This window comes from Chenopodium album, chromosome 17, assembly GCF_948465745.1.
Source record: "Chenopodium album chromosome 17, dcCheAlbu1.1, whole genome shotgun sequence".
Taxonomy (NCBI): domain Eukaryota; kingdom Viridiplantae; phylum Streptophyta; class Magnoliopsida; order Caryophyllales; family Amaranthaceae; genus Chenopodium; species Chenopodium album.
Window position 1 is genome coordinate 49130159 of NC_137850.1, and position 69007 is coordinate 49199165.

The 69007-nt window shown below is 35.2% G+C and overlaps 10 protein-coding genes and 1 pseudogene across 17 annotated transcripts in view; 7 read left to right on the plus strand and 4 right to left on the minus strand.

Annotated features, from left to right (window-relative positions):
* The window catches only part of LOC145590064 (putative protein phosphatase 2C 60), a 5934-nt gene extending 2973 nt beyond the window's left edge, over positions 1-2961 (plus strand). For 2 of the 3 annotated variants that reach the window (XM_081646802.1, XM_081646801.1), the window contains 2 exons: positions 1205-1441; positions 2016-2961. In XM_081646802.1, coding sequence (XP_081502928.1) covers positions 1205-1441; positions 2016-2264 — 486 coding nt within the window. In that variant the 3' untranslated portion in view covers positions 2265-2961. The remainder of the gene's footprint in view (positions 1-1204; positions 1442-2015) is intronic. The other variant, XM_081646803.1, reaches the window with a different exon arrangement.
* A 3800-nt stretch (positions 2962-6761) lies between these two features.
* Positions 6762-18653, plus strand: LOC145589227 (uncharacterized). Its single transcript, XM_081645772.1, has 3 exons — positions 6762-6988; positions 7096-7459; positions 17931-18653. The coding sequence occupies exons 1-3, from the start codon at positions 6762-6764 to the stop codon at positions 18651-18653; spliced, it is 1314 nt and encodes a 437-aa protein (XP_081501898.1).
* A 4435-nt stretch (positions 18654-23088) lies between these two features.
* Positions 23089-26543, plus strand: LOC145588365 (protein ALTERED PHOSPHATE STARVATION RESPONSE 1-like). The gene is made up of 4 exons (XM_081645006.1): positions 23089-24276; positions 24604-24827; positions 25011-25234; positions 25364-26543. The coding sequence occupies exons 1-4, from the start codon at positions 23211-23213 to the stop codon at positions 26235-26237; spliced, it is 2388 nt and encodes a 795-aa protein (XP_081501132.1). The 5' UTR covers positions 23089-23210; the 3' UTR covers positions 26238-26543.
* A 1217-nt stretch (positions 26544-27760) lies between these two features.
* Positions 27761-31245, minus strand: LOC145590065 (protein CHAPERONE-LIKE PROTEIN OF POR1, chloroplastic-like). The gene is made up of 3 exons (XM_081646804.1): positions 30702-31245; positions 28876-29233; positions 27761-28104 (listed from the first exon to the last, which is right to left on the minus strand). The coding sequence occupies exons 1-3, from the start codon at positions 30996-30998 to the stop codon at positions 27929-27931; spliced, it is 831 nt and encodes a 276-aa protein (XP_081502930.1). The 5' UTR covers positions 30999-31245; the 3' UTR covers positions 27761-27928.
* A 1624-nt stretch (positions 31246-32869) lies between these two features.
* On the plus strand, positions 32870-37873 carry LOC145590066 (uncharacterized). Of its 2 annotated transcripts, XM_081646805.1 has the most exons (13): positions 32871-33233; positions 33330-33408; positions 33982-34088; positions 34287-34355; positions 34474-34528; positions 35001-35048; positions 35173-35330; positions 35555-35793; positions 36083-36173; positions 36545-36673; positions 36787-36940; positions 37330-37424; positions 37510-37873. In XM_081646805.1, the coding sequence occupies exons 1-13, from the start codon at positions 33042-33044 to the stop codon at positions 37693-37695; spliced, it is 1602 nt and encodes a 533-aa protein (XP_081502931.1). In that variant the 5' UTR covers positions 32871-33041; the 3' UTR covers positions 37696-37873. The 2 variants fall into 2 exon arrangements, with proteins under 2 accessions (XP_081502932.1, XP_081502931.1); XM_081646806.1 differs by lacking the exon at positions 37510-37873 and having other exon boundaries at positions 32870-33233; positions 37239-37373.
* Positions 37874-38876: 1003 nt separating this feature from the next.
* On the minus strand, positions 38877-44025 carry LOC145588366 (putative hexosyltransferase MUCI70). Of its 3 annotated transcripts, XM_081645007.1 has the most exons (8): positions 43893-44025; positions 43252-43373; positions 42987-43166; positions 42178-42249; positions 41893-42092; positions 40781-41196; positions 40045-40229; positions 38877-39281 (listed from the first exon to the last, which is right to left on the minus strand). In XM_081645007.1, the coding sequence occupies exons 2-8, from the start codon at positions 43331-43333 to the stop codon at positions 38911-38913; spliced, it is 1506 nt and encodes a 501-aa protein (XP_081501133.1). In that variant the 5' UTR covers positions 43334-43373; positions 43893-44025; the 3' UTR covers positions 38877-38910. The 3 variants fall into 3 exon arrangements, with proteins under 3 accessions (XP_081501133.1, XP_081501134.1, XP_081501135.1); XM_081645008.1 differs by lacking the exon at positions 43893-44025 and having other exon boundaries at positions 43252-43391; XM_081645009.1 differs by lacking the exons at positions 43252-43373; positions 43893-44025 and having other exon boundaries at positions 42178-42254; positions 42987-43160.
* Positions 44026-46466: 2441 nt separating this feature from the next.
* On the plus strand, positions 46467-48921 carry LOC145588368 (protein EIN6 ENHANCER-like). The gene is made up of 3 exons (XM_081645010.1): positions 46467-46740; positions 47268-47335; positions 48479-48921. The coding sequence occupies exons 1-3, from the start codon at positions 46566-46568 to the stop codon at positions 48608-48610; spliced, it is 375 nt and encodes a 124-aa protein (XP_081501136.1). The 5' UTR covers positions 46467-46565; the 3' UTR covers positions 48611-48921.
* Positions 48922-49795: 874 nt separating this feature from the next.
* Positions 49796-54059, plus strand: LOC145588369 (pre-mRNA-splicing factor cwf23-like). The gene is made up of 3 exons (XM_081645011.1): positions 49796-50692; positions 50813-51001; positions 53687-54059. The coding sequence occupies exons 1-3, from the start codon at positions 50027-50029 to the stop codon at positions 53723-53725; spliced, it is 894 nt and encodes a 297-aa protein (XP_081501137.1). The 5' UTR covers positions 49796-50026; the 3' UTR covers positions 53726-54059.
* Positions 54060-54488: 429 nt separating this feature from the next.
* On the minus strand, positions 54489-57221 carry LOC145588370 (uncharacterized). 3 transcript variants are annotated; one of them, XM_081645012.1, is made up of 5 exons: positions 57164-57221; positions 56963-57066; positions 56701-56846; positions 56520-56601; positions 54495-54836 (listed from the first exon to the last, which is right to left on the minus strand). In XM_081645012.1, the coding sequence occupies exons 1-5, from the start codon at positions 57198-57200 to the stop codon at positions 54723-54725; spliced, it is 483 nt and encodes a 160-aa protein (XP_081501138.1). In that variant the 5' UTR covers positions 57201-57221; the 3' UTR covers positions 54495-54722. The 3 variants fall into 3 exon arrangements, with proteins under 3 accessions (XP_081501140.1, XP_081501138.1, XP_081501139.1); XM_081645014.1 differs by lacking the exon at positions 56520-56601 and having other exon boundaries at positions 54489-54836; XM_081645013.1 differs by lacking the exon at positions 54495-54836 and having other exon boundaries at positions 56349-56601.
* Positions 57222-61321: 4100 nt separating this feature from the next.
* On the plus strand, positions 61322-62193 carry LOC145588371 (stress-response A/B barrel domain-containing protein UP3 pseudogene; annotated as a pseudogene).
* Positions 62194-65957: 3764 nt separating this feature from the next.
* LOC145588373 (uncharacterized) lies at positions 65958-67861 on the minus strand. The gene is made up of 3 exons (XM_081645015.1): positions 67453-67861; positions 67085-67200; positions 65958-66383 (listed from the first exon to the last, which is right to left on the minus strand). The coding sequence occupies exons 1-3, from the start codon at positions 67660-67662 to the stop codon at positions 66221-66223; spliced, it is 489 nt and encodes a 162-aa protein (XP_081501141.1). The 5' UTR covers positions 67663-67861; the 3' UTR covers positions 65958-66220.
* Between the last annotated feature and the right edge of the window lie 1146 nt (positions 67862-69007).

Here is a 69007-nt window from a genome sequence, read left to right on the forward strand (position 1 = left end):
GGAATACTACTGAATGAATATTTCTCTACTCATAAACCATTTGTGGTGGGTTGGCGGTTTTTGTTATTAAAAGGTACTTCTATTGTTCCATAGTAATTTTTCTAATGTAATATAGGTTGTGTTGTAATATAGTGCGGTTGATAATGCTTGAATTTTATATAGGAAGATTGCCCCCTTTTTTCATATAATTAACACAATAACCCGACTGTAAGAATTTTGCAAGATTATGGGTAAATGGGCCCTACAATAGAAAACTTCTTCTTGACTTCTCATTGATTCAAATTGTATGTGAAAGTGGTTGTAGACCCCATAAGTTAGACCAACTTTTGGATAGCAAGACATATCTCTTGTGATGTTTCAGGCTTGCATTTCAGATGCAACTCTAAAGTGATTATTACATAATCTTAGTAAATTAGTGATGTTAAGTGTTAGGATTTTAGCTGCTTCAATTGAAAGAAAATGTTGGGTTTGTATCTTGCTTTAGCATATGAAGTTATGGATTTTATTACTCCAACTTTTATGCTGCTTCACTGCAGTAAATGTGATTTTATGTATATATATAAATTGAGGATTGATTAACGGTGCAAGTTATTCATCTCGAAATATTGAATTTCATGGGTGAGGCTAATACATAGAGACTAGAGTCAAAATACGACACACTTTGGAATAATTTCTGCACTTGAGTTTTGGCTGCAAGTTGTGGATGTCCCTTATGAATAGGCTACAATTTAGGTTTTCCTCTGGTATTGACATTCATATTGGCTCTACAAGTTTATACCTTTTCCTACTGTAGAAATTAAAAAGTTTCTGTCTTTAAGTTGTATATGACGTGGAATTATGAGCATTATGGCGTCCTTTTACACTGGACCCCGATACCAGAAAACTTCCAAAAGTTAGGGCAAACTGTGGATCCCATTTTGAAATGCATTATGCATTTTGGCAAGCACAAAGCCACAAAATGTTTTTCCTGTGGATTTTGTTTTGTAAATGGTGTTTAGTAGTTTTGGCTGGTCAAAAGATCTGATTTTGAATTTACTGTATCAATGTTTTAGTGGATTTTGAGAAGCTGGATTTATTTCAACTTAAGATGAGTAGAGTGAGGGTTTATAGATTTGTAATTTTGTAATTTGTTCCATGCATCCATTTCATGTTTTATCCCAATGGAAAAAAAATGTGCTTAACATTTATGAGTTCTCAACTGCAGGTTTCTAGATCTATTGGAGATGTATATCTTAAGAAGGCTGAGTTCAATAGAGAACCTCTATTTGCTAAATTTCGGCTCAGAGAACCTATCAAAAGACCGATATTGAGCGCAGACCCATCAATTATAGCTCATGAACTGCAGCCGCATGATCAGTTTGTAATATTTGCTTCTGATGGACTGTGGGAGCACCTTAGCAATCAAGAAGCTGTTGATATTGTCCAAAATAATCCACGTAATGTAAGATTTGATTAGTACTGATCAGTAGCTTTTTTTCTGCTACGTGGCATACTTGGTACTTAGTAGATCTAGAATATCCTCTTTTGCAATGTTAAACTTAGTCAAATTTTGAAATGTTCTTTCTTCTTCTTCTTTTTTTAAATTCTAGTTTGATTTTATGCTTCTGCGCCTTGAGAAATGTGTAATATGTAGATTTTCTTAGTACTCTGTTATAAGTAGCTGTCTAAGCACAGCTTTACCTTTTATGAGGTCAGTTATATGTGCTTCTGTTGGTGTTGAGCTGTGCATCTGTCACTGAATTCTTCTCCTGCTCCTTAGTTATTCACAATTTCTTGATTGGATGTCTCAAACTGCTTTCACATCTCTTGTTTGGGTTAAAAAAAACACCTATTCATGCACAATAATGTGGAGGAAAGATAATGTGTCTTGGCTCTAATTTCCTTTGTCTTCGGTTTAGCTATAGTTTCATATTTTCAATACATTATAGTATTGTTTTTTGTATTAAAACTGTTTTCTTTGTCTTGGATTTATCTTACTTTCACATGCATATCTAATCTATTACCTTATGTTTTAGCAGGGAAGTGCTAAGAGACTGGTTAAAACTGCACTTCAAGAAGCGGCTAAGAAGCGAGAAATGAGATATTCGGACCTGAAGAAAATTGACCGTGGGGTTCGCCGTCATTTCCATGATGACATCACTGTGGTTGTGGTGTTCCTCGACTCAAATCTCGTGAGTCGGGCTACGACTGGATCTAAGGGTCCACAAGTATCAATTAGAGGAGGTGGGATTACCTTGCCTTCGAATACTCTAGCACCCTCATAGATGTTCACTTGTCATGCTACATGGCTTTCAGAAAATCAGGTGCGTTTTTGAAGAAGGGGAGAGGCAAAAGGAGAGGGTACTATAACGTGTTCTCATGATGTATGCCGTAGCTACTTTTAACTTGGAACTGACAGTGGATTTTAAAGGTCTGTCGTGGAATCGAGAACAGTGTTATCTGGAAATCAGAATACCTCAGGTGATGGTTATGGTAGTTAAATTCCTCATATTGACTAGTATCTTTTGTTACGAGGATTTTCCACTTTTACCCTATCTATTTGTTTAATTCTATTGTTTTACTTAATATATCCGAAGGGTGCTTTTAGGCCCATTGTATAAAAAGAAAGGGAAAGAAAAAGGGGTCATTTTGGCTATACTCTTCAGTCTGAACTTCTTAAGAAACTTTTAGCTAAGATGCTGACTGAAAGGGGCTTTAAGCTTCTTCAGTGTAGCACGAATTTGTGATTTCTCCTCCTTTGGTTCAGATTTGGAGTTAATTTGCTCCCCAGTTGGGGTTTGTAGATATGGGTTTGGATAGTTTCTTCGCTTTTATTGCATAAACTGTCTTTAAGGTAGGCACTAGGACATTGGCTTTAGGCTGGACCCTTTTGAATTATTTTTCCTTGGAGGAACTTGTAATATACGAAGTATAAATTGGCTGTTAACTTGTTGAACGATGATGTTTGCTATTTGAGCTGTCCATCTGGTTTAAGGATAGGATTGTATATATCTTGTCACTTAGCTCTTATGTTGATGCCCTGGTGAATTAATTTATATAGCATTGTGGTTGTGGACTTGTGGTATTGCCTTTTGTTTTCCATCGGGCTCAGTCTTAGCACGGGATGTGTCCATTGCTCGTGATGACCTTTCTAGCTATATGAGTATAAGTTCTCTTTTAATCTAAATCAAAATATGTCCGAAACATGTTGGTGAACCAGTCAATGTAGGCTAACTCACCTCGTCTGGTTCGAATAGACTTGAGTCGGACTAGACGAGGACTATACTTGTTGGGTCAAATTGTCATGTTGTTTTTATGGGTTCAGGCCAATAAAGTGAAAACAATTGCAGAATTAGGAAAACTTTAATGGGTTGAGTTGGGTTGCAAAAATTCAGTTAGCAGTGATGAACTGAACCAACCTAGCCTCACCTGATTCATACAGGACTGGCAGCTTATAGAACCATGTAGGCCTTAGGGCGAAAAATAGCTTAAGCCTGAATCAGCTTGCCCTGTGAGTCGTGAGTTTGTGACCACCTTCAGATGCTACAGCTCTATAAAGAAGACTACAGTACATGTTCACATCAAACTTGCCCGGGCACAGACCAAGCAGGTGTATCTACTGTCTCAGGGTGAGCAAGATCGAGCTTCCGTTTGAAGTTAAGGAGCCCTATTACAAGTTTAGACCTCGTCGCCCTGGTATCAGATTCAATTCCAAACCTTTTGCTCTTCACCAGTTAGTACTACTCGTCTACACAATATGACAATAGCTTGTTCTGATTGCCGAGTGAGTTTGTTATCAGGTAAACTTTGAAAAACTTAATCGTTTATTCAAGTCTCAGCGATTTTGATCAACATCATTACCCCAAAAGGGTTACACTTTCTGACACTTCATTGATAAAACTGATTTTTTTTCTTTAATAGGAAGGCCCATTGAAATAATGAAGAGAAACATCACTTATTGAGAAAGCAACTTTTTTGTTTGTTTGTTTTTTTTTTTTTTTTTTTTTTTTTTTTTTTTTTTTTTTTAACTCATCCTATTAGAAAAGGGAAGGTTTAGGGAAATCCCTCCTATAATAACATCAGTGAGAATGTCCCTAGCCTTACACCTACATGGTTACACCTGACGGCACGTTTGGTTAACAGTTATAAATTGTGGTAATGGTAGTGAATTTGTACGTAATCTTGCAATGAAGGTCATTACTATGTCAATTAGTTAACGGAACTCTTGCTAGCTAGTATGTGAATTTTTTTTGCCCCCACAAATATTCATTATCACACAATACCACCCCTAAATTGATTATGAAAATTTGGAAGAAAATGAGGTTTTTGAGGAGAGAATAGTATACTGTATGAATTGACTTCAAAGTTACTTATAAAGTCATTACCATTATCATCGTTTATAATCAAAGTTGTAGAGCTAACCGCTAGGCCCGCTACCCTAACCTCCTACAAAGTATATCATACTCCGTATAAGATGGCTAACCACCTGTGAACCTACTTCCCATATTCTAAACCTAGAAGGCTACAAATGAATGGGTCTACAAGTGGATGGGTGCAGTTTTCTGTGGACCGCCCATTTGAGTGGGGCCTGTTTCATCAGACTCTTCGACCCACCATTTACCAAATGGCCCAGTTGTATGGGCTTGATATGACAATTATACTGACACAAACATGAGTATTTCGTTTAATTTTAAATGATTTTTTTTTTTCTTTGTAGACATTATAATTATAGAACCTAATATAGGACAATGGTAAATAATCTTCAAATTATTAACTTTAGATTAGTAGTGGATTTATCTCTTAAAGAGAGAGGAAAAAAAAAAAAAAAAAAAAAGCTAAAGAAATTGGATTGGTAAATGTATTTTCATGCTAAATTTCAGTGCCATGACCAATCCTATCTCATAAGTTCATGAGCAATAAGGAAATGTTGAATTTTCTTTTTTGCAGAATCTAAATGGAGTTATGAATAATTTCATACATATGTCATTTAATTACTTTAGTGATAATTTTCACAAGTGGAGATAGAATTTGAGAGATGTAAATTGTAAATGATATATATTCCCACCCATCAGGCCATCACACACAACTCAGTTGTAGAAGTGTGTGAAATCACAATGTCTAAAGTTCAAACAAGTATATCTTAAAATTATGTGGAGTATCTTGCGAAGTCCAATCATACTTGAGGGACACGTAATAATACTCCCTTTAATTTACGTCAATTGCCATTGTTTATAATTTCAAATGTTTCTTATTAATCGCTACACTATTTTTTTTTAAAAAAACAACTGTTACACTTTATATTTGAAATACATGATCTATTATTACAATATGTGAGCTATAATTGTTTTACTATTTACTCTGTATATTACTCCGTATTCATAACGCCCACCTTCACCCTATAATCTCTAAAAACTTAGTGCTAATTCTAGTGTAGCGATCATCATCTAGTTTTATTTGGTCGAACCGTGGAATTATACAAAAATGAGTAATGAAGGTGAAAGAAAATAAATCCTAAGTACATACAGACAATGTCTGAATAGAATAATTAAGAGAATAGAAACATCAAGATAATTTTAACTAAGCTAACTTTTTCCAGATTAAGGATTATAAACCGTAGAATAATTAGGCTAATTAAATTCTTAGCCTTAACACGTAACACCATAAAACTTTAAAAAAAAAAAAGAAGTGAAGCAAGACAGCAAGTTGATAGTGAGAGAAAGAAAGAAAAGAGAATTACGAGGTGTAATTGTTTAAGAGAAAATAAATCTCTTGACTATTTTGGCCCTTAATATATGTCAGGATTGTCAGAGCATATTCTCACTCTCCCATAAAAACATTTCATCAACCTAATTAAGCTTAGTCTAATACTCTAATTAACAACTGATTTAAGGTTTTTACTTGTACTAACTTATTTGTAGTGAGCAACTACTTTAACTATTCTTCTTAATGATACTAGTTGTAGTAAATTTTTTAACTACCCCACCAGTACATTTTTATTTTAACAGTTAGTGAATGGCTCATATTCCAATGTCACTTTGCTCGTAAGAAAAATGCTTCTGTTATGCTGAAGGTCTCCATTTTTATACAAGTACCAAAAATTGATTTTGACACACCTTCATGTGAGAAGAGTCTTGAAAACCGTGCTCTCACAATGGGTGTGCCAAAATCAATTTTTAGTGTGCCTAAATCACTTTGACATAAGACTCTACTACATTTTCACCAAAAAATGTGTTTGTAAAAGAAAGAAGTGTTGAAATGTTAAATTTAGACACCAATTCCGGAACTAAGGGTGTGTTCTCTTTAGCTTATTTTCAGTTCCTAATTCCTTTCTCTCATAAAATATTCAGTTCAGCTCCAGTTCAGTTCAGGCCCTAAGAGGTTTGGGTGCAACGACATGAAAGTGATGGAACTACGGAAGTTTCAAGTATGCATTTTAAGATACATTACATACACACCTCAAGGGTGAACTAAAAAGACTAGTGTTTAGTAATGTTAAGATAAGATAATATCTTTAGGGAATATATCTTATGTGATTATATTGTGTTATCTTTATGTAGGATAGAACTTTGCCTAAGCTAGAATGATTAGAATCATACGTTGATTAGGTTTCTATGTGATTGTATAAATATTTGATTGATGATGAATGGGAAGATTAACACTTTGAGATTATTTTGACATGGTATCATGAGCCAAGGCAAGAATGCTTTTTTTTTTTTTTTTTTTGCCGTGCGATTATCCTGACACAAACAAATTAATCAAAACACAAATTAAGAAGAACGAAGATGGGTGAAAAAACCTCTGTAGACTTAACGTATTATATGGGATCGAGTGATGGTCCGGGTAATATCATTACGCCTATACAATTGTGTGGTGAAAATTATGACGAATGGGCTCAAGCTATGCGAAGGTCTTTAATGGCTAAGCGTAAGTTTGGCTTTGTTGATGGAACTATTGCAATACCGAAGATGGATGAAAAGAAGATGGAGGATTGGATTGCAGTTCAATCCATGTTAGTTTCATGGATTACTAATATGTGACCCAAAGGTTCAATCGACCACTGGAGATTATGATGATGCTAGTGTCCTATGGCTAAATCTTAAAAATCTGTGTGGTTAGTGGCACACGAGTATGTCAATTGAAGACTGCTTTGGAAGCGTGCCAACAAGCCTCTACAGAGTCTGTAGCAGATTACTTCGACAGTCTTTCGAAGATATGGAAGGAGCTCTTGAATTATGTTCAGGTTCCTAAGTACGGATGTGGGAAGTGTGAGTGTAATATTGTTACACAAGTAGAAAGTATTAGAGAAGAAGACTACCTGCATTATTTTTTGATAGGCTTGGACGCACACTATGCAGCGATTCGGGCTCAACTTCTTGCGCAATCACCCTTGCCGAGTGTGGATGTTGCTTACCAAAATATAGCAATGAACGAAAGATTGCGGGATGGTAGTATGAAGGTGGAGAATGCAGTGGCGTTTAAGGTGGAGAAAGCAAAGCCGAAATATGAGGATAATAGTGACAAGTTTTGCAATCATTGTAATCGCATAGGCCATAATGAAAGTGGGTGTTTTCAGTGTAGGAGTTTATAGGTACTACGCAGCGGAAATAAACATGAATCATATTCATACAGTACCTAATCCAAGGATCTAATGCATAACACATAAAGCACAAATAATCGTACCTTTGAAGCGTGATTCCACGTGCGATCGAGCAAGAACAAAGGGAGATAAAGAACCCCAAGCGTGATTCCTCTAATTGGTCCACGGGCACAGATTAAGACCTCCACTAATGCTAGTTAGTCGTGACTGAACGCTTCAATCAACCTTCAACGGAGAGGAGAGACATACTAACCAAGAACCACCACGATAACCACCACACGCGCCACCAAGGGGTGGCCGGCCGTACGGACGTGAGGGGAGGATGAGGGCCGTGAGTTGGAGAGAGGATTAGGGTTTTGGGATTGGTTGCATTGATGTCAAAATTCACAGTGTATGAATTATGACTGCTTACTACAAACCCTAGGCATGGATCTTATTTATAGATCTCATCTCTAAATAAGAGCCCATGTCAAAAGCCCAAAACCTAATTCCAATCTAACCATGCTAGCCCAATCCAATTCATGATTAGTTAATTGCTCATGAGGCCCATTAATGGGCCTCTTACTTGCTTAACCCAATACCCTTGTGTGTGACCAATATAGGATCCATTCTAAAGGGCTTTGGACCATTTGACTAGCCCAAAGATCATCTCTCATAGTCTAGCAACAGAGGATGACGCCCCAATAGAATGAACTTATTATCTCCATAATAGTGATCCTTGATATATCTAGTAATTGCACTTATCGAAGACATAATTCCTTCAATCTCCCACTTGTCTGAGACAAGTGCGCAATATTCAAATTCCTTAAGTCAATGTGTGTCGATTTGATAATATGATTGCATCTCATGTCGTGATCATATTAATCTACAAATCTTTCTTGAAATCTGAGTTAGAATTACAAAACAAATGGTTACTATGTAATCCATTTGAGCACGGCCATGCATTTTCTGAATTCTCCCTCTTCAAGGGGCCAAGACACATTCCTAATTAAATAGGTAGACTCAATCCAATCTTATGGCAACCAAAGCTCCCACTCAACTCATGAAGTAACCGGGAAACATCCTTTATAATCTCCAGTTACGGCCAGACGTTTGAATGTACCACAGTTAAAACAATCATTGAATGAGATCAATGTTCCACTCATGTCAAAGGAATCCACTAATATATCCGGAAGCTCTATACTTGAACTTCAAAGTAGGTCTATAGTTCGATCATGCATCATTCATGCATATCCATGTGATTGACCGAGCATCACTACGCTCCTATAGCCCATGAAACTGCGCTATCCAATCAATATTAACATGCTAGTCCATTATTGGAAATCATTTATGTCCAGTTTAATGATTCCGAACTAGGAACTTAAATAATGTATGAATTTAGTTCACCTGTGGGGTTTCATTCAAAAGGTCATCAACCTAGTGAGCCCATCAATTCATAATTATTTTGGACATTTTATTTAATCTTGAAACCACGATTAAATAAGATTGAAACTTTGTTTCAATTGATAAACATAATTCTGCAAGCTAATGTATTTACTTTTGTAATATGCTTTCTCAAAACATACACAACTAAAATTACATAACTTGCTTCAATCCAAAAACCTTAGTATGACTCTCATACCTTGGTCATGGAAGGGGTTCAGTAAGTAGAGTTCATGAGACATTCTCATAAACATGAATTTTGCAATTTCTAAAACTTATAATCATTTTCATCTCCATACACTAAGAATTTTCCTTCGCCCTTTCGCAAGGAATGAACTTAGGAATTTCTAATTTGTATTCCAACGTTACATTGGATTTCGATTGAAATCTATCATCACTTGTTCTTTAAAACACGCGAATCAAATAGACGAGTATAGTCCATGGCATGTGCATGATGCATCCTTTGCAAATTGCATAAGGATCATCACTCAAAGTCTTAATTTCATCAACCTTTCTCAAGGTATTGAATCATTAAGCAACGTGCCATGTCACATGGGATTGAAACTCTTTTCAATATAATGTTGAACCTTATAAGAATCTTATTAATATAAGCTTCTTAATTAAACTCAAACATCCTTCGAGACCTATCTATATAGATCTTGAATCCCAAATGTGCTCATCTTCTTCTCCAAGGTTTTCATACAAAATGCAATAGCCATTACTTGATTATTCAAGCAACAAACAATCGCTCTTTGTACTAGACCAAGAAGACTTCATAGCTCCCACTAAACATCTTGTACACACAAGACCTTTTCTTCATTTTACAAGAACATCAAACGATTTGATTAACTCGCAAAATTAAGAACATTAACTCCCTGATGCTAACTACAATCCATTATGGATCTTCTATGCATCCCTAGGATTATTGGATCTCCAAACTTTTGATTGTATCATATACAAATCTTATTTCATGAACAATTTCAAGAAAGCGTTTAGATATCCATCTACCAAATCTCATAAGGTAGAAATCACTAAAATATCTTTAATAGATCTTTGCAACATGACTAATGTAAAGGTTTCATCGCAATCATAGTCATACTAAGAATTTGTTGAATCCCTTAACAAGTCTTTGCTTTAGTTAGAAAACGTTTTTCTTTCTTGTCTGCTTCGCTTACACTGGGTTTCACCCAATTTAGGCAAATTATTCAAGTGTCATACGCTTGCTTACAGACTTAGAATCTATTTCAGATTTCATGGTTTTAAACCACTTGGAGTCATAACTTGTCAAATCATCTTTATTACTTGCATAATCATGATGTTCCAAAATAAATATTTTAGAACTCTTAGTCTTTATGAAATCATATTTCTTTGGCTAAGTTTTACATATGCTAGTCATCATTGTGGGTTTGATGCAACAATTGAAACTCATACAACAACTTTGTTTAGTTTTCAATGAGAAACGACAATAGAGGATTTGCACTTGGAATGTACTACCTTCAACACATGGTTATTAATCCCATTACACTTAATGAGACCACGCGTTGTCATTTGTAACATGAGGTGAATCATGCTCATATTGTTGCTGTTATTCGATAATTTCTCGAACTTCTTCAAGATTTTCGAAGTCACCTTTCTTGAACTCTTTCAAGGCTCTCGAACTTTTCAAGATTCTTATACTCCCACTTGCCTTTTGAGGAGGCATATTTAGCATAGGGTGAACCAATCATGGTTTGAACCACGTTTGTTTGTTGCTTTTCTCGAACTCTGTAGAGATTTACACTACTCCCACTTGACCTTTTGGAACAATTTCCATAAGGGCACCTACTTGAGCAACAAACATTTTGTGCTAAGTATGGTTGTGTAGTAGTACCCTGTGCTCTATATAGGAATCTAATGTGTATTAAACGTTTCAATACAACTTTTATTCCTTGCTTTGTAGAAAGACTTTATAAGAACTTTTCTTATCCATATCACATATGAAGTCTTTGCTACATTTTGATTTGACGTATGTAGTTTTTGTTTAGTTTTGTAGCTTATCTTAAAAGTATATCCCTTGAACAATGGTTGGAAGATAGGTAACTTACATCCACTATCAAAATATATCTCATATAGGTTGATAGCTCCCTTCATAAACACTTCACAAGGTTTGTTTTCAGAGTTTGTTGTAAAACGATTTCACAACTCTTGGATGTTTATCAATGTGTTGGCTTAAATTCTCATTATTACGATCATATCGCAATATTTCGAATATGTTGCCAAGTACATGTCTTGACTTAAATTTTCACAATTACAATCATATTGTAGTGTAATCATTATCTTGTCAAGTTGATACTGAACTTCATACTGAACATTTTGAACATTTCAAAATTTTCACCCTTATGTTTCAACTAAGCACAAGTAGTGATCATATCACAAATGAAGTTTCATTGTCGTCTCTAACCTTTGAACCTTTGGTTTTCTTACATCGATATGTATTCAACCTTAAGTTCTCATCATCATTTCTCTAAATGGTGACTTAGTCATAATTTCAAATTAGAATGATAATTACATATATCAATGGATTCATAATCCAATGATATTGAAAGTCCATCCATTTGGATCTTCCGCATGCAATTTTCATTTTCATTCGAATTAATTGACATGTTAGAGACAACTTATATACATAGAAATGGTTTAAGAACTTTAAACCTATTTAGCAATTCAAAACACATTATGACTCAAAGAAGCATAGAATAACATTTATTCCACGTTTTTGAATCTTCGATACTTAGTCATTACTAACATTGAATGGTGTTTTGATAATAGCAAGAGTAGATAACATTTATTTAACTCTAGCCATTATTGGTGAAATACTGGTTCTACTTGTAAAGTTGCAACTTTTGCTTACTGTAGGGAATATTTCAAGCATCATGATAACCCCAAACTTGAACCCCACTGTGATCATACACTAAAGTACGGTGGCGTTCCAAAGGGAAAGACAAAGAGCAAAAAGAGTCGCCAACAAGTTTTAAGGAACTTGTACCCAAAAGACAATCCAAAGGACCGTCAAATACTCCATAAGGTCTTGAACCAAACAGGGTCCGGGGATGAGGGTACGAATCCAATCTACAAAAGAAAGGACCCGCCCTATAAAATAGGCCTCTACTTTGTTCTGCTCGTATTCATGCGCGCTTTTCGAATAACATACAAACATTATATTAAACCTACCCTGTTTAATCTATGTTGGTTGAAATTAATGCACAAATAAATCTATTATTGGCGATCACTTGAGTTAAAATCACATTAGCCTAAACCAAATTATTAATTATCTTATTAAGCGTGATTTCAAGTACAAATTCCCTTTAAACCTGCATAAAAGGTGTGATCAAGCAATACAATAAAATATATCAAGCAACATAATAATAAGCAATATTAATCATAATAACAATAACGATGATAATAGCATGATAAGGCATAATAAAGCTTGATAATAATAGCAAGATCCTAGGCATGATACTAATAATATTAATAACAAATCCTAGCACGTCACTAAACAATAAAGATCAAAGCTTTAACCCTAACATGGCACTAACATGATATTAGAAAAGATTAAAGGCACCCTAAACATGATACTAGAAAGCATAAAATAACAATCCTAACATGATACTAGGAATTAATCAATAATAAACATGCTTTCTACATTGAAAGAGAGTAATAAAATTACATACTTTGAAGCCTCGTACCTCTTTCTAATAACAAAATACACAAGTTAGTAAACTTCAATGAAAATAATAAAGAACAATTAAAGAATTAAATTGAAATCAAATTAAACAAAGTTTTGACTAGTTTTGGACCAAACCCTCAGAAATTATCAAACCTTGCACGTCTAGGGCGAAGGCAACTTCGAACTTGGCTAGATGACTCTAAGTCTTGTGAATGCGGAATATTGTTTGTAAAAAGCTAGTTTAGAAAAAGAGAGAGAGAGAAAGCATATATTGCTCAAGAGAGAAAAGAAAGAAAAGAATGAGAATTGATGAGAGTTGATTGTTGATGATGAGAGTTGATGAAAGATGATTATGAAAGTTGATGATTATGAAAACAGGAATCCGGACGCTATTTATAATGAAAATAATCCGGAAAAAACACGGAATTTGATAAGGAATAAAACTCCACACTGTCGCCAGGACTGGACTCTGTCGCGAGGCGACAGGGTTTGTCGCGCGGCGACAGAGTTTGTCGCGTGGCGACAGACTTGTCGTCTGGCGACAGCCTGTATAAGCGCGTTTTTATCTTTTTACAGAATCCGATCTTTAATCAACTTGATCTACGGAATCCGTACAAAAGATGAAATACATTTTTAGGATAATAAAATAATATTTTATTCCAAATAAAAAACCTTTAAAGATAATTAATTATTAATCCTATCAATATTAGAACTAAGAAGAACTTTCTAGAAACTTCTAGAAAACCATAATTAATCCTAATAGCTTTAGGAATAGTAATTAACATTGGGCCCTCCTCTAGATCATTGGGCCGCATTAAAATAAAACTCCGGGCCCAGTTTAGTATTTTGGCCATAACTTCCTCAATATTCATCGGAATTGGGCTTATAATATATCGTTGGAAAGGTCTTTCAAAGCCCCATCCAACTACACTATTATTGGACCTTAATCATGGACCAAAATAAACTGAAATGGACGTTTTCAAATAAATAGAGCCATTTTCAAAAACAGAGAGAGAAGAAATTAATTAAAACCAAACCGCGACATTTGACTTTCGAATCACTTTCACCTAATTCGATAATAACACAACGTGCAAGGCATTCATCACTGGGTTTGGTTTTGGGGAGACACAAATGGGTGTCTACACTTACAGACTTGTAGATTCTACTTGTGAAGTTGCAACATTTGCTTCTAAACTTGTAGATTTATTTCTCCTTTAGCAATAACTTCTTCCTTTAGTTCAATCACATTGTGCAATGAATGATCTAAACAAGACATCATATGTCCAAGAAGTAGCAAAATGCTAAATCAATTTCTATAATATAATTCTTAAATTGGAACATTTCCATTCTTTTACCTTCCAACTATATGAGGTAGTATCTAATCAATTGGAATAGATCCATTTAATTAGAAACATTTGTTGTTCATAACAACTTTTAGCATGTAAGTAGTTCTAGGTTTGAGAAGTAGCAACTTGTTTGCAATTCTTGGCCTATAACTTCTTAGTGCAATCCTCATATATTCCTAAACCCTTCCATTTGAGCCACTTAGAACATTTCTCTTAGGTTCAAAATGATACCTTGCTCAACTACTTTAAGCATTTTTCATGATCTTGCTAAGTCTATTCTATCATTATTTATATTTGAGTTTAATCAAGTATTAAACTCTATATAAGTAGATGAAGAATACCGTTATTTGATCAACTTTTGATCACAGAGATTTCCAATCACTTTCTTATATTCAATCATATTGAAGATAAGAGATTTTATTGGATTTGTACACTTGTCTTTTGAGGGATTGTACCTCTCATCTCATTATGTCCCTTGAAACATTTTTCAAAATGAAGATGTGTTGATATTTTACTCAAACATTTTGAATAAAACCAACCTTAGACATGTGACATGAATTTCTAAAACTTGCCTTTTAGAACAATCTTAGCAAAATTGGAATATAGGTTTGTGGATTATCTTTTAAACCCTTTTGAGAACGTTTCTCAACTTTATTTTCAATCGAGGAGATTATATATAATAATAAAATTAGAACGACATGTTACTTATAAGTAAACGCAAAAATTCAATTATGTTTAATAAATTTAAAGTACCATAAGCAAATTAAATTGGTAACTTTAAAGCATTTCATTCAATTTTAAATTGATCCCTATTGAATTAAATGATTCCAAGATCCTTTATTCGTGCAATAATTAACCAGAGTGAGGCTCTGCAATCAACCATTACATTTTCAAGGTGAGTAAACTCTTTACTGATTACAACTCTTGTAATTCTTGGTTGAATAATTAACCATCGCATGTTTAATTATTACTCTTAGCTTCAAGGTTCTAAACGGTTTAGGTAACCTTGTTGAATATAACCAATTAAAAGTGTAGATATGCGGTCCTACCCCCACTTCCCCAAGATATATTATGATGCTCTGCTGAGGGCTGACCCATCACAAACGATCAAGGTTTTCGTCGGGTTTTTAATTGGAAAAGCTGCATCAATATTACTGGGATCTAGATTTATTATGTTGTGATTAAATAGTGAACTCTAGCGCATCATCACAAAACATCAATAAAATCTAACATGCATAAAATACTGAATGCATAAATAAGACATAGCATGGCCCTAATCCTAAGAAAACTAATAAAGTAAATGCTCCCACTTGAATCATCATGGATCGCATCCACCTTGCTCCTTTGGGCCTTCACTTCATGGGCTTCTTGGATTAACTGCAACCTGTAATTCTACTCTATTCTATCTACTACTTAAATAAAATAAAATAAAATTACAAAATACTTTATCGGTACGTAGACCGTACTAAGATTACAAAAATACATCACGATGCGCAGATCGTATTTAGCAATCTACTGGGCCATACTAGTCATTATATAGCAATAAAACAACATCATATATTATAAAATTGCCACATAATAAATCACTCATCATGCTTTCCTAAACTACAACATCGAATGTTCACAATTAAGGAAACATGGCATCTAAATATCTCATATTTTAATTAATGTAATTAGATAATATCATATATTATTCATGATCATCAATAAAATATCATATATTCTAAATTTGTCATGAGATAGAATCAAATCTTATTTTAATCTTAAAAGATAAATCATATTTATCCTCAAAGATTATCCTAACAAAGTTAGGAAATTCTATCCTAATTACTAGCCAATCACAATATTTTAAATCAATTATATCCAAAAATAATTATGGGATAATCATATTATTTAAATCAATTATTATCCTTTTGGAATATGCTCAGAATATCCTAACAAATCTTATCCATAATTAACCACTTTAATTTAGGATAATTACCAATTTAACAACTTAAATATGGATAATATCAAATATAACAACTTTTGAATATTTGATTTTATCCTAAAATAAAAGATTTTATCCAAATAAAACCAATTTTATCTTTTAAAATAAAAGATCATATTTTCAAAATATTTTAACTTATCCAAAATAAAACTGATTTTATCCCAAAATAATTCATAATTATCTTGAAATAAATTTTTAAAACTGTTTTTTTTTTTTGAAAACCGTGAGCCACCAACGCCGGCCACCGTGGTTGGCTAGCCGAAGCTAGCCACGGTGGCTGGCTGCCATGACAGCAGCCACTGCCGCAAGGGCAGCAGCGTGGCAGCTGCTTCTGCTGGGCTGCAGGCCACCGTGCGTGGCCAGCCAAGGCTAGCCATGGTGGCTGGTTGCTTTGCAGCAGCCACTGCCGCGCAAGGCAGCAGCAGCACCAGCGGTGGCAGCCGCGGCAGCAGCCGTGCAACGGTTGCACGCTGCTGCCCACAGCCACCATGGACCGTCGCCCTCCCTAACCCTCCCTCTTGGACCACCACCTGGTCGGCAGCCGCCGTGGCTGCGCCACCCAGCCGCGGTTGCCGACCAAAATTATATATATTTTTTTTTGTGTTTTAATTTAATTAAAATAACATTATCCTAATTAAATTAAATCAGTCCATAAGATTAAAATTAAATCACATTCAACTTTAAAATTAGGGTTCATCATAAAATTAATCCCAATTTAATTCTAACTTTTAAAATTAAATCTATGATCATACATAAAACATTTTTATGCATAAATCAATTCAATTAAAATTATGAAACATAAAACAAATCGAATTAAACCAAAATCAAGCACAAAAATCATATTTTAGGGCTAGGATTTTCGAAAAAATTCGAAATTAGGGTTAGGGGTTCGAAAAATTCGAACATATTAGGGCATAAATTCGGTCCTCTTCATGGCTATTTGAGCATAATTAGATCGCATTTAATCGATTCCAAAAGTTTAATCCCATTAAATATAACAATTGAACCATAATTAAATATTCTCCCTCCTAATTGAATTAAAATTGTGGATTATCAAAGAATTATTGGCAATATGCGTAAATGCAATAGGCTAACTGATACCACTGTAGGAGTTTATAGGTACTACGCAGCGGAAATAAACATGAATCATATTCATACAGTACCTAATCCAAGGATCTAATGCATAACACATAAAGCACAAATAATCGTACCTTTGAAGCGTGATTCCACGTGCGATCGAGCAAGAACAAAGGGAGATAAAGAACCCCAAGCGTGATTCCTCTACTTGGTCCACGGGCACAGATTAAGACCTCCACTAATGCTAGTTAGTCGTGACTGAACGCTTCAATCAACCTTCAACGGAGAGGAGAGACATACTAACTAAGAACCACCACGATAACCACCACACGCGCCACCAAGGGGTGGCCGGCCGTACGGACGTGAGGGGAGGATGAGGGCCGTGAGTTGGAGAGAGGATTAGGGTTTTGGGATTGGTTGCATTGATGTCAAAATTCACAGTGTATGAATTATGACTGCTTACTACAAACCCTAGGCATGGATCTTATTTATAGATCTCATCTCTAAATAAGAGCCCATGTCAAAAGCCCAAAACCTAATTCCAATCTAACCATGCTAGCCCAATCCAATTCATGATTAGTTAATTGCTCATGAGGCCCATTAATGGGCCTCTTACTTGCTTAACCCAATACCCTTGTGTGTGACCAATATAGGATCCATTCTAAAGGGCTTTGGACCATTTGACTAGCCCAAAGATCATCTCTCATAGTCTAGCAACAGAGGATGACGCCCCAATAGAATGAACTTATTATCTCCATAATAGTGATCCTTGATATATCTAGTAATTGCACTTATCGAAGAAATAATTCCTTCATTCAGATCATTGGTTACCCCGACTGGTGGGGGGAACGTGGTCGTGGCAGAAGAGGCAGCGGCCGCGGTGGAGAAGGACGTGGAGCTGGCCGGGGAGGAGCTCGCAATTCTGGCAGCAACTCGACGACATCTTCATCCCAGCAGCAGCCTGTAAGAGCCAACAAAGTTGGCGGTTCCTCACAACAGCAATCGCAAGCTTCCTCGAATGATGATGCAACAGCTAGTTTGGTTAGCATGAGTGCCACTCAAGTCCAACAAATCTTGGACATCTTGAAAAATAAACAGTTCCATGGTAAGACAAATAAAATACCTTGGATTGTGGATACAGTTGCATCAAATCATGTCACATGTGATTTGACGTTACTTGAAAACGTGAGGAAAATACAAAATTGTCCCGTAGGTTTGCCAGACGAAAAGTCGGCTAATGCGGATCAATTAGGAACAGTGATATTGCCGGGTGGTTTACAACTTGAGAACGTGCTTTACGTGCCTCAATTAACTTGCAATTTAATTTCTGTGACTCAATTAAATGGTGAATCCAAGTGTATGATGCAATTTACTAACAAAATATGTGTTATACAGGACCCGCAGACAAGGAAGGTGATTGGTGTGGGTGAACGCGAGGATGGACTGTATATATTCCGTGGTGTTCCTCAAGTGAAGGTTCTAGCAGTGGAAGGAGATTCTTCGTTTGACTTAAGGCATACTTGGGAGATTGTTTTAAGATGAAAAACTTGGGAGTATTAAAATACTTCCTAGGACTTGAGGTTGCGAGAAGTAAGCAGGGAATTTATATTTGTCAACGGAAATATGCATTAGATATTATTTCTGAAACTGGTTTGTTGGGAGCTAAGCCTGCAGATTTCCCGATGCAACAAAATCATAAATTAGCTCTTACGGAAGGCAGAGTATTGGAGGATGTGCAAAAATATAGACGCCTTGTTGGACGTCTAATTTACTTGTCTGTGACTAGGCCGGATCTAGCATATCCCGTTCATATTTTATCTCAATTTATGCAGAATCCGAAGGAAGAACATTGAGAGGCCGCACTTCGACTGGTGTGTTATTTGAAGAAGAATCCCTTAAGAAAAATCCAGGACAAGGGATTCTTCTTCGATCGGATAGTGCATTGCAACTTGAAGGTTGGTGTGACTCTAATTGGGCTAGTTGCCCTTTGACTAGGAGGTTTTTGACAGCTTGGTTTGTGTTGCTTGGTTTTTCCCCGGTGTCTTGGAAGATCAAGAAACAACCCACGGTTGCTACATCATCTGCAGAAGCAGAATACAGGTCGATGGCGACTGTGACATGCGAATTAAAGTGGTTGAAACAACTACTAAGAGCTTTGGGTGTCCAACATCCGAAGGGTATGAATTTATTTTGTGATAGTCAGTCAACTTTGTACATTGCTAAAAATCCGGTATTCCACGAGAGTACGAAACACATTGAGATTGATTTGCATTTAGTAAGAGATGCAATTCAGGAGGGATTAATTTCACCTTCGTATGTTCCTACGAAGGAGCAACTTGCAGACATTTTTACCAAAGCCTTGGAGAAGGCTCAGTTCGAGACACTACTTGCCAAGTTGGGCATTCGAGATCTTCATGCTCCAATGTTGACCCTTATGAGTTTTTGATGATGATGATATGAATTGAGCAAACTTCCATCTAATAAGGATTTTCTAATGTTGTGATGTTTGCAGGTTTAGTAAGCTCGGGGAGTTGAAGTAGGAACTGAAACAAAGGAACTTTAGAAGATCCATGAGGACAAGTAAAGACAGAAGAAGAGTTCCAGAAATGGAACTTCAAGGAGTTTCCTAACAGGAACTTCGCAATGGGTTGTAACGACCTGGTTCCGGTGTAATGTTGGGGAAAACCTCAACAACCAAGGATCAGAGCAGAGCTCGAGATATCAACCGAAAAAGATGGACTTCATAACTTAAAGTTGTATAAAAGATAAGTTTGTTTTGTAGGTTGATGTAAACATATAATTAGTTGTTATGCGTGGAACTTATTAGAAATCAGATAAAGCTTGGCAAACTAAGTAATTCGCAAAAGATAATCATAAGTTTATGAAAAAGTATTCTGTTTGATTTTATCTTTTAAAATCTGATTTACTCGGTTTTATCTTTTTCATAAAACTTTATCTTTTAAATAAAATGAATTTGATTGGATAAAGGTTTTCCTAAAAACGAAATTTAATCTGTTTTAATTTCGGTTTTGAAAAGATAAGATTGAATTTCTGTTTGAACTTATCATTTTGCTAAACCCTACTTTATGAGTTGAGGAACTTCTATAAATATAGAAGTAATACAGCGAAGTAAAATGAGAGTTTTTAGCGTGAAAACCACTTAGTGCTTAAGAGTAAGTTTGCCAAAGGTTTAAGCTTTGTCATTTTGATTTCGGTTTCATGTGTAGCTTTCCATTTATGTGTTAGAGTGCGTCTTTGTGTTGTAATTGGTTTTGGGGTGAGATTGTGAATTCTCTACAAATTCATGTTTGAGTGTATGAGTTTGAATTCTCTGAAATTCAAGTAGTAGTGAGAAAACTTGAGTGTCTCTTGGGTTGCACAGTGAGTAAAAGGAACCTGAGTGTGTCTTGGGTCGGGAAAAAGGAACCCAAGTGTGTCTTGGGTCTGGTAGGATAGGTTCCTATCAAGCGGCAAGTGTCCTTTGTGGAACTTGCGAGAAAGGTCAGTAATAATAGGTTGTACTAGGAGAGTTGTCTATTATAGTGGAGTTTGTTTGAAAGTCCCGAGAAGGGCCGAGGTTTTACTTTTAGTTAGCCCTAGAAGGTTTTCTCGTAAATCTTGTTGTATTCTTTAAGTTCCTTTTATGTTTTGTTTTTAATTTCCGCATAAGTTTCACGATTGGAATCTACTACTATTCACCCCCCCTCTCGTAGTAGTTCATCTAAACTAACATCCAACTTGGGGGGGATGTTAAGATAAGATAGTATCTTTAGGGAATATATCTTATGTGATTATATCGTGCTATCTTTATGTAGGATAGAACTTTCCCTAAGCTAGAAAGATTAGAATCCTACGTTGATTAGGTTTTTATGTGATTGTATAAATATTTGATTGATGATGAATGAAAAGATTAACACTTTGAGATTATTTGGCAAGTAATGTTCTTATACGATTTAGATGTGCAGACACTAACAATTCACAAGGGTTGTTATAATTTACAGTTAGGGAGTGCAAATAGCTCCACATTATGAATATTAATACATTTTATAACCATCCTTCAAAAAGAGAAGAGCATTATGGATAGAAGCTTGAAACCTTCCTATACAAAATGAAGCTACTACACACTTCCTATGTCTTTTAGTTCCCATTCTTCCAAATTTTCAAAGTGGGGCTTGATTAAAATGTAAAGTAGTTATTTTGAAAAGTTTTCATATGTTCTCATGTCTTTTTTTCTACTCCGTATATAGCAAAGGACTAACGATCCTAACTTTCATCACTAGCTAAATAAAAATCAGTAGCAATTACATCTTTAATAATAGACACGCAACATCTTTCTACCCCACACTCTACTAGACTACTCTATAATGCTAATTGCTAAGAACTTGTGACGAGCTAGAGTTTGAGTTGCTTTATTAGCTTCCCTAAAAGCATGTTTAAAAACAACAAGCTAAAAGAACTTAATAAGCTCATGCCTAAAGATGTTTTATTTTTTTGGCAATTACCTTGCGAGTTAATGAAAAAAAAAACCCCTTTAATTACAAAGAACAAAGAGTTCACTCCTACACTCCTATTCCATTCATTCAATTAATGTCTTAAAAATCTCTCTTTGTTACAAAATATTTTGTATTAGGATGAGATCTCTATGATACTGATAGTTTCATACTTTCATTATATATCTTCTTGAAGAGGAGGGTAGGAACAGTACATTAAATTTAATAGAACTAAATTAAGTAGCACATTAAATTTACATGCCTAGGAACACTTATATTCTCACCATTTATGAGTATTACATTTATTTTTTTCAAGCAGGAGGTGGGTGACAGTATCATACCTCTATAATTACATGCTAATAAATAATATCCCCTTATTGGGTATTACCCCATATCTTAAAATAAAATATAATCACATAGATTAATTAAAAAATAAAATAAAATAATAAAAAATAATTTTTAAAAAATAAAAGTCATCCAAGGTACAAGTACACTAGCACCCATGAGCCAAAATCTAAACCTCTAAAACTCTGACTCTCTCATTCTCTCTCTTCCTCTTGAGCTGTGACAACTTTTTGTCAGTGTTTTTGACTCCTCTTTTCTCACAAACCTCTATTGAGTGACCAGTCCATATTTGTGAATTGTGATCTTATATAGATAGAGTTTCTTACTGTACATTTCTTTGTTTTTCTTTGCTACATTACATGACTCTTTTTGATGTTACATTATGTCATCTTATCTTACTTGTATGTTGTTAACTCGTTATTATTAGTTTGCATGCCCATATCACATTCCGTTTATGTCACGTTTAACTGCGAGTTCTGATGAGGTCCGGGGCATTAGTAACGATTAATGTTGATTAATCGATAACAGAACACAACAGAGGAAATAAAAAGTGAAAAAAAAAAAAAAAAAAAAAAATGGAGAAAACAGAGTTTTTTCTCGAGCCCCTTGCCACCCTTACCGAGCTTTGATTCTTCCTGCTGTTACCCTCTTTCTATTTCTCTCTCCTCCCCTACTATTCCTATTTCCCTCCCTAATTTTCTCTCTATTCTTTTTTCCATATTCTTCTTCTTCTTCTCCTGTATTTCTGCCAAAGTAAAAAAGAAAGAGAGAAAGAAGAAAGAAAAACTAGCAGAAACTTCAAGTCTGTATAATTCCTTTTTTTTTTTTTTTTTTTTTTTTTGGGGGGGGGGGGGGTTTCTACTCTCATTTTTGAGTTTGTGTAAAGTTTTAATTTTTTAAAATTATTAAGCTTGTATTTTGCAAAATTAGGAAAAAAAAATGAGTTTTTGGAGAACTTTTATAAGACTGAGTTTGCTTCTCTTAAACCCCAGTTGAGTGAAAGAGTGTTCCCAAACAAGACAAAAAGAAAAAAACACCATTTTTGGAAGAACCTCAAAAACAAAAAAAAAAAAAAAACCCTAAAGCTTTCATCTTTTTTACAAATTAATGATAAAAAAAGAAGAAAAAAGGGGACTAAAATATGGTGCACATTCCTCCAAAATTCCACCTTTTTTGATTTTCTTCTTCTTCTTTTAAAACCCACCATTTTTTTGTTCTTTTATTTAATTTTTCTATTTCCAACTTTCAATTTCTAAAAACAAAAATGGGGTGTGTAGCCTCAAAATTAGAGGAAGAAGAAGTGGTTTCAATTTGTAGAGAAAGAAAGAAGTTAATGAAATTAGCAGTAGAAAAAAGGTATGCATTAGCAGATGCACATTGTAGGTACTGTCATTCACTATATGCAGTTTCAGCTGCTATTAAGCTGTTTGTTGCTAGACATTCAACACCTTCTTCACCATTTTTAATCACTTTCCCACCTCCTAATTGCTCTCCTTCGTCCCAAACCCCGGTACCGGAAGCCGAAAAGGTAATAACAAACCCCATGTTTCTGCAGCAGAACCACCCTTCTCAGCCTACAACCACCACCCAAGAAGCACTCCCCTGTTGTGAATCCCCTGTTTCTTCCTCCGATTCTTCTTTGGAGGAACATTTAGAGGAAAGAGAGCGGATAAATAATTTTGATGCACAAACACGGCAGCAGAACCAGCAACAACAACAGCAGAATCAGCAGCAGCAGCCGCCTTATGGTTATTATTACATGAGTAATATGAGTATGCCAATGTCAATGTCAATGCCACCACCAATGCCATCCCCTCAAAGGGATTATGGTGGGTGGGATTTTTTTAACCCCTTTGCCGGGGTTCGGACTGATGTCATGGATAGTAACGTTAGTGTTGGGGGTGGTTTTGGAGGCGGGTTTCAACGACACCCGGATGATGAATTGAGGGCAGTGAGGGAGGAAGAAGGGATACCTGAATTGGAAGAGGAAAATGTGGGTGTGAGGGAGGATGTGAGTAATGTTGTGAGCAATGTAGTGGAAGAAACCAATGGTTGTGGCAGTAATTGTGGCGGGCGAGGTGAGGGGAATGTAGAGCAAATGGTGGGAGGTGGAGGAGGTGATGTTGTTAAGACAATGGATGGTGGAAATGTGAGGGAAAATGAGAAAGGGTTGACAGTAATTGATACACCAGTTAGAGGAAGAGAGTTGTTGGATGCTTTGAGAGATATTGAGGATCATTTTGTTAGGGCTTTTGATTCTGGTAAAGAGGTTTCTAAGATGCTTGAAGCTAACAAAATGCATATGCAATCTGGTCTTGATGAAATTAAAGGTAATCTTTATTTATTTTTGGATTTTGTGATTGAATTTGTTTGCATTCTTTGACTAATTTGATAGAATGATAAATTATGGTATATGTGTTGAATTATATTTATCTTGGAAATTATGATGGATTTTAAACCCCTGACAATATTTGCTGCAATTATATAAAATTTTCAGCAAATTTGAAAATCTTAGCTAGGAATAGGAAAATGTGGAGATTTGTATTACTGGATATAGCTTTATTCACTGCTTTAGAAGCATGTGAAGTTTAAAGTACTGTTCTTTCTATTCTTTGTGCTATGAAGTTTCTCACTAGGTTCCTGCTGTTAAAATGCAGAAAACTCAACTAAACTGATTCAGGCTATTACATGGCACCGATCGAATACAGCACGGTCTTCTTCTTGTAAGAGTTTAGTAGCATCGAGCTCTAAGAACTCCTCTTCATGGACGGAGTCTAAGAATGATCTCTTTGACGATTATGGTGGCATGTCCGCCGGAAGCCATTCTCTTACCCTGGGAAGGTTGTATGCTTGGGAAAAGAAGCTCTATGATGAGGTCAAGGTAAAGAATCTAAATTGGAAAATTTCCCTTTTAATGATAGATACCTGGATGTTTGAACACAAGCATTTCTGTTTGAAAACAGATTATATGAAAATTTAGCCAGAAAGTTTTGAGAAGTTTAGATGGTAAATTTGATAGGATAAAGTGTAGATTCTCATAATTCTTTTGGTCTGTGTTTGTTAGGCTGGAGACAACATCAGAAAGTTGTATGAAAAAAAATGTGCACATTTGAGAAACAAGGATGTTAAAGGGGATGACTCGTTATCAGTTGACAAGACCAAAGCATCAGTGAAAGATCTCTACTCCCGAATTTTGGTTGCCATCAGACGAGCCGAGTCAATCTCTGAGCAAATTCAGAAGCTTGCAGATGACGAGCTTCAGCCACAGATTACTGAACTCTTGCAAGGGTAAGAAATACAGCCCCCCCCCCCCCCCCCCCTCCCCCCACCCCCCCGCGCGAATCCAAAAATACTAAGTTCTGTAGTGGATTTTCTCACTTCTTCTATGTGTGTTTATAATCCTTTCTTGCTCTGCAGTTTAACTCAGTCATGGAAGATTATGATGGAATCCCATGAAACCCAGAACCACATAATCTATGAGGTTAAGACCTTTGACTGCCCAACATATGGAAAATTCTGCAATGACTCTCACCGGCTTGCAACCCTGCAGCTTGAGGCTGAAATTCAGAACTGGCGGGAATGCTTTGCAGAGTATGTTGCTGCACAAAGATCTTATGTTGAGACTCTTCATGGATGGCTGTCCAAGTTCATTGTCCCAGAGGTTGAATATGGCTCTAAGTCTAAGCGTTTTAACCCACCTCCATATCGAGCTAAAGGTCCCCCCATGTACATGATATGTCGTGATTGGCTAACTTCCATGGAAAATTTGCCTGACAAGGCTGTTTCTGTGGCAATGAAGAGTTTTGTAAGGGATGTCAGGGCATTATGGGTTCAGCAAGGGGAGGAACAAGAGCAAAAGAGAAAAGTTGACAAAATGGCTAAAGAACTAGAGAAGAAGATGATTGCATATCAGAAAGTCGAGGGGAGAATTCAGGAGACTACTAAGCTTTTAGAGTATAATCCTTCAGAAAAGGATGCAGAGAGTCAAGAAGATACCCAACAACAACATCAAGCTGATTCTTTAGCAGAGAAGAAAGATGCATTGGATAATTTCAAGCGTCGATTGGAGTTTGAGAAGGAGAAACATCACAATTACATGGAAGAAACTCAAAGGATTACTTTAAATGGATTCCAAAGTGGATTCTCTTTGATTTTTGACTCCATGGTGCACTTCTCAAAAGGTTCACTAAAAATGTATAACGACTTGGTGAATGACCGGCAAAATTTTGAGAAGGGTGAACAACAGTCAAGCTTTCAAGAAGGTTCCTATGTCAATGAGCACCTCAAGTAAAAATGAGCCGAGGTTGGGTGAAAAGACCTTGAGTATTTTAACAATCAAGGATTCTAGAGTCAGTTTGTACATTAGACTTGCATCGAAGCAGCTCGCTGAGGTGCAGGTTTAGAGTGATTATTAGTTGTTTGCCGTAGGATTGTTTTATTTTTGCGACCTAATTGATAGGAGTGGTGATTGCCCACAATTTTGCTGTAAGACCAAAGAATTCCTGATGTTCACATGTCTCTTTGGCCTAGTAATTTTAGGTTGTTTGTGGCTCCAGGAATTGTCAGGTGGGCATTATTTGTATGTGTATGTAGTACATCTTGGCGTTTTAGTACAAATTGTTACCATCCAACTTTAGCAATGCAACCATACTGTGTGTCTAGGATTATGATACGTAACAGAAAGTTTATCCGCCAATCCAACAAGATTTATAACGGCTCAAATCAAAATCGAATGACTATGAAAAACAGGACTATATGGATCATATTGAGTATTGACCCATTTACACCTAGCCGTCTAAGACTCGGCTACAATAATGTCAACCAGCATAGACAAAGACTCAGGTGAAAGGTAAAACTGTTAATATTCTTATTCTTAGAGAAGGCTCAGGATCCAAAAGGGAAAAAAGGCAGACCTTTTCTTCTCAAGGACCATTCTATTAACACATCTGAAATCATTGAGAAAATATCCCAGTAGCAATAACGGGGGCAAACCATTGGGAATCAAAAGACTCAAAACAGCAACAACTACTAATCACTCTTTTTTAACTGCCTGGTAAAAAACCAGTGTGGAGTAAAACTTTTGCTTCACCCAAAGCTTCAGAGTTTGTGGTAAACAGAGGAAGATTGAAGGTGGTCAGATGGTTCTTGGGTTTTCCTAGGTAAGAGAGGGTCAAAGTTCACATGACTAAGTTGGGTAACCAAGAAATGTTTTTCTTATCATAAGATAATTCGTTTTAAACATTATTTGAAACAAAACAGCTATCCCTAACTCCCTAAAGCAGAGGATACATCTCTCTTTTTTAAATTCTCTTCTAATTTGAATAACAGAATCAACATACAATTTCTAATTTATAATCCTTTGGCGCACAACCAGATTCGAGTAACTTACTACAAATCTCATGCCTCAGCAATGCAGTTCAAAACCGTACGTTTACATAACGAGGCTGATATTCATTATTCTGCTGTAACATTTATAACTCACATGATGCCAGACTTTTCATGCACAAAAGTTCTAGTATGTACTTCTTCCGTCCCCAAAACTTCGACCCTTTTAGCTTAATTTTAGCCCAAAAATGATCAACCCATTTGCATTGAAATACCCAACAATTTACAACAATAGTTGTGCAAAATTAGCTTCCCCATATAAAATTTTGTTTTTTCATGTACTTTTAATACTTTCTCTCTCTACTTTTTTATAAATCCCATGTAAATTTATCTTTCCAATATACTTTTACTTCTTTTTATTTAAATTTCTTAATACCCGCGAAATCAACCCAAAAGGGTCGAAGTTTTAGAGACAGAGGGAGTAACAAGTAAGAAATCCATAGTATTTACTATAAATAATAAGAATTTCTGCTACATTTCCTTTGTACATAACATAAGCTACACATCCTAAAAATGCAAGGATATGTTCGAGCAAAAAGTAAAAACTAGGAGTCTGTAATTTTAAACTGCAAGGCATAATTACAACTTTGTTAGAGCCTACCTAAGATATAGAGAGACCAAAAACTGGGAGAGGATGACAAATTCACTGATAACTGCAGCGGGAGAGTGCAGACCAAGAAACGGAACAATATCTACCTGCAGCCAGTTTTCAACAGCTGAACCAACAACTGCACCAGCAACAAGTCCACCCGCAGTTATCAGAGTTGCTTTCCCTGAAAATACACCAACTTCCAATCAATACTTATAATAACCACACATGAAATAAGTATAGTATGTACTCCGTAGCATTCAATAACAACATGAAGGATGCATTCCCTATAAGCTTAAATAGTTTCAATTGTAATTATGTTCTTGATAAAATCCAGATAATTCCCTAACAATTAGGTAACTACAGCTTTACAAGGGGGAGAGAATATTTTCAATAGTGTCCTAAACAGCTAAACCGATGTGTAACTACACCATGTTCAATTAAAACATTTAGGACAATTTGCCCCTTGTTAGTACCCCAATGGCCCAATCATCCCTAACTATTAAGACAAATAGGCTATTTAATTTTTAATCCAAAAACAACAAATGCTTTGGGAACAACATAATGGTAATTGGGTTCAACTGGAAAGATGTGGGCCAAGTTCCCCAACATCAATTTCTTAATGTGCTTTCTTTCTTTTTAGAGATGAGGTAGGTAATGCAGCACCAACAAAAGAAATCTCCTTTATTCTTTCTTGAATTATTTTATATAATTCTGTGCTGCATTGCATCAATTATGTTGACCCTTCATTACAACAATCCAGAAACAGGTGACTTAGTCTCAAGGTCTTACCCTCCAAATGATAATGGGCCTTTGAAAAAATGTTTTCAAATGAATCTAGAACAAGATATTAGTTACATGTGTTGCAGAAGAGTATAACAGTTACATGTGTTGCAGAAGAGTATATCAGCTACATGAATGAAAATTGATAGTTAAGAGTCACAGTGAGCCATACCTAACTTCACATTCTTTTTCGTCATGAAATATAGGGATGCTCCAAAACTGGTAGCTAGGATAAACCCCGGAACATCTGCCCCAGCCACAGCTCCAGCAGATGATGACGTTCCATTGATATAGGTCAAAACCATCATTGCGCCATAAACACCAGCCTGTAGTCCCAGGTCTGATGCAGCAGGCGTTTCAACTGTAACAGAAGAACCTTTCATTGATGATTGCAGCCACTGAGGCATCGTCCCCATACTAGGAGAGTTAACAGGTTTAACATCAGCAAAGCGAACACTGTTGTTAACAACTTTTCCAGCTCGGCGCTGTGTTAAGCTCTGCATGAGCAACATATCATATGCAGCTTCTACCTAAAAAAACATGAATTAATAATCTCAATTTTGGGTTATAATAGACAATTGCAGCAAGACATGTAAGCGACTAAGGCATAAGCTAGGTCCTTGTTCAGTTTACCTTACAAACGATAAGCAGGTGAGTATTTTCAACTAAGTTCAAACAAGTCACAGTAAAAAGTTAAAAACAAGTCCAGGTGAATTGACATCGGCTTCCATATTTATTTTGCATCTAAAAAGTATAGTTTAGAAAGAAGTTTTCAGGCGAAAAGAATGAAGCCTAAACGTCTATGAGAAGCAACATCAAGGAAAGTTGGTCATGCTTATAGTACTGAGCCAGTGCCAAAATCAACATCAGTCACTCAGGTGGTTGGACTGTTGGAGAAGTGGGTAGAGAGAGGATGTAGTGTTCTGCTACAACATTATGGTAACAGGATTAAGAAAATCTAAACAGATAAACCCAATTATTAGTGGTTCAATATAATAAACCCAAGTATCGAAATATACAGTACAATAAGCATCCAAACTATCAATTTCATTAGTTGGGTTTATCTATATTAATTCTTCCTGAAAAAAACCCTAGGCAATGAGTGGAGACACATTACGCTAAACATTCATGCACTATCTCATATGGAAAGGAGAAACATCTATAACATTCATCGCCGTCTCACAAATTAATAGCCCAAAAGCAAGAAAATGCCCCCACCAATACCAATTCTTTATTTTGTTTTCATCATCACCAAGCACCTGAATCTAGTTTCTATTATCTAATTAGTTAGCAACAAAACCCTCCACTCTCCAAACCAAAACCACAAATTGAAACATGTTTCATTTCCTAGCTACCTGGCTAAGGGCGCAGGCTACCTAAAGAAACATCAACTAAATTGGATTATATCGGAAATCTTCGAGTCAAGATGAGGAAACCAAAGATCATCTTGTTTATAAAAGACAAATATATCTCCACCACTGTCCACATAGCATCCTACATTATCACTTCATAATGAACTGGGGAAACATTATAGAAATTTCAATAGCAACTTATCACAAAAACGGCGAAATCAAGTACTACTTCCAAGCTCCGTAGATGAAATCAGAATTTAGCTAGCCTCATTTCAACACAAACTTATCACAAAAACGGCGAAATCAAGTACTAACTGAATTTATGCAATATACCACATCAAAGATCAAAACCCATCAACAATTAATAACCACATACACACTCCCAAAAAAACATCATCCTCAAAATATAAGGAACAAAAATTCATCATTGTCATTGAAACTAATCATATGTAACAAAATTAAAACTAACTATGATCAACTTAATCCAAAGAAAACCCAGAATCAAAAAACATAATCCAATCATCCAAACAACAAATTATAAATGAATCCAAACACCCAAATCAATAATTTACTCAAATAACAACATAAATTAAACAAAAAAGAAATTGAAATAGTAAAGGTGCTGAAAAATTTACACTTGTTAAACCTGAGCAACAGTTTGAGGGTCATCTTTACAAGAATCTATGATTGAATTTTTGGCACGCAAAATATCATCAAAGGAAGCTCCTTCCGAAACACCCAGAAGCTTCAAAGCGTTCTCCACAGACATCCCAAACGGGGCTGAATCGTCAGCCCGAGACCCGGCCCGAACCAAGGTGGTGCCCGGTGCTAAGGTCCGACGAGAAGGTATAGAGACGGCCCAACAACGTCTGGGCCAACCGGGTTGGGCCGTGGTGCGATGAAATCCGGGGCTAGTGGGCCGCACGGAGAGAGAAGCTGACATTTTTGGTGGTGGATGTTTTTGGCTAGAGAAATTTTGTGAGGCTATAAATATAATTTTTTTTATTTTATGTATTTTTTTGTTTGTTTGAAGAATATAAAAGGGTTGAAGAATATTTAAAAATTATTAAAAAAAAATGTTGGGATTTGATTGAAAACAATGTTGTTTTGTTTTGGATATTGCTGGTTTGATTATGGTTGAGTGTTGTGAGAGGATTCTGCTATACAAGTGTTTTGTGTGTCTGAGAAGGGAGAAGAGATAAAAATATAATGGTGGTCAGTTTCAGCTTATTTGTTTGTGGACCAGCAAATGAAGTATTTTTTTTGTGTTTAGAGAGCCACAAAAGGCGAGGTGAGAATCGATCCCAGGATCCTGGAATCAGAAAGGAAGATCTAACCACTTGAGTTATCCTTTAACTCTCACAAGCAAATGAAGGATAGTTGTGGATTTTATTTTTTTTTTTTTTTTTTTTTTTAAGATGGTAATCGAAAATAAAATTTTGATTCATGTGGCCAATTATATCCTTTTGGGTAAAGGTTTTGACATTGTTGCTGTTAGTGGTAGTGTCATCGACTCATCTTATTTTAACTATTTGTTAAAAAAAAATATGAATAAAAAAAAAAATCAAGGTTTGTGATTTTTTAATTTTTTTTTTTTCTGGTTTCACTTTTTGTGTGATTAGAAAGAGTCCAAGTTGCTTAATTTAGTAGAACTAGTCTAGAAAATGAGGACAAGATTGCTTTGAAGGAAAGGCTAAAAGCCTAAAATAGCCCAAAATGCAAGGTATTCAATCATTCTACTAGGAGGCATTATGGATTAACAAATTGACAAGAATGAGGGGTGATAGATTTCTCTTTGGGTTGGGGGTATTTTGGAGTTTTCAATTGTATGTTTAGGATGATACTTATGAGGTGGGGACATCTTTAGGTGAATAATAATACCATTGCGATTTTTTTTTTTTTTTTTTTTTTTTTTTTTTTTTTTTTTTTTTTTTTTTTTCCCTTTAGCTTATTTTTAGAAATGTAGCCCAATAGTATTTTTTATAGATTCTGCTTGATGTATATTCTTAAATTAAACTATAACTTTTAAACATATACAAAGTATTTAAAATTATAATTATAATTATAGATCATTAAAGTTGAAAGTATGCATCGACTAGTGTAAATATATAAGCGTATGAAATTCATAATTTCACCCAAGGATTGTCAATCTTAAAGGATATTGAATCATTGATTAAAGTTATCATTTCTCCTTTTTATACCATGTATATATCTAATATGACAACTTATGTTATGTTTGTCCTTTTAGCGTGTGTATACTTTTGACCATTAATATAAAGCATAGTAACTACTAGTAATAAAAACTAATTTGATCTGATACCTCAAATCAATCTAAAGTAATCACCAGCATTATCCCCCAAAGTACACGTGTTGCGCTCACATTAAAAAATTTTCCCGCCAAAATTTTTTTTTAAGTTTTTTTCCTTCAACAATAATAAGATAATTGATAAAAAAAAATTAAAGGAGAATACACAACCTAAATTATAGAACAATAACAACTACTTTAAATAAGTAAAATATTTTTTTTTCTAAGCGGAAAATAAAATATTAAAATGTATTCATAATCTATAAATAATACAAAGTAATATATAAATATAATTTTTTTCCTATAAATATCCGAGCGTTGTTCAGGCAAAGAAATAGTGTATATATTAAGATAAACCCATAACATTTTATGCAGTAATATTTGATTTAATATACTCCAAATTAATTTGAAAATTACGATCATTTTTTTTTTTTTTACCGTCAAAAGTTAAAATGATGTATTTAATCTGACATGTAGGCAATACTGAATTGCTCCTCTACACCACTTAACTGTCTTAAGGCTCTAATGAATGAAATTAGTGATTCATGAGCAGTAAACATCAGTGGTGACTGGTGAGGATTGAAGGAAATCAACATAACATGACATAACAATTATTTATTTAAAACAAAAAAAGTGTTCATATAAAAAACTAAAAAGTGTTCATCTGAAAAAAGAAAAAAGATGTTGTCTTGCTTGAAGATCACCCCTTTATTTGTTTCAAATTCATGTAAACATAACAGGAGTAGAAGATTTAGTTGCAGGGCAGAAAGTTCCCAAAATCAGGGCCCACAACCCAAAGAAACCCAGAAGAGAGTTCTGGTTGTTGGGTCGGGTTGGGCCGGCCTCGGTGCGGCCCATCATCTCACTAAACAGGTCTTTCTCTCTCTAAATCTTCTTCATTGAGTGACATTTTGACTTGTTTTGTGTTGAGTTTGATGGATTTTGGATTGTGGTCAATTGAATTTTCAGGGGTTTGATGTTACTGTTCTTGAAGGGGGTGTGGAATCTGGGTTTTCTACTTATACTCCTGATGAAGTTGGAATTCAAGGTATCATGACAGAGTTGTTTGATTGTTTATTTGATTGGCATTTCTACTATTGCAAGTTGTTGCACTGTCCAAACTTCTCATGGTTGTATTAGGAAAGGCGACAACTTTTTCCGGATATCCTTCAAATACAATGAATAAGTTGCAATTGATCCTAGATAAATGGAGGGAGAACTACATTGATAAGTATAATTCTATGCACAAATCTTGTGTATAAATTGCATAAAAATAATGTACATTGGAACTGTATTATTGTTTAAAGTCGAAAATTGGCTTAAGCAACTTGACAGTATGCACATTATTTTGTCTCTTTAGGGTAATAATTTTGCATTTAAGGAACAATTCCGGTGAAATTTTGCAATATCAGAATTGATCATTGCAGTCAGTCAACCAGAATATAAGAATGCCAACCAAATAAACCAATGCGGTGTTAAATTGAGAGGAATATTCAAATTGTTGGTAATTTAATATGATAGTGTCTATATCAGAGAGAGGCTTAAGGATTAAATTGTCTAGCTATCCTGTTGGATGATGTTACATAATACCTTCTCGAGCCTAGAGTGTTGTTGATTTCAGGTTTTTGGTACCCCTACCGCAATATATTCAGCCTTGTTGATGAGCTTGGCATCAAACCATTCACAAATTGGTTGAAATCTGCACAGTACTCTGAGGAAGGATTGGAGGTACTACTGCTGCCACTTTTCATGTGTTTACATACATTACACTAGAAACTGTATTAATTTTTTTTAAGGGAGATTTAAACTATCTGAGGCCAAAATGGACTAAATGGTTAATCATACCAAATAAACCGGATATCTATATATATTCGCTGCTTCAGTCATGTGATCATCTTCTTTGATCACACTTTGATGGTTCTGCAGGTGGAATTTCCAGTATTTCAAGATGTGCCTCAACTGCCTACTCCACTGGGACCTCTAACACAGACCCAAGTACGTTTCAAAGAAGCTGCTATTACATAACTATTGAGCAAATAAAGTTTCTAACTGCATTATGGTGGACAATGCTAAGTTTCACGCTTTCAATACAATTTCTGGCTATTATCTGCAGTTCACGCGGCTACCTCTGGTGGATCGTTTAACATCACTTCCACTATTGGCTGCAGGTAAAGGTTGTTTTGATATCTTGATACAATTACTGTGTGATAGTGTGAATTGTGATGTATGGTGTAGCTGGTTTCTAATGCTAAGTTATGCATCAGGTTTTTGTTTTCTTAAGAACCTTCTTTTTTGTAGTTCTCTATCTAATATCAGATGGAGAAAAAGTTAAGAATTTAAAATCTTTATTGCATTTTGTAAGGCGATGAAAAACTTATTAGGATCCCGTTCTCACTAAGGAGAATCTTAAATAGCATTGAGATGGAATTCATTGATCTGAGACTGGTTTAAGAACAGTATCCATCTCCTTACAAGATGTTAATCATTTGCCAACCAATCAGCTGCACAATTTTCTTTCTGTAAAAACGTGTTTGATATTATATCTGCTGGAATCTAGTCAACAAAAATCTTATATTAGCAACCAAAATTTGCTTTTTTCATTGCATTTTGACTTCTATGTTTATCACATATGTTTTGCAGTGATAGATTTTGACAACACTGATTCAGCATGGAGAAAATATGATCCAAGTGAGAATACCTTTGGTTCTCTGCAAGTACTAGGAATGTGTTACGATATCTTGTTTCCTTCGCACATGAATATTATAGACTGCTCTCCAGGTGTCTCACTTTGGAGTTTCTATTTTCAACTCAGTTACTGCAAGAGAGCTTTTAAGACAATTTGGATGCTCGGAGAAGCTGTACCGAAATATTTTAGAGCCATTGCTTGAAGCGCGTTTGTATGCACCTACTGAGCAAATCAGTGCAGCTGCCACTCTGGCTGTGCTCTACTACTATGTCATTGCTCATCAGGTTTGATTTCTAAAGTTCTATAGAAACAATATGTTATATGCTTATATCCAGAACATGCTCAGCTTGTTGAGTTAGGAAGAACATGATCATAAAATATCAAACATGTTTATTACAAATTTATATTGCTCCTTGTACTGTAATTACTATTGGAACTCAGCTTCTTTCTTTTCTTTTGTTATTGATGATCTGTTTGTGCTTCTGAACTCTTCTCTGAAATGAGGCAGGAAAATTCTGACAAGTTGCTGTGTCGCGGAAGTGTGAAAGAAAGAATATTTGAGCCATGGAGGGAATTGTTGAAAAGCAACGGGTGTGAATTTCGTAGAGGCAGAGGAGTTACAGATTTCTTCTTCAGTGAAGAAACAGGTTGTATTTCAGAAGTACTTTGCGGGAATGACAGAATAAAGGCTGATGCAGTGATCTTGGCTGTGGGTATCTCTAACCTTCAGGAAATCATACAAAGAAGGTCTGTTATATACTCCCTTAATCTGATACTGAAATGTTTCATTATTAATGCTCTTACTTAGATTTCAATCCTGATATATCTGTGGTGGACTGATGGGAAAATCCTTTTTGGAGGTGGTTCATGTCCAGTTAATACTTTAGCTGTATATTACAGCATTTGTCTTCAAGCTGTTAAATTACTCGAGTGTTTTGCAAATTTGACTTAATCAAATTGTTCTGCTTCATTTACTATCTGTACTGTAAAGATTTGCAGTATTAACTGTTTAACTGGCTTCCCCATCTTTTTTTAGTTCAGCATTATGTATGAGGGAAGAGTTCCTGAAAGTTCTGAACTTGGCTTGTGTTGATGCGCTTTCTGTTAAACTACGTCTTGATCAAAAGGTACAAGCCACACTATTCCATTCTGTATCAACCTAATTCTTTCTTTTTTAAGTGTGTACTGAGTAGCAGTTTGGATACCCTTCAACTCTGTTGTTTCTAGGGCCACACAATTTTAACAGAAATTGAACATACATTACATTCCCTGTTAAACAAGCCTGGGCTATATGGCTTTGAGGTGGAACCTCCGGACTTTATATTTTCAATATGGTACAGCCGATCCCACTTATGGGATTAAGGCTTTGATTGATTAATTGATTGAATATTGTCAATATGGTATTGTTCTGATGTTCATTATACATCTACTGTACTGATTGGTGCTATATAAACTTATGTTCACAGAGACTGATCTCCTTTTTCTCACATGCTGCTAGATTACCATTCCGAAAGCATGCAACGCCTGCTCGGGATTTGATGCATTAAGTGGGTGGACTTTCTTTGACTTGAATGCTATCTATGAGGAGCATGAAAATGATGAAACGACAATCTTACAGGCTGACTTTGTAAGTATATAACATAGATTCCTTTACCACATCTTGAGCAGATACATATTCAGAAAATTAATCTAGTAATATGCATATATTATAGTCTGCCCATGTAATGCTACTTGTTGCAGTATCATGCAAATGCACTCTTGCCCCTGACCGACGAACAAATCTCAGCCAAAGTCATGTCTTTCCTTTCAAGATGCATTAAAGAACTTGCAGATGCTCGAATCATTGACAAGGAGATTAAACGATTTCCAAACTCCTTGACTCATTTTTTCCCAGGTCAGTTTCTATGCTAGAACTTAGAAGATACTCTGCCCGTAAGTTATACTCACACATATGATAATACAGTAGTACAGTGGACAATGGTGGGGAAAAATGTTCACATTTCCTAAATTTATTTGGTTTGTGATTGAATTTAATAATATGGCGTAAAAAGATAGAAACAATCAAACAACACAGCAATTATAAAGGGTCCTGTAAGATCAAATGTTATCGATTATTATGACTCATGAGGGGATGAGATAATGTGATTACTAATTCCAACGAAAGGAGTAAACCGTGCCCTCTATTTCTACAGTGTTAGAGAAAAGTTTTATGTTCAAAGATTTCCTGTCAAATCAGTCTTGCAATGGCTAACGATTGGTATTTTCTGCTCAATCGATCAAAAGGATCTTACAAGTACTCAATGCGCGGGTCAACTTCTTTCCCAAATTTGTTCATGGCAGGAGATTGGATAATAAACAGACATGGTTCGTGGTCACAGGTATAAAATCCACCACACTTGTAACTCATATGACTACGAGTGATCGAGTATAGGCCACAGCTCTTATTTCCTAATCTTTTGGCAGGAGAAATCCTATGTGACCGGACTTGAGGCTGCCAACAGGGTGGTGGATTATCTAGAGGAAGGAAGTTTTGCAAAGATTATTCCGATTAAGGAGGATGAACCTCATATAGAAACACTTCGGAATCTGAACAGAAGTTTAAATGAGTTCAGAGCTCAGCTTCCTTGGTCCAGTTATCTCCTTCAGTGAGAAGATTATACCGACATAGTACTATAAGCTAAAATGTTATATACAACCATACCTTGCCTGTTAATAAATTCTCTCATGTTTGTCCTGATGTACAGGTTTTAAAGTTCTGTTGAATATTTTGTACATGATGTAATCAGTTTATTAAAAAAAAAAATGAAATGAAAACTGTCGTTTATAATACTGCAGCAATTGATACATATACTGTAAAATAAGCTTTAAGTACTTTTAAGAGTTGAATCATGGGGACGAACATTGCTCAATACTTCGGGAAAAGCTTCTGTTCAAGGTAAGATACAGGCAAACCAGACATACTATACCCACAGCCTTACCTCTGAATGACCCTTGATCACGATACGAACAGTCTTCATCATAATAAGAAGCAAGAGAGCTTAACGAGCCATTACCATTTCATTCATTGACATCAAAAGCCTAAAAAGACTGAATCTTTCAGGAAATTTTGTCAAGAACTACCAATTAAAACGCGTGTTTTGAAAACAACTACCTATTAAAAATTTCTTTTAAAAAAATTACCACAAAATTGTAAAAAGTTTAAGTAGCACTACCACTCTAATAATTCCATCTAAAATATTCGGCATGTAGGTTGCACTTTTTACCTTTAACTCATAAAATCACAATCTAAATTGACTAAATTACCCTTCATAAAGGTAAAAAGTGAAACCCAAATGCCGAAAATTCTAGCCAAAATTGTTAGAGTGATAGTGCTACTTAAACTTTTTACAACTTTATGGTGGCTCTTTTTAAAAAAAAAAATTAAGTTGTTTTCAAAACACGTCTTTAACTGGTAGTTGTTGACAAAATTTCCAATCTTTCAACTTCATTTGAAATAAGACAAATTAAACAAGAATAAGGATAAACTTAGCTAGCAATCTAGCATCATTCTTAACTCAAAGCCATAAAATTGGACATATAACCATTACTCATTACTTCTGTAGTTCCTTGTAGGTTGCCTAGCCTACTTGCCCTGTTGCCGACAATTACATATAAACCATATCCTTATCAATGATGCTTATGTACCATCATTTCTCTATTATAATGAAATGAGAGCTTCACTAAACCATTTATTGCGTATTTGAGAAACATTACTCTTAATTACAGAAATAGGAAACACAAGTACATAAAACAGGAAAAATATTTATCATATAATAATTACCAGAAAAAAGGGAACAAAATCAGAGATCGTATTTCAATTCAATTTCATCCAGCTTTCGATGTTCTTACAACAGTAGGCAAAACAACTTTACTAAGATCAGCAGGATAGGGAGTCCACAACCCGAATCCTCCTCTACTTTCTCTCAAAGCACTATTCTTCTTGAACTCACTCAAAGACTTCACCCACTCAACCTTTGACGAATGCTCTCGAGTGTGGGGATGCAAGATAAATAGTGCATTATACTCACAATTTGGGAACATATAAAACTTGAACTTATCTTTCAGCCTATAAACAACATAGCCAAAGCTCAACTGGTCTCTTGGTGTGAAGAGATGAACCTCATTGAACCATAAGCAGCTAAATAGATTGTTCAAAGCAGTATGCTCCCGGATGATAATTGCTCCTTCAGGCACATCTGCAGAGTGTAAGCACAAGTCAGCAAGAAAATTTTTCTTTAGTAGACAAAACCCATATATAAGGCTAGATTAGTAGATTTCCATTCACAAACTTTGTTAAATTAAACTACAATTTTAATTGAAATTAATACTCGCTCTATCCCAATATAATTGTCACAGTTATTTTTGTGTTCAAAACAAGTGAAACCTTCTTTTCTTCACACATGGACCCTCCTCTCTTTTTTTTCATCATTCTAAAATCATAGATTCCCATCTCTCCCTTTTCCTTAATGATCAAGGCAATGCTTCGATTACATAAGGATATTAGGATGGGAGGAAGTAGCAAAAGTGAAAAACAAAAGAAAGAGAAGTAAACTATAGAGTGCCCATATTTTTGTGTCAAACAGGGAATGACTGCAGTTATATTGTATCTATATAATCACATCATTAACAGATATGAACTACTAATAAGAAAATGCATTACAATAAAATAGCTAAAATCATTTTATCATATTTGAGCTATGGTGACGCTCAAAATCATCAAATGACTCAACAAGGGCAAATAAAGTTCATGTAAAGTGTATATTTCAATCGATTGATTAATTCAACTGAGTATTTATCTTTAGTCATGAGTGTTTTGAACATATTGCTCATGGCACATATTGAATTAATGAACCCTTTTTCAAAAGTACTCCGTATCAAGGTATGCAACCAATACAGCATATCCAAAAAGAATCAAATAAAGGTGAAGGACATGACAAGTCTTTTTGGTTTCATTCTTACCACTAGGATTTCTTTTCAACGGACTCCAAGGCTCCATTCCTTCGTAATAGTAAATTTTCATATGAAGATCAATAAGTGGTCGAGCATATCGCTTCCTACGCTTGTTTGCATCAGCTTCCTCAAATACATTACGATGATGCTTGTGCTGTGCAATAGCATATGTATTCTTGCCTCGCCACAAGTACCTGCAAATGACAAACAAAAGACTTAAAAGGTGCATCACTAGAAATTCCAATAATAATATACAACCCCCGCCCTTTTCCAAATCACCACACAAGCAAGCAGAAGTTCATAGACATGCACAGTGCAGTGCAGCCAAATTAAGCATTTTATAGCTACAAGGAATGGCATGAACCTTCAGATTTCATAGTAAATTAACAAACTGCCTTAGTGGATGACAGAAAGTGATCTCAGATAGGCATATCAACTATAGTTATTGCTAAACTTCACATCACCAATACAGCTAGATTTTTTTCTTTTAATTATTATGTTGTAAATTACACTCGAACAAGAACTCCAATTACTTGTTTTCTTTTGGTATTAGCAGAGACCTCTCGGTGAGACCTAGTAAACTACTAGAAATGACTTCTTTTTTTTTTTTTTTTTTTTTTTTAATCTAAAAAGAACTTATGTTTCAAAGAGCCAGTTACTGTATAGTTGTCAGAAGAGGTCCTGCTCTTAGCTTTGACGCTCAGTCTATGTTGTGTGCTCCTGTGTCTCGGGAAAAAAGCTATACCTCTCCAACATAAGTAGTGGATCAACTATAAGCTCCATTTTACCATCAATCCAGATGCTATACTGCGTCTCTGGAAACAATCTGTGTACTAATATTTTAGGAACCTTCCCATTTCTCCTGGGTTCATCGTATGGTTGATGCTTCAGAAGGACAAGACGCCAGATCCCTACCCAATGGCCCCCATCAGTATCCACTCTTACAGAGACATTACTCTTGATGAAGTCAAAGGACTTCTCATCGACCACCATAAGAAAACAGAAGAGCTTTTGTGATCGAGCACTGATATTAGAAGGTTGATGTGGTGTATCATATCCATCAAATATACCGGATGCAACAACAAACCTACACTTCTTGGCATACTGTATATCTTTTGGATCCATATCATCACCACCATTATGCATAAACCCGCAATGGACCTGAAATATAAAGAGTGATCAATAATTGGAAACAAGATCAAAGTTATAAGCTTATAAATTAATACAATTGACAGAAGATTATCAGTGCCCTTTCTTTATACAATTATATTCCAGTTATCAGCTCACTTTAGATGCTTCTATTATAGCACTGCCATAAAGGGAGAGAAGTCTAAAACTAAAAGCTTCAAAGTTCAAACACCATGCTCTATGCTTCATTTTCTTAGTAGTGAAATTTTAAGAGGAAACTAAAAAGGAAGTGATTCCAGGAAGCAGAGCAAGGCTCCTTGGCCAGAAAAATCCACTCAGAAGTTGTAATAACATGGTCCACTAGAGCCTATATATCTGAGAAGTGGCTTTGTGTCTTCATTGCTTAAGATAGGAAGCAAAAATGATGAAAAAGAGGATACTCCAACAAAGATCTATTGGACTATTGGAGTAAGATTAGGGGTTGAAACCCATCAGTCCTTGGATTTCTGAGTCAATTAGCAAAGACCCTCCTCTTCCCCCAACAAAAAACTGAGCAAGCAATAGAGCACCAATTAAGCTAAGCATCAGTTCTTTAATAAACATCAATCTTTTTCCTTTTCATTTTAAGGGTTGAAACAAGCAAATAATTTGAATTAAAAAACATTTTATCCAAGAAGTGATCACAATTCACCCAACAAACTAGCATTTATGCACATCAATCTAGCTCACCTTCATTTTTGGCTTCAATTTAAAACTATCCTGTCTCTGTGCCCAGCTTATATTCCCTCCAAATAAAGGGGTTGAATTTGATACACTATCCGTTTCTTCATCCTCCACAATATAGGTTAGGTTTTGCACAATGGTATCAGGTGTCTTCACCTTTGGTATAACTATTGCATCAGGGTCATCAACCACAGGAATAGAACAGCCTAAATAACAGAAGAGCATGTCAATTAAGTTAATGCCAATTTAATAGTTAAATGAACTCCAATAAGAAGATGGTCAGACACTTACGATGTGGCGGTCTTGGTACAAATCCCATGGAGTCTAGCATGATAAATACTTTTCCCTCTCTATTACACATAGCTGCACTTTAAACAATAAAGGACTCAGCACAATATGAAGAAAGGGAAATCATGGTTATGGAAATACCAAGGAGAAGCCAACACATGCTCTATTTAACACATTTTTTTGCTAAAATGTGTTAAAAGAACCCCACCTCCCCCTTCAAATGTAAGTCCTATGTAGTTCTTTTGAACGAACTTTGCATGCAAGCTAACACCTTTCCTAAGAATAGTGGACTGATAGAGAGAGTAAAGGTGTGACCCAACGATCATAAAGGGTATTCAGTGAATGTGTTATGAGGGTTGCCACAATATGAAGGTTATTCTAGTATCAACAGCTCATCCTGCAACATGCCAAGTTTCCATGCTTACCCGGCATATCTCATAAGTTACAGGTGAAATTACTTCCTTAAACATGCAAAGATTTACTGTAAGCAAACACAAAATCCACCTGGGCCAGTAAAGTCCTTGCCTTCATTCTTGTGAAGTCTTAATTGAGTGCCATGAATGACAATGCAGGTCCATATGAACAGTAAAAGTCTATATTTACTTATTTTCCAAGTCAACTCTAATCTCCAATGAAAAAATGAACTCCTAAATTACTACATCTCATTCTTAACAGCCACCATAAAAAAGAGCTAGTTCCTGAACTACTACAAGCAAGCAATTTAGCAAGAAAGAAACATCAAAAAGATGACATTTGAAACATAAGTGAACCTTTAGCTTTAATCAATCCATAAAAATAAAGCTGGATGATACCTGAAAAGAAAACAATGGAAGATTGACATGACCATATATGAACTAACAGTACAGAAAGAATGAGCATCATCCAAACCACGCCACCAACAAGCAGCAACCGAATAAAACCCTTTTTCCACAACATCCTCATTGGGTACTCAGCTGATAACCTACCGGATGAAAAGAATCCCTCTTCAGGATCTGCAACAACAAGCAAATCACCAACTTTTCACCATGAAAAATAGATAACAATACTTAAAGGTACACAAAACAATGCAGAAATTACCCTTATCTTTCTGATTAAGAGCCTCAGGGTCAGCCCTACGGCTCGGCCGCTGTGATACTGATCTTTGATAATTAGCCTCCATTGTTATCTTCCCTCAACTTCTTACCATTCCCCCAGAAACCCTGATCACAAAAAGCACCCTGAGCACAATAAACTCTGATTCAAAAACAAAAACCTAAATGTTTTACTTAATTCAAGACAATAGAAGGTGATGTAACCATTTAACCACTTCAAACTAATCACATACTGGGTATTGTGCTAATATGTATGAGAAAAATAGCATTTAATTAAATATTACAGGTATAAGTAAGAAACTTTATTGGTTTTATGTTGAATGCTGATTAATTTTCAATCTTCAAGAAAAGAATGATACACCCAATTCATATACTCATGCCATTTACAAACCCATAAACTAGGCATTGCCATTGTTATGGGAAAGAGCAATAAATCACTTAATATTAAGGGTAAAAAGCATGCAATTTAATAGAATCTTTAAATGATTACAAGAAAAAACTAACAATGAATAATCAAACCCCACAAATAAAAATAATAAATTCTATGAGAATGAATGATTTATTCATTAGAATAGAATCTAAGTAACAACCCAGATCTAAGGACATATAAAGTGTGAAGTTACTTACAAGAAGTATGAATGTCGAATATTATGCGATAGTTTGGAGTAATTGGGGATCCAAGACTCTTTTAATTCGATTGATAGAGTAATTTTTAAAGAACTCATGCACTCCTCACTCCGCAGGTGAAATTTCCCTTTCTTTTCTCTTGATTCTTGAATGTAAGAAATTTTTTATTTTCCCCCTTTATGTCTTCTTAATTTTTTAATTTTACAACTTCTATTAGAGGAAATGGAGAAAATACCTGTTAATATGCCATATTAACAGGGCTTGTTTATATGAGGGGCTCAGCGTCATTTCCGCTTCACTATTAAGGGCAAAGTCGTAAAGATGTAGAAAGCCAGAAAGTCACACTAACAGCTAACTACCGGCGTTAAATGTTTCAAATAGTTTCCCCCCGTTTCAACACCTTCCGTATTCGTGACTCCATACTCAGTCGAACATTTAGGTTTGCAACAGCTTAGACGCTGCAATTTCAGATCATCATCGTCCACAACTCCGGAGTTCGGCCCTTAGTTTTGAATTCAAATGTATTGTGACAGAGGGTTGGATTAGGGGACGCAATTGTGCATCTAGGGTTCCGACAAGGTATGTGTGTTTTAGTTTGAACTTTTTAATTGATTCCATAGGGTAAATTGGAGGAATCGAATTTGGTCAAATTTTGGTACAATTACCTAGCAAAGCTCAACACTTTTTCAGATCTGACGAAACTCAGCTCAATGAATTGACGGCTCCTAAGACAAAATACCTACCCTTTAGGGTTAACAATGCCCTTTATTTCTCACTTTTCCCTTAGGGTTTTCGTAGAATTTGGCGGCGGAGCCGCCGGGAACAGCCGCTGAAATGGTGGGTCGGGGTTCGTGTATGTTTTTGTGTGGGTTGTTGTCTGAGATGTTGGTAAAAATTCTGCCATTGTTATGTTGAGAAGGAAGGATGAGGAAGAAGGGAAAACAAACGTTAACATCTATAGTTATGTGCCATGTCAGCTACAAAATATGAAAATATTAAAATATTGAAATATGCTTGAATATTAACGAAAATGTCATCATATTAACGAAAAAACGTTAATATGGCATATTAACTGGGGCAGGCTCGAGGAAATGGGCCTAATTTTTTTTTTTGGGTGTTATACCGGGTTCACCTTTGGGCTAATTCGGATTTGAAAATCAGTTCTGGGTGGTTAGATTCCAGTCGCCTCTCAATTATTATTGCGGGGGATTGAACACGAATCCTCCCTACCAAGTGTAGTCTCAATCACCACTACACCAACCGCCAATTGGTAATGGGCCTAATTTTAATAGAACAAGACTTGGATTTAATATTTGGGTAGTAGACAAATATTTTTGTGCACATATTTACTCTAAATCATTATCACTGTTTAAAGTTATGATATTAACAGATTAAAATTTATTTTTACTTAATCAGATTGGGTAAATTGAAATTATCTTTACTAAAGTCAAACTTTTACTTTTATGAAATTTGAATAAAGTGATTTTTTGACATAAGATATTTTGCTCCCTTTTTTTCCTCTAACCTTCATTCCTCCAAACATTTTTTACCGCGTTTTCAATGTGGTTAGCTGATACACTCCAAAACACTGTCCGGATAATCCTTGACCGATCAGGTTACCCTGATCAACTAACCTCTAACTAATCGAGTAACCTTTGACTAAGTCGGTCATACTGTATGGCCAATCACATATGAAATTTGTGAACATGTTTTTATAATTTACGTACTTCTATTTTATTTATTTTTTTTTTTTTGAAAACATTTACGTACCTCTGAAGTTCAAAGGTTGTTAATATTTTATTTATTTATTTATTTATTTGTTTATTTTTAAAGGGTTTTTAACTTTTTATTGTTTTGTGGTAATTACACTGTAATAGTTTTAGGTAAAAATACCCTTACTACGTGGCCCAATCAGAAAGGGACACGTGTCAACCCAAGACAGGTTCAATGTGGGCCACTCGCGTCCTAACACGTGGCATCCCTAATCTGCAAAAGAAATGGCGGTCTTCAGGGCCCAATTCTTGAGAAAGCGTAAAGCGGCGCAGCCCATTAGATCAGAATGACCTAAGGGGTGCATATTCCAATGACCATATAGATAGGGAGATTTCCCCCATTTGTGGGACACGTTCATTTATTACAAACACCTGAATTCTCTCACATCAGAGAAAACATCTGATCTCAAAATCCTAGAAAATCTCATTTTTACCTTTCCCGCACCTTTTAACATTCTCCATACATGTACTTACTTGATCGTCGGAGGCAGAAATCAATCACTTAGAGTCGGCGGAACTCCAATCATACGAAGTCTCCGTTGTTTTATAGGTACAAACATCAGATTCCAAACTCAGTGACGTAACTCTCCTAAGGGGCCAGAAAAACCCCGAAACAGTAATTGTGTGGCGGAGAGCGTAAATTGTACGGAGTGTTGGCATGGTAAGTTGGTAACAATTTTACAGCAGAAACGTCGGTGAAGAGGAAGCCTCAAGGGGCAAAGCTGTCTTTTCACATGAACTGTAAACATACACCCAAAAATCAGTGAAATTGAGAAAGAAGAACATAAACTGATGAACCCCAGGACGCAGAACTCTCTAGAGTCTAGAATGTTACAGTTAATGGCATTATAGAGTAGAGAGAGATTATGATGGTGGATGAGAAAGGAGCAAGAAAGCAACAATGGAGAAAGAAGTTCTGGAGGCTGAATTAGTTTTACCAACTCACTTAAACTTCAAGAAAGTTCAGATGTATGAAAAATACCCAAAAGGTCAATCCAGAGGCAGACATTGGAAGCATCTTAAACAGATTCTTCAAGCTGAAAATTACCAAAATTACCCACCTGATGAACCCAATTGTAAGATTTTTCCTTTTCAATCTTTTTGAATGTATTAAGTGTTTTTGAATTGGGTTTTGTTGCAATTATTGGTTTATGTGTTTATTTTGTTGCTTTGAATTGTGATTTTGTTTGGGAAGAACAAAAAAGGATGAGTTATTCCAGGGGTATGGAAGTATGTAATAAAAATTAGACCTTTGACGATCACTGTGAATAAATTTGTTTTGGGTGTGTAGATTAGACATTAGAGAGCATAGGGGAGATGATGGAGACGGAATTCAATCCGAGGAGGGAATGCGTACCCTTAAGAGTTTTTGAGACTTTATGAACTAAACTATTTGCTATCTGCCATCTACCATCTACCATCTACATTGTGACTTGTGGATGGATTATAATGGAGAAATTATGGTTTTAGCTTCTGCATTGAATTCATTGTGAATTGATTTTTTTTTTTTTTTTAATTTTTTTTTTACCTCCAAGCTCTTCAATTGCTTTTGATGGAATTAAACACTGATTTTCTTACCCCTATTGGGTATTTGCTTTCACAGATATGAACATTGAGGCACCACCTTCAATGCATCCACCCAAGAGAATTTGTGATATTACTGGATATGAGGTGAGACACTTATTAAACATTCACAATGAATCAAATTGGTAATGTGAATAATTGACCTACCATCTTCTCATACTAATAATACTATGACTATATCCATAAAAATACCATGAGCTGTAGGATGTCACGGTCTGAAATTTCGAAGTGAAAACTTTGTTCTGTGTGTTTTTAGTTGTCTTTGGACCAAGGGGGACGTAGGAAAGAGATTTTTTTTTAAGAGCTTGTAGTATTGAACTGTTGATTGCTGCATGAAAATATCACTGCTTCAATACTGACATCTTTAAGTAATTAAGTTAATACCTTTTGTTTGCTTACTATAGTTGAGATTTAAGGTCAGTGATTGAGATTATTACTGTTTGTGCTCATCAAAAAGGTATGGTGTTGTATCATTGTTTTGATGAAGTCTTATATTTCTTGAACCTAAATGTATCCATGTGAGGAGATAAATCACAAGTCATGTTCACAAGGGCAAGGAAAAGGAAGCAAGTTTTGATAACAATACATAAGGAAATATTCTCATATTTTAAATTTTTAACGATAGGTAGCTGATGCTCTTTTATCATTATACACAAGTATCAGGGTTCCTATGTGTTCATCTTTCAAGGGTTCAAATAATCTTACTCTGTACCAATGCCATATTACATTCAAATATGTCACTTTCTGAATGCATCTCTTGTTTACTGTTGTTGGGACTTAAGTTTGTAAAAAATCTAACTCTTTAACGGCCTCACTAACCGTGAAACCTGGTAAGAGAAGTGGAACACAGTTGGATATCTGCTTCTCAAATGGATTTTGTGAAATACTACATAGATAACTAAACCTTTTCTCAGTCCAAATGGGAGGTGTTGAAACATCATATGTAGATCTCTTCCGACTCTTCACTGATATATATTGATGGTTTTTAGTAATAGGTGCTGTATGAATCTTTAAGCCAATTATTGTAAATTGTGATACACAATAAACAAGCTACTGACAATTATCCCTCTCCGCTCCCTACCTGCTTTTCCAAAGATATGGAAGAACAACATTGTAATCTGTTCATCATATGTAGAATTTGTGTTTTGTAGTATATATGCAATTAGAGTTGGTTGTTCATAGTTTGATTTTTCTGATGCACTAGAAATTTTCTACTGCCATTTTATGCAGGCACGATATTATGATCCAAGGACCAAATTGCGTTATGCCAATGCTGAAGTCTTTAAACTTGTCAGGTCACTTCCCGATGATTATGTGCAGCGGTATTTGGCTCTTAGGAATGCTGCTGTTGTCCTTAAGTAGTTTTACCTCCCTCAAACAATGTTCTGCTCAGCTACCTGGCAAGTTCTTATCATTGAATTCGACGAAGAACTGCTTTTGCTCCATCACAAATCTTGCAGTGTGCAATCTGAATCAAGTTAAACATCTAGATTGTGCTTCTGATTTTTTAATATTAGCTAGTCTGCTAATTGGGTTTTGTATGTTGCTGAAATGCTAATGAGCTTGAGTGTCGTTTTGTTTGCAATTTCTTGAACACTTGGTCAGTGTTTCCAGGTGTTTATAACAGATTTATGAAAAAATTTGCTTATGTAAATGGAGATTATGCTACCAATTTACCATTGACATTCTCATCTAGCATCGTACCTAAAACTCCCCTCAAATTTATTACAGTACTAATTTACTACGGAGTATCATCTCAGTGCTTGCTTGGTTTATTTCAAGAAACAGTTCTATTTCACATCTAATTGCATTTCTTAAAAAATGCATGGTTTTGTTTGGCTGATCATAAAAAAATTAACTAAACATTCCACAAGACTTTTCACAGGTTTAGAAAATCACAAGTTTGAGTAGATCTCAGTCTTCTCAAGTCGTTATTATGTTAATTCAAGTTGACGCTTACTATTACCTACTTCCTCCATTTTTAAATACTTGTTCCACTTCCTTATTTGGAAAGCTTTTACAATATTTAATTAATTACTCTTATCAAGTGGATCCAACAATATTAATTTCATATTATCTCTCCTTCAATTCTCTCCTCTACTTTTGGTTTTTTTGTAATTTTTTATTCTTCCACCAACTCCACTACCTCCATATTTAATAACTTTCTCCTAAAACTTCACGCATGGAGAAATGTAGCAAGTATTTAAAAGCAAAGGGAGTATTTCAGATTATAAATTTTACTCGCTCAATATCATTGTTTTTGGTTTTTTTATAGTCATATAAAATGTAAGTTATAAATAGATACAAAAATAAGTCAAACATATTAAAAACATACGAGTAACATTTATGAAAACCGACGAGAAACTGAAAAGTGAAAACTAAAAATGATCACGAAGCGACAACGTTTATAATTTGAATCTTAAATCAAATCTTGCCTACATTACTTCCAAAGAAGAAATGACAAAACTACCCCTAAAAAGGCTAAAACCCAAATCCCCACACCTTAACAACCCAAACAACTTTCCTCTCTCCTTTTCCTTTTCCTTTTCCTTTTCCTTGTTCCCAAATCCCCTGTTCTTCCTCCTGGGCCCTCTGTGTGCGCAGCCTGCCTTCCACTGCTGTCGCCGGTTCGCCGCCCATTTCAGCCGCCGCAACCGCAACCATAGTCGGCGTTGAAGCGTAAAACACAATTCTTTCTCTCTCTTTAAATAAAACTATCGAAACAAAAACCCTTTCTTCCCCAATTAATTTTTTTACTTTTAGGGTTTACAGATAACAATGGAGGAAATAGACCATTACATAGTTCTTGGGTTAGTTACAGGAGAAGAAGGATCAAAGCTCACTGAGAAAGAAATTTCAACAGCATATCGAAAAAAAGCTATTGAATTACACCCAGATAAAAATCTCAACGACCCAGATGCTCCAGCTAAGTTCCAGAAACTTCGAGTTTCTTACGAAATTCTCAAAGATCCCAAAGCTAGGAAAGAATTCGATGATTTACTTCGGGTTAGGAGAGAGAAGAAGGTTCGGGATAAGCAATTCGATGCGAAACGACGTCGGATGATGTCGGATTTGGAGGAGAGAGAAAGGGCATCGTTTGTTGATCCGGAGAAGAAGGCTCGTGATGAAGAGGAGGCTATTATGAAGAAATTGGCTGAGGAAATTGCTAGAATTAAAGCTAGTTTGGCGAAGAAACCAGTGTTTGAGAAGGAGGAGAGGAGAGAGAATGTGGGTGGTGGGGGTGGTGGTGGTGGTGGGGTTGCATTGGATAAGAGTAAGGTGTTGAAGGTGAGTTGGGAGAAGGGTGATTCCGAATATAGCGCGAGTCGATTGAGGGAATTGTTTGAGGAATTTGGAGATGTTGAAGATGTTGTGATTAAGGGTTCTAAGAAGAAGAGTTCTTGTTCTTCTGCTCTTGTTGTTATGGGATCAAAAGAGGATGCTGTAAGTATTGAAATTTAGGTTTAATTTGCTGGTTTTGATTGATTTCAGTGTTGGGTTTGATTGAATTTTTGTTTTAAGTGATGAATTTGAATAATTGATTGTTAGTGATTGTTTTGATAGGTTGCTGCTACTGGAGTTATGATTGGTGATTTATCAAATCCATTGCTGGTTTTGCCTCTTGAACCAACTAAACCAATGCCTTCTGTAAGAGCCCAAGCGCCGGTGGAGCGAGACGAAGCACCCATGGGGAATGTTGTTGGGGCTGGATTTCAGGCTTTTGAGGATTCAGTTCTTGATAAACTCAGAAAGGTTAGTTATTTATTTTATGTAATGGTGATTGTTTTAGTGTTATTCTCTATCTATTGTTTGTGTGAGGATTGTGGATAGAGAAAAAGGAAATGTGTAGGGTTAGTTGATTAATAGCTAAATGCTTAGCCTGCCAATTCATTTACTTTTAAGTAATTAAGCTAAAGAGTAGGGCTTTCAGTTTTATGAAAATTTTGCTGCTGGCGCTCTTTATCTGTTAATCTTAGGAAACTACTATTAATTGCCTCCAGATTGATAAATGATGTGCAATTTGAGGATAATGTCACATCTAATCCATTGCTCAGTTGCTGTGTGGATAACGTCGCATCCTCCTGAAATAGAAGGGAGTGAGGAGCTCAAATTGTTAGCTCCTATGTCATGATCAGTTGAGGGTGAGCTGGTGAGGCGGTAAGCAAGAGACAGGAAGGGAGAGTGAAACGAATTCTGGGTCTCTCTGCTGCTTGCTGACTATGGACATGTAAAACCCACTGCCAATGACTATAGTGTCTGTAGATTTGAGTTTGGGTTGTTGACTGTGGAGATAACCAATTTGGTTTTATGCCTGGGAGATCTACTATGGAGGCAATCCATTTGATAAGACAAATGATGGAGTTTTATAGGGTAAAGAAGAAAGATCTTCATATGGTCTTTATTGATTTAGAGAAGGCATATGACAAGGTGCCAAGAGAGATACTTTGGTGGGCAATGTTGAAGAAAGGTATCCCACGAAGGTATGTAGACCTAGTTAAGGATATGTATCGGGATGTGTCAACAAATGTGAGGACATGCGGAGGGTTGACAAAAGATTTCCCTATTACAATCGGATTGCATCAAGGGTCTGCATTAAGCCCTTTTCTTTTTGCAACGGTTCTAGACGAATTAACTAGCCCAATTCAAGATGAGGTTCCATGGTGTATGCTGTTCGCAGATGATATCGTTTTGGTGGATGAGACTAAGGATGGGGTTAATGTCAAGTTGGAGCAATGGAGGCAAAGGTTGGAATCTAGAGGGTTTAAGCTAAGTCGGAGTAAGACTGAATATTTGGTATGTCGTTTTGGCACTCAGAGGGGGACAAGCAATGAAGTGGTGAGTTTGGATGGAAAGGATTTGACCATGAGTGAATGTTTTAAGTACCTAGGGTCGATCATCCAGAAGAATGGTGACATTGATCAAGACGTGACCCACAGGATTAAGTCAGGGTGGCTTAAATGGAGAGCGGCCACGGGAGTGCTATGCGACCGCAGCATTCCCTTAAAGTTGAAGGGAAAATTCTACAGGACTGCCATAAGACCAGTGTTGCTCTATGGTACAGAATGTTGGGCTTCTAAGAAAGAGCATATTAAAAAGATGGAGGTTACGGAAATGCGCATGTTAAGGTGGATGTGTGGAAACACTTTAAGAGATAGAATCAGAAATGAGGTTATTCGCAAGAAAGTAGGTGTGGCGGGCATTGTAGATAAATTAAGGGAAAATCGTCTGCGTTGGTTTGGACATGTAAGACGGAGACCCGAGGGTGCACCGGTGCGAAGAGTGGAAGAGTGGGACCATGGAGGGATTAAACGAGGAAGAGGGAGACCAAAGATGACTTGGTTGGAAGGAGTGAGGAAGGATATGAAGTGCATGGATTTACGTGAGGATGAAGTTTTGGATCGTAAGGGATGGAGGAGAAAGATTTATGTTGATGACTACACGGAATAATCAAATTTGGTTCATGTTAGCCGACCCCACTTTTGGGATTAAGGCTTTGATTGATTGATTGATTGATTGATTGTTGTTGACTGTGGAGATTGGTGTTAGCTCGTGATGTTGTAACAAAATTTCCTCTGGATGCTTTGTTTCCTACACATGTGAATCAGTTACTGAACCTTACTATTCATAGTGTAACAGCTACTTCTGTAATGATTCTACCAAGGGAAAGGGGAGAAAATGAAAAAGAGAGGAGAAAAGAGAGGAGGGATGGGGTGGGGGGGTACATTTTCCTCCAAAATCTCTCTAACATTGGAGGGATTTGGTTTGTAAAAGGGGAAAGGAAAATGGATTCCTTCATTTCCTTTCCCCTCTCTCGTCTTATTTCTTATCCAAATAAGGAAAATGTTCATAGTGTTAAGGCAGAAGGACTGAGGGAGTATTATCTGAAGTTGTTTCTAGTTTTGGGGTTTTATTATGAATGTCGATGCTGTGAGCTATGTTTTGCATCAATTTAGTGCAGAACTGAATAATTATGATATGCCATCTCTTTAAGCTGTGTGAAGTTAACAAACTCCCTTTGTTTAAGGTCTGATTTAAACTTGATAGGCATAAAGGACTATTGGCTTTTTAGGTTTGGATCCAAGAAAAAAACATAGCTACTTCAATCTGCTTCATGGTTCTTGTTTCTTTAGATGTATTCAAGGACTTCTTATTAGTAAACAACTCATGTTGTACTGTGGAAATTGTTTATCTTATGTTTTGGCATCTCATTGTAGTATTTACTACGGAGTATCTATCTAATGCTAGTGCTGTTCTGTGGCCGTTGGTTCTCAGATTACTAGGCTACTGATGCTATTGTGTTTGTTTGAAGAGCTCTATATCTTATTTTCATGTTTGCGATTTATTGCGTGGTTTTTAATTTTATCATATTGTTGACTACCACGAGTTGTTATAGTATTGAATTGTTCCTTATTTCTTTTGTTCCCGTGTGCTGAACAGGCTGCAGAGAAACAAAAAGCAAACAAGAAGGAAACTTAAGACAAGTGCTATTGATTTCACTGCAGAAGCTCCGGGCTTCACTGATGGACTGTTGCTTTGGATGACTGCTTCCTCTTGACAGAAGCAAAATTTATCTTCTGGGATCCCGTCAGAACTGTATGAAGAACCATTTTCCATCACGAGTATGCACGACAATGGCCCAAAGGTCACGGAGCTACAAATTACCTATCAGAAGCTATTCTGAGCTTGCAAACTTGTAAAGTTGCAATGCTTTGAAAAATCTTTGTATATTTATACAAGTTGATTGTCATCTTACATAAGAGCGTGTATTCGTTTTAAATTGCAACAATTTATTGATTTGGGATATACAATATCGATGATGTAATGTAGTATAGCATAGCAAAATATGACATCACTAGCATAATTATGATAAATAATGCATTGGGTATAATTAATTGATAATCCAATGAAGATGAAGGATTCTTGACTACCTACGCAAGTATGAAACATAATTTTGAAATAGCCTTGTAGTTAAATCAAACTCATTCTTGGGGTCTTTATGGACAAGTTACTAAGTTTGTTATAATTCCAAATCAACTCATATAACCTCAGGGGTCATCTCACACATTCACTTTAATTTTGGAAAGAATTTCTCAAAATTGGCCCGAGAACAGGCTAAGAAGATACATGTTGGTTTGAAGGTCATACAACATTAACGCATCATTCAATGATACTTCTGTACTAAGGGTAGTACACAGACTATACACACTTCATGTGCCATAAGATATTAAACCAAATTGCATAATTATGGCAAATCAAAATAATAGGCAAACAAGACTTTACTTCTATCATGCTTTTTACCAAAGCCTTTTGTCCTAGTTGACTAGTCTGTACTACTGTATACAAATCTAAATATATCATGATGAGCCTCAGAAAAAAGAAATGATGTAATCAAGCAATGAATCTGTGTCAAAGTTACAGATATGTTTAGTGTTTCTCTGTGATTAAGCTAGAATCGAGCCCAAAACAGTTCGCATTATGCAGGTTTTCGCAGGAGCAGAGCCAACACATAAGAAAGAGCTGCATCAATTGAGGACAAAGCAACAACAAGCCCAGCTACAAGTACAAGGGTGAGGGTGGCAGTTCGCAGCTGCAACAAAAAACAGAAAAAGGAAAGTATTAGATTTTCAGCCCCCTAGTGAAATACACAAGGCAGTGACGGCCAGATATTAGACATATTATCCTCTGTACTCATCGATTAATGCTTTCCATGGAACAGTCCCATAGCAGTTCAAACAAGGAATAGGAACCTTAAAGGTCTTTGATATACAATCTAGGGTGCCATTAAAAGGAACTTGAATGAAGGACAACAAAAAAAATCAGTAATCACGACTGCGAGAGATCGACATTATACATCTCTGTAACCAAATCAACATATTCAACCACTTCAAGGTGTTCATTAACACTTTGTTTGGATAGGAAGAAATGGAAGGAAAAGAAGAGAAGAGAAATGAAGGGGGACAAAATCTCTTGTTTGGATAAAAGATTGGGGGAAGGAAGGGGAAGGATTCATTTTCCCTTTCTCTATAATAACCATAATCTCTCCAAAATTGGAGAGATTTGGAGGGAAAATGGAGCTCACCTCCCCCTCCCTTTCTTTTCCCTTCCCTTCCTCCATTTTCCCTCCCCTTCTTTTCCTTCCTTCTTTGCTATCCAAACAAAGCGTAAGGGGTTGAAATGATATGGGCACTTATACAGGGTCATTCTTATAGTCAATATAAGATAGACATCTAAGTCAATATAAGATGAGATGAGATAGTGTCCTATAGATCTCAAATCTTCATGAAAAATGACACTGATAGCATTAATGAAATACAGAGTACTGTGCAGATAAACCTTGTACCAAAACTCCAAAAGGGTACAAGTTCATACAAGTAATTACTTCATATTACTACCATGTTTCATTTACTCTTAGCTTGGAAAGAGAATATTCCTTGTCCTCCATTCACACTTATTTGACAATACTTGTGGAAAAAAAACACACACGCACAAATAAGGGCTTGTTTGGCATCATTTTTGGTTTTCAGTTTCCTTTTTTTTTAAAACTAAAAACCAAAAACAGGAAACAAGAAAAAGGTGTTTCCACTTTTCTGTTGTCAGTTTTCAAAATTATCATGATTTTAATAAGTCTAAATAATTTTTGATTCATTATGTGACATATATAGTATACTTCTAAAAAACAAAAAACCAAAAAACAGAAAACCACAGCGATACCAAACAAACCCTAAACTTTGGGTTTTTGTTCTATCCCAGCATGGCTTAAATCATTTCACAGCGGCAGAAAATTTCTGCATACATAACAACATTCATCGATGATTAGCCAAAGGATTTAGGAGATATTATGTTCAGGATACTCCATCTATGCACTTCCATATATACAAGACACTAGACCATGTTAAATGGTACTAAGCATCTAGGTAGCCAAATCAACATATTGAGCTGACGATTAACGTATTCTGATTCAAAGACTTCTGTTTAAAGTCAGATCATATAAGCAATTCTGGTTTCATCAGTCTAATCATCATCAAAGACAACATACAATGAGAGTTTCCATTGTAAAACATCAAGATAAAGGCAATTATTATGGAGAGGGGACACAAAACCAATCAGAACTCTAGTAGCATGTTTTCAAGAGCACAAACAAGCATATACAAGTATTTGAAGTTTAGACAAGAATTATTTCAACCTGGAAAAGGCCTACATTAATCAACAGCAGCAGAATATTGCAATACACATAACAAATATGCATCCAAAAGTTAGGCAAAGGCGGTACCGTGTCCTGAAAGCTCGGCCATTCTATGTACTTTAACTGACCAGGTTGCTGAGCAAGGAAAGCAAGCAAAGACTTCAAACCCCTGAAAAAAATATGGCACAACAAACCACTCAATTGAATTACAAGCTACTACTCCTTCAATCTCAATATAGTTCCACACAAATTCTTCTAATCCTAATACCTGATTGTTTCCTTCGAAAAATGCACCCAAAATGGCTCCTCATCAATCTCGTCATCAAACTTTAAGCCATAACTTCCTCCCCTAGACATCGAAAACCGAGGTCGAATCTGCCTCTTGTTTGAATAATTGATCTCTGACCTTAAATTCTACCAATATATAAGATGGGCAATTTAGAAATTTTATACAAAACACTAATATGCTTAGAAAAAAATAAAAAATAAAAAAATTGAAAAATCAATAGAACAAGTAGACAATTATTTACCCATTTCAGTACAAAATTACAAGCAATCAAGTCTCTAGAATTGGCTTCAGTAGACATTCGATATCGAAACGAAAGCATTGGGTTTCCATTTTTATGACCCAAAACTACATGAAAAGGGCAGTGAAATTTTGTTTAATATCTTCAATACAACAATTCAATTAACAAAAAATTGAGTAATAATAGAGTAAAAGAAATTGGTACCAGAAGAATTTGGCAGCAACCCAGATAAAGTAGTCATTTTTATCAGCAACAAACCAAATTAATTGTAATTCCCTGAAAAATAGCAACTACATAATGTTAATTGATATAAGTTGTACACAAATTTTTTAAAAAAACCGGTGTTCAATAACATTATTGAATGGCGGATTTTACGGACAAGAAAACTGCCATGGCACGTGCTTCATAATGATTGCCAAAATAAAGAAACAATAGAACTTTCTCTCTCCTCGATTTTCTCTCTTCATTCACTCATTCACTTCAGCTTTCTCTCTCCTCGTTTTTCTCTCTCTAAAAACCAATTAACTGGCGATTTCGAGCGTGTTCTCTCTCCTCCATTGTTACTCTTCATCAACCATTTCAACTAACATTGTTTTCTTCTGACCTGAATGTCTCTTTCCCTCAGCAGAACACACATAGTTTTTCTCAGTTACTATTTTTGTGTGTTGTTTGAATCTAGTTGTATGTTTTCTTATTGAAAACCCCAGTATAGCAGCATGTTTTTCATACAATTCCAAAATTTCTTCAAAAGTTTCTCTTACCACACCAACAAATGATCCTCTAAGATCTAAACTAGAAGCATCAATTGGATTTGTATCTGTTATTTAATACAAACAAATCAGATAATAACCACAGGAAGCATAAAAAAAGGGTAACATTCGTGTGAAAATAAGGTAACTTTTATGCATGAAAAAGGTAACATTTAGGCATTCAAAGGGTTACTTTTTGCATACAATCTGAATTTTCAGCATACAATCTGAGTGTAACATTTGTGCATAAATAGGGTCACTTTTAAACATGAAAAGGGTAACATTTAGGCATTCAAAGGGTTACTTTTTGCATACAATCTGAATTTTCAGCATACAATCTGAGTGTAATATTTGTGCATAAATAGGGTCACTTTTAAGCATGAAAAAGGTAACATTTAGGCATTCAAAGGGTTACTTTTTGCATACAATCTCAAAAGTTCTGCATTCAATCTGAGGGTAACATTTAGGCATAAGTACAGTCACGTTTATGCATGAAAAGGGTAACAATTATGTATTCAAAGGATTACTTTTTGCATACAATCTCAAAAATTTATAGAAATTACCTTCAGTTGCATTTGATTTGGTTGTTTGTTCTGAATTTGAATCAATTGATTTATCAGGAACCACTTGATTTTCTGCATTGTGAATTGCGTCTTCTGCATTCTCAATTGCTTCATCTGCATTATCAATTGCTTCATCTGCATTGTCTGGATGGTTGAATATTGGTACGAATTCATCTCCAAAACAATAAGTTTCTTCTTCTTCTATAATCGATCGATTTAAATCGATTTCAAATTCAGTCTCAATTTGCCTCTATTTTTGTAGCAATTCGTGAATGAGATTGCTGCAATTTGTTGTATCGAAAGTCGAATTCTCCATTGATGATCGAATTCTGCAATTTGTAAGTTTTCTCACTTTCTTTGTCCTTAATTGATGATCGAATTCTTCTATTTGTGCGTTTTCTCACCTTTTTTCTCCTCGATTGATGATCGATTTCTGCAATTTTTGCGTTTTCTAACCTTTTTTCTCCTCGATTGATGATCGTTTTCTGCAATTTTTGCGATTTCTCACTTTCTCTCTCCTCAATGGATGATCGAGAGCTGCGTTTTCTCACTTTCTCTCTCCTCCATTGTTGTTCTGCGTTTTTTGATTTTTAGGTATGAAATTCCGCGATTTAAAAAAAAAACAGTAAATATGTTGCACGTGGGAAAAACCCGATGTACAGTAAAAATACTGTACACCGGGTACATGCAAATGGAATTGTAAATTGTAAACCTAATTTGAACATAGGGATATATAGTTCATGGTTTACTGTTACTGTAGGAGAGAGAAAGTTGAGGGATTGGAATCTTGGATAGTTGAACGAGTCTTGGTAGTTGATTGAGTAGGGTGAGTGTAAATTAGATTTTTTGAACAGTAATTTTGGCTAATTTATTGGTGTCTAATATTTCGTACTCCCTCGGTTGGTAGTTCCTTATGGTAAAATTTTATGGGAATTGAGAAACTTAAATGAGAAGTAGTAAAATTACATTAAAAAGGTAAATTTATATGGGGTATGCAAAAAAAATAGATTGAAAAAGTAATAAAAGTATATGAAAATGCAAAATTTACGTAGAGAAGCTAAATTTGCATAAATATTGTTTCAAATTGGAGGAAATTTTAGCAAAAAATTAATATTAATAGTAGTTGGAAAAGGCAAATGAGACTATCATTTTGAGACTTAAATTATGCCATAAGGGATTATCAATAAGGGACGAAGTGAATATTTTTTAATAGTTCGTCATGCGTGTGACTACTTATAAAAGAATAAAGTAATCCTTATAACACTGATCAAGTAACCTCTGTAATACTGACTGATTAACCCTAACCCTATAACACTGACCGACCAAACCTATAACACTGACGAACCCCTATAATAATAGATCACACCATATGACCAGGTACATATAAGAATTTGTTAAATTATAATGGTTAACAAATATCATAATGATAATTTTTCAGTATTTTCCTAAATTAACAAGATAAAAAATAAATAAAAAAAATCACTTTATGTTAAAGTTGTTACTGTGATTATATTACTAGCAAGTTTAGTGTAACAAATTTTAAATTTATCTTTTAATAAAAACTTCCTTCTTTATAACTTTTTATCATCTGTGTAATTCGGTAATTCCATATTCCTAATTCTACTCAAATTCTTGTTGCCTCCAAAACCCCGCTTTATATACATAACCACATGCTTTTTCCCAAAATTATTCTACTTCAAAAAAAAAAAAAAAAAAAAACTCTACGAAAATATTTTCCAGCATTCTCTTCACCATGTCTTCAAAACACCTAATAACAACCATTGGCATTGACACAAATAGTGAGTTGCAATCACCGGTTAAATACTCGTACACAAGTCTTTGTGACTTGATCCCGCCAAATTTTGAAGAGTTGCGTCGAAAATCGAGTTATGAAGATATTCAAAAGATAAAGAATTCCTTGGTTAGACATGCTGCCTTGGCTTACCTTATACCTATGCCAATCCCACCACCGGAGGATCATGATCACTGGTTGAAGAAGCTTTTACTTAGTTTTAATAGAAAAAGTTGTGATTCCGATAATGACAAACAACGAGATGTCAAAGACAAGGTAGGGTGCATTGAATTTATTAGAAAGGTTGTTTTTGGGTGATTCTTTGAATTAGTTCTTTTAGATATATTCGAGATTAAAGTTTCTTTCTATCTTTTTATTCTAGAGAATTAGGTTAAATTTTAGTTTAATTTTGTAGTTTATTAGAGTTATCACAATTGTAGATAATCCCTCGTGATCTTTTTGTTGATTCATTATGACTATTAGTGCAAATTTTCAGAATCAATACTTCTGTTTCATTGTATTCATTCAAATAATACATGATAATAAAAGGTAATTTGCTTCATTATATCATTTAAATCTTTGGTACTTGTAATATATTTAATCTCCATTATTTGTCAAATTTTTATATGCATTGGATTTGATCATAAACACTTTATAATAATTAAATTAAACTAAATTCAATGAATCATAACCCATGTCCCACAGTCACTTGTAATGAGTAAATTCGACATTGTGTCTTCAAACTTCTGTTAGGGCTAATTTTAATTATCTCTAGTTACAAAACTTCAACCTTGTTATATTCAATGTTAAAAAAAAAAAAATAAAAAAATATCCAAACCATGCTTGTAGGTTTTTACTCCTAATCATCTAAATTATAAAAGTCCAGTTTTGTGACTTTTAACCTTCCTTAATATACTTTAAATACGACTTACAACATTAAGTCACTCTTTATAATAACGTACGAGTACTTTGCATTAAAACACGTTTTATTCTCATTCTTAAGTGGCCACTATCTCTCAAGAGTCAAGATAGCATCATTTTCACATGTTAAAAAATAAATCTAAATCAAATTCTATGTCTTATGCACTCTTATACCATTTTTCCCACATGAAACTAGGTCCCCTTAACCTACCCCAAAACTACAAATCCGTACCATCCCACATCCCACCCCCTATATTCAATTTTTCACTATAGTCATCCATTTAAAAATAATAAAACCAAAAAAATGTCATAAAAACTATAGTATAAAAATAAACCTTTGTCCATCCAAACACCACCACTCAAAACTCTCTCACATCTTCACCCCTCTTTCTCTCTCCTCTTTCTCTCTCTTCCCCCCCAAAAAAAACCATGGCAAATTCTCCATCATCAGAAACCGAGATCATCGAACACGTGGTACTCTTCAACATCAAAGACGAAGATGATCAAGATCCATCAAAAGTCAATGCAATGGTCAACGGTCTCAACGGCTTAAATTCACTCGATTCAGTGGTCTACCTTACCGCTGGTCCAATCCTCCGCACTCGATCCCTCCCTTCTTCCCTCAAATTTACTCACATGCTTCACGCCCGTTACCCCACACGTGCGGACCTCGATACGTACTCTCTCTCCGACCAACACGTGTCAGTCGTCAACTCCTTCGTTAAACCCATTTGCGACGACGTTTTCGCCATCGATTGGGCCGTTAATCTTGTGGGCCCGACCGTCCCAAGGCCCGGTTCTGCTATGAGGTTCACTTTCCTGAAGGTTGAGGGTGAAGATGAAAAGGAAAAGATTTTGGAGGGTATGAAGAAAATTAAGGAGAGTTTAGACCCTTTTGTGCAAATAAGTTTTGGGGAGAATTTTTCTGATCGTGGGAAAGGATTCAGTGTGGCGGCACTTGTTGTGTTCCCTGATTTGATTGAATTGGACGGTGGTGAAGAGTATGATGATCAAATGAGATCGTTGATTGAGAAATTTAAGGTTTCTGATGATGATTTTATAGCCGTTGATTATGTTGTTCCTCGTCTTACCCCTGTTACTCCTGTTACTACTAGTGTGGAGTAATTTTTTTTTGGGTACTTTTTTTGTGTTGCTTTATTATATTCTGTTTCTTTTTTTAAATTTATTTTATTTTGAATTCTGGTTTTATTTTATGTTTATTGATTTTATGGATAAGGAAAAATCTAATAAACGCAACTACGAAATAAACAACAAAATTTCGACTATCAATATTTTTTTTGACAACTGACTATCAACTCATTGGCAAATAATGAAATAATATATGCCATTGTCACGTAGAGAATTAAATGGAGATATTTTAACCTGTGTCCATTAACATATAGTACTCGTATTAGAATAACACTTGCAAAACTGTTGTTAATTCAGAGTAGGTTTGTTATAACTTGTGAATTGAAGTTCTTTTTTTTAAAAAATTTACGCTAATCTAAAATAATAAATTAAGTTCAAGGTTGGTGCTAAAATATTAACTCCGTATTTTTGTGACCAAAATTATTTAAAAATGATAAATTAAGTTCGAGGTTGGTGCTAAAATATTAGGTGTTGTTTGGTGACAGAGGAATTAATTTCCTATGGCATTTGTATTTTATGGGAATTAAAATTTCACGTAAAATTTCCTAGGATTTAACTAAACTTGTTTGGTTGTTATATGAATATTTACAAATCATGGAAATTTTGAGTTTTAAAGAGAACTTTGGTAATTAAATTCTCATGTTTTATGGGAATTAAAAATTCCCATAATTTTACACTTTCCACATTCTCCATTTTTACGGTCTACCAAACAAGTTTCTTATTTCCAAATTCATGGAAATTTTTAATTCCTCCATTTTTTGTGGGTAGTAACTCTTTTTTTTTTTTTTTTTTTTTTTTTACCAAACATGTGTCCTATTAGACAAATCAACGCTTAATACATCGACACATTGTATATCTTTGTAATAGTTTGATGATTGGATTTGTCTTTTTGTCGGAGCACATATAGTTGGGTGTTTATTTGAGTCATTGGTTATAGGAAAATTACACTTGAGAACATATAGGGTTTAGGAACCATTTGTTCATGAACCAAACAAACACAAATTACTAAATTTATACATAGTGTAATTTTTAATTTGAACAGACTTATATTTATAAGACCACCTTATAGATGAGTTAGATCAAGACAAAAGAGCGATTAGGATAGGAGGTATGGTCTTATAAGAATACTCCCTCTGTTTTTAAATACTTGCTCCATTTATCTATGTACGGAGTTTTATAAGAAATTAGAGAAAGTAATAAAATAGTGATAGTTGGATTAGTGGTTGGTAAATTGGAGGAGGGAGAATGTAAAAGTAATAAAATTAGGTCCCATTAATTGAAAGAAATGAATTAAATATTATAAAAATTTCAAAATAAGAAAATAGAACAAGTATTTAAAAATGATCGTAAAAAAAAAGTGGATCAAGTATTTAAAAATAGAGGGAGTAATCGACTAATCGGTAAGATGGTTTTACACTAACATTTTCCCTAAATTTATTGGCATCAAATTTTCGAACAATTTTTCTTTTGTACATAATAAAGTTACGCAGGGAACAGCTTGGGCCTTGGGCTTATGGAATTAGGGGTGGGCCCCTCCTATACGTGAGAATGGTTATCATGTGATCTAGAACTTGAGGTCTAATTGGGTTCAAAAGGCAGATATCAATGTCTTTTTTTATTTACCCCATTTATTTATTTTAATGATGAATAATTTTTGCTTTCTGAGAAATATGGAACTTTATAAGTTGCATGTCATATTCTCGTGGATGTGTCAATTTTATGTTTCCTCGAAATAACTGTGGATAAACTAGTAGATTTGATCATGTATACAATGATTGAGGTTTTGTTTATGGGATGAGTTTATAATACTGTATATAGTATAATTTTAAATTATGAAGTGTATTATTGGTCTAAAGATAACATATTTTAGTTTATTCCTATCTGGATATAAATTACAATCTGATCCACATGTAATAGAGCCAACTTTGTACGCTGTCTGAGATTATGCCAACGAGTTTGGTAGCCAATCTTTTCTTCTAAAAAGTTGAGTTGGTCCTAGTACTGTATCATATTCAAGTACTCTTTTGTTTCAATTTATTTGCCTATGATAATTTATATTCCGTATAAAATTTTTAATGTGAAAAGATATGGAGAAAAATTTTTGGGGAGCGATTGATGTTAAATTCAAGAAAATAATGATAAATTTAAAATAACAAATTTCTTAATTAGGAAAAGTAGAAAAATTAGGACACACCAAATATAAATAAAAATATGGGTCAAATAAATTAAAACGAAAGTAGTATATTAATGAGTTACATGTACTCATCCTATATTGGCCTATGGTAGTCTAAAGAAGAATTGGTGCGTGAATCATTGCCTTTTGGTTTAAGTAAGTTTATAGTATAGGCGAAATTTAATCTTAAGTACCCTTCAAAAAATTTAACTAATAAACTTAATTGATAATTACAAAATATATTATGATTATACCTAATTCGAATCCGTTTTTCTTAAGACGTACAAAGGGAAATCAGCTACTGATTCTACTCCTACGAGTCCTACCACATACAATAATATCTATGCTGTCTTTATTAAATCGTCTCAAATTAAAATATTTAATAGACATTGCCGTTCCATGATTTGCCAGTCATAAACCAGCTTAAAGGATAACAACTTAACAAGAAATACATTGAAAAATATCATGGAAATTTGATGAGTGTTACGTGAATTATCCTCCCTAAACAATGGACCCACCATTGTTGAAAACAACATTTTTAGTCCTTAATCAGTTGATTGGTCTAATTTGCAGACTATTCTTCTAAAAATAAACTTTTTGAATGGATTTTTTTGCATTAATTAAATACTTTTATATTAATTAACAATTGAAAATTTATGATTAATTCATTCCAGCAGATAGGCTACGGATGTAATTGACATGATCAATTGGACCGTGCCGTTTTGATTTTCTTAATTAAGCTGATTAAAGCTGGTGGAATCTAATGAGTACTGAAAAATTAGTTTAACACTTAAATAACTAGCCGGGTTCAAATCGACCCAGTTTGGTTAAACCGGGTCATAATATAGGATTGTAAATTTGTAATTAATGGTCCAGCCCAAACATAATTACACTACAGAAAAGAGGGCCTAAAGGTCCTAAACCTAATGAATCACCTTTAGAGCCCAATTAAGCCCACATGAACCGGTCCATTCTCAATCATATATATTCATAATACACAATTACACACTGGTTCTCAAACATGTGTTTTATTATCTATATACCCTGACCTAATTGTTTAGCTTAGTTATGGTTTAATTTCATGTTTTTAGTTTTGCAATTTCTATATATTTTTTTTTCTTCTAATAATCAATTTAACTTTATTACTTGTGATTTCTTGTAATTTGTTATGAATTTGAATGGTTCTGAGTAAAGTCGTAGAAAATGTCATGAATCTTTAAATCGATATGGAGTTTTTACTTGAGATGATTTTGAGGGATAGCCCGAGTGGGTGATTAGTGGAAGATTTTTCATCACAAAATTGGAAACTATTAGAAACATGGATGGCATATATAGTTGGAAGCTGTACCAAACAATGGCTTTAATCAACTTAATTTGAATTGACATATATAGTTGGAAGCCAAATGCTCTCATTAAATGAAGAACTAGATGACTAAGGGCCTGTTCACATTTACTTAATTTCAGTTCAGTTCAGTTCAGTTCAGTTCCAATCAGTTCAGTTCAGTTCAGTTCAGCTCTTAATTTCCCTCTTACATAAAATATTCATTTCAGCTCAATTCAGTTCAGTTCAGTTCCAATCAGTTCAGTTCAGTTCAGTTCAGCTCAGTTCAGTAAATATGAACAGGCCCTAAGATGATAGATGACACATTAATTAAAGCATAATTATATGTACATCAACAAGAATTAGAAATGTTGTAATTGGTACATCTGAAATCCAAACTAACGACTTCATAATTACAGAGCAAATCAATATAAATTGCATTTCATGCTGATCAAATCCATGGCAATTAGCTAGGATCACAATCACACATCAAATTTTACATTCTTTCCAAGGCAAATAAGACATTACAATTAATTGATCAATCATAGTATTGTACTATTGTTGCATGAAACTTGGAAATATATATGCTCCAATTAAGCCCCAAGATATATAGCTTCAGCTGAGGCAGTGGCAGTTGGGAATGACTTCTGGTAGAACCAAATGATACTGTCTGGTTTGTAATATGCCCGTCTGCTTGGACGACCCACGTTTCCAATTACTGGTTGATTCAAGTACGCATATTTGCTCTTTGTCCACCTACATGGGAAAGATATTTAAAATGTACGGGAACTACCTACTATATTATACCACTTTAAAAATTACACGAGTTTGTTTTGGACAAACTAGCAACTAATTAATGTTTAGATTCCGTTAAGGTACTGTTTAGGTGCCTAACAAATTCAAATCTTTTTACAATTGAAAATCAATTGCACCTTATTGATCAACATGGTTTCATCTTATAACGACAATACTATAACATATTCCTTACTTGGTTACTTAGACATAGACATTATAGTCTATTCACCATCAATTGCGACACTTTTAACTAAAGTATATATACCAAAAAAAGGCAAAGCAAAACAAAAGTTACAAAACTAAGTAACAGAACAAATTACAAATCAAGTAACTTAAGAAAAGTATTTTAGAGTTATGATCGATTTAGTTAAAGTTGGATCAATCTTGTTCAATCGTAGCTATTGTGACTTTTAAGTTAAGTTTAGATGTTAAAGTCGGGTTAATCGATCTGAGACTTGAATCAGATTATAAAGACAAAAGCCCGATTCGAATTACTTTATCAATCACCAACTCCAAATGACATAAACTCGTGTATATAATTAGTACAATCACTTAATATCTATAGAAAGTAAACCTTATCAATGGTTAATTACATTAATTTAAAAGAGTCAGGGGCATAAGAGAAAAGTCAACCATTAATAGATTACAAAAAGAAGACTTACCAATCCGTAATTCCAACACGAATCTCTTGATTGTTTCCACAAATCTTCTTTTGAATGATGGTATTAACATCCTCTTCTTCCTCTAAACTCTCTATAAACAACAAATAATCCTCTTCCTATAAAAACATAAAATCATTTAATCAATAATCAATGCTATTTCAACCCGATTCCTTAAATGACTTAGACTACTAACAATACACCAACAAAAATGTTATTTCAAGTGAAATCCAATCCACGAAATAATTTGATTTATAGACAGTGTCATAGTGGTAAAAAATAACCACGAACCAATATGACTCAAGGACTATTAAAATGGGACGGATGGAGTATTAATATTATGCGAAACAATAAAATTAGTCAAGAATTACAGAGAGATGAGTAGCTCTGAGACGTGCAGCAGCTTTGATTGCAGCAAGAAAGTGCTCCTCTTCCTCAAGTCTTTTCTTCCTCCAAAACCTCTCAATCTCCCTCCTTGTATAGCTACTCCACCTCGGCCGAGGCGGCGGCGGTGGCGGTGTCGGAATTGGTGGACGTTTTGTAGATTTCATTACCACCTCTGCCTTTTTCATAACTCCCATATTTTTTTTTCGTACACTTTTTTTTTTGGTTGTATGATCAATTATTTCACTAGTTAACACTTTTTTGATAGGTTGAAAGCTAAAGATAAGAAAAAATAGTATTGGTGGTAGTGGAACTTTGTTGTTCAATTCTTGTATTTAGATAATCCAACTACCTTTCCAACCTAACGTTCCAAAGATTATAATAAAATCTTTGAATATCAAAAGCATAGGTTATATGAGAATTTTGGCGAATTATATGAGAAATTTTACATGAATTAGGGTGAACATCAAGAAAAAATGTGTGAAGTGGACTGACGGATATATATGACGACGTCATATACGTGGAGTGTGTGCCCACATAAATTTATATAATATTGTTGAGTGTTAGGTAATTTATATTTATATAATTGACTATGGATTAAAGACTCTAATTTCTTATTAAACTAAAACATTAAGTGGTTAAGTGTGATTATCATACAAATATGAGATAAGGACGCACTTTTAGCTGAGTTAGAATAACTAATTAGTAATTAGCCATTTTAGTCAAGTTGCTGAAAAATACAAAAAGGTCAATTGTAGAAGATTCTTTTCCGTTTAAGGGTAGTAAGGTAATGCGAAATTAAAAAGATTCAATTGGTTAGGTGGTCGAAAATTTTGATCCGAATACTTGAGCTACAGCATGCAAAATTTTAGAGTCTAGGCAAAGTCTTAATAGTGTCCGAATTTCCCTCCGCTATGCCTTGCTGTCCGAGAGCTAGGCCTGCAAAAGAGAGAGAAGGTTAAGTGCCCCGGGGGTGTGACCCGGGAAAGCCCCTCTGATGCTTAAGTCAGCGATCGTACTTTAGAGAGAGAAAGTAGAGAGAGAAAGTAGAGAGAGAATTAGAGAATTAGAAAAAAGTTCCCATTGCTAATGATTGGAGAGCTATTTATAGATGTACTTTCAGGTGGCAGAAGTTGTACTTAGTTGGATAGATTAGGGATAAATCCGTACTTGGTGCTGACTAATGATGGGCTGGATAATGGAGGGGTATTTTCGTAATTCTAGGTCAATGGGATTAGGACAATGGACTTAGCCCAAACATTTAGCCCCACGCGTGATGTGGGAACAAGATCGCATGAAGTTCGGATATCACGCGGAGTAAAGATAAGAGAAGTTGTCTGATATACTGGAGAGAATCCGGATGTATTCCCGGGAGCTAAAATGAGCCCCAAGTGCATCTGAGGGCTAAAAAGAGCCCCAAGCGACTTGCAAGGGTGAAAACCAGCCCCAAGCAATGCATTGATAGTATTTTTATTCTGATGATTTAGCAGTTTGGGGGGCTAAGCCTGATGAGGGCTTAGGCACAACTGATGAGTTTTTCCT

Excerpts from the sequence above, each read along its gene's own strand:
- LOC145589227 (XM_081645772.1), top strand. The coding sequence starts at position 6,762 with ATGGGTGAAAAAACCTCTGTAGACTTAACGTATTATATGGGATCGAGT. Across the intron at positions 6,989-7,095 it reads TGGATTGCAGTTCAATCCAT|TGGCACACGAGTATGTCAAT; the intron begins GTTAGTTTCATG and ends CTGTGTGGTTAG. Across the intron at positions 7,460-17,930 it reads AGAATGCAGTGGCGTTTAAG|ATCATTGGTTACCCCGACTG; the intron begins GTGGAGAAAGCA and ends TCCTTCATTCAG.
- LOC145588365 (XM_081645006.1), top strand. The coding sequence starts at position 23,211 with ATGGGGTGTGTAGCCTCAAAATTAGAGGAAGAAGAAGTGGTTTCAATT. Across the intron at positions 24,277-24,603 it reads TGGTCTTGATGAAATTAAAG|AAAACTCAACTAAACTGATT; the intron begins GTAATCTTTATT and ends GTTAAAATGCAG. Across the intron at positions 24,828-25,010 it reads AGCTCTATGATGAGGTCAAG|GCTGGAGACAACATCAGAAA; the intron begins GTAAAGAATCTA and ends TGTGTTTGTTAG.
- LOC145590065 (XM_081646804.1), bottom strand. The coding sequence starts at position 30,998 with ATGTCAGCTTCTCTCTCCGTGCGGCCCACTAGCCCCGGATTTCATCGC. Across the intron at positions 29,234-30,701 it reads ACCCTCAAACTGTTGCTCAG|GTAGAAGCTGCATATGATAT; the intron begins GTTTAACAAGTG and ends ATGTTTTTTTAG. Across the intron at positions 28,105-28,875 it reads GAAAAAGAATGTGAAGTTAG|GGAAAGCAACTCTGATAACT; the intron begins GTATGGCTCACT and ends GTGTATTTTCAG.
- LOC145590066 (XM_081646805.1), top strand. The coding sequence starts at position 33,042 with ATGTTGTCTTGCTTGAAGATCACCCCTTTATTTGTTTCAAATTCATGT. Across the intron at positions 36,674-36,786 it reads CAATCTTACAGGCTGACTTT|TATCATGCAAATGCACTCTT; the intron begins GTAAGTATATAA and ends TACTTGTTGCAG. Across the intron at positions 36,941-37,329 it reads CTTGACTCATTTTTTCCCAG|GATCTTACAAGTACTCAATG; the intron begins GTCAGTTTCTAT and ends ATCGATCAAAAG.
- LOC145588366 (XM_081645007.1), bottom strand. The coding sequence starts at position 43,333 with ATGGAGGCTAATTATCAAAGATCAGTATCACAGCGGCCGAGCCGTAGG. Across the intron at positions 42,250-42,986 it reads TTCCATTGTTTTCTTTTCAG|CTATGTGTAATAGAGAGGGA; the intron begins GTATCATCCAGC and ends TTTAAAGTGCAG. Across the intron at positions 41,197-41,892 it reads AATTGAAGCCAAAAATGAAG|GTCCATTGCGGGTTTATGCA; the intron begins GTGAGCTAGATT and ends TTTATATTTCAG.
- LOC145588368 (XM_081645010.1), top strand. The coding sequence starts at position 46,566 with ATGGAGAAAGAAGTTCTGGAGGCTGAATTAGTTTTACCAACTCACTTA. Across the intron at positions 46,741-47,267 it reads CCCACCTGATGAACCCAATT|ATATGAACATTGAGGCACCA; the intron begins GTAAGATTTTTC and ends TTGCTTTCACAG. Across the intron at positions 47,336-48,478 it reads GTGATATTACTGGATATGAG|GCACGATATTATGATCCAAG; the intron begins GTGAGACACTTA and ends CATTTTATGCAG.
- LOC145588369 (XM_081645011.1), top strand. The coding sequence starts at position 50,027 with ATGGAGGAAATAGACCATTACATAGTTCTTGGGTTAGTTACAGGAGAA. Across the intron at positions 50,693-50,812 it reads TGGGATCAAAAGAGGATGCT|GTTGCTGCTACTGGAGTTAT; the intron begins GTAAGTATTGAA and ends TTGTTTTGATAG. Across the intron at positions 51,002-53,686 it reads TTCTTGATAAACTCAGAAAG|GCTGCAGAGAAACAAAAAGC; the intron begins GTTAGTTATTTA and ends TGTGCTGAACAG.
- LOC145588370 (XM_081645012.1), bottom strand. The coding sequence starts at position 57,200 with ATGACTACTTTATCTGGGTTGCTGCCAAATTCTTCTG. Across the intron at positions 56,602-56,700 it reads TTTTCGAAGGAAACAATCAG|GGGTTTGAAGTCTTTGCTTG; the intron begins GTATTAGGATTA and ends TATTTTTTTCAG. Across the intron at positions 54,837-56,519 it reads GGCCGAGCTTTCAGGACACG|CTGCGAACTGCCACCCTCAC; the intron begins GTACCGCCTTTG and ends TTTTTGTTGCAG.
- LOC145588373 (XM_081645015.1), bottom strand. The coding sequence starts at position 67,662 with ATGGGAGTTATGAAAAAGGCAGAGGTGGTAATGAAATCTACAAAACGT. Across the intron at positions 67,201-67,452 it reads TCAGAGCTACTCATCTCTCT|GAAGAGGATTATTTGTTGTT; the intron begins GTAATTCTTGAC and ends ATGTTTTTATAG. Across the intron at positions 66,384-67,084 it reads CGTGTTGGAATTACGGATTG|GTGGACAAAGAGCAAATATG; the intron begins GTAAGTCTTCTT and ends TTTCCCATGTAG.